General features: G+C 41.4%; 1 protein-coding gene across 1 annotated transcript; it reads right to left on the bottom strand.

Moving 5' to 3' along the window:
* Nucleotides 1-28,897: 28,897 nt before the first annotated feature.
* Nucleotides 28,898-51,926, bottom strand: Dsg4 (desmoglein 4). The gene is made up of 16 exons (XM_042055157.1): nucleotides 51,888-51,926; nucleotides 50,496-50,531; nucleotides 48,975-49,106; nucleotides 47,189-47,344; nucleotides 46,738-46,882; nucleotides 44,766-44,932; nucleotides 44,376-44,510; nucleotides 42,934-43,119; nucleotides 40,759-41,030; nucleotides 39,392-39,531; nucleotides 36,846-37,064; nucleotides 35,835-36,140; nucleotides 33,833-33,972; nucleotides 33,631-33,694; nucleotides 32,227-32,435; nucleotides 28,898-29,668 (listed from the first exon to the last, which is right to left on the bottom strand). The coding sequence occupies exons 1-16, from the start codon at nucleotides 51,924-51,926 to the stop codon at nucleotides 28,898-28,900; spliced, it is 3,117 nt and encodes a 1,038-aa protein (XP_041911091.1).
* Between the last annotated feature and the right edge of the window lie 20,163 nt (nucleotides 51,927-72,089).

Genomic DNA, 72,089 nt, shown 5'->3' with positions numbered 1-72,089 from the left:
TATTAGTTCTCTTATTTCTCTGTTAAGTTTCTGTCTGGTTGAACTGTCCATTGCCAAGAGTGCAGGGTTGAAGTCTCTTACTATTAGTTTGTGGGGTTTGATGTGTGATTTAAGTTTTAGTAATGTTTCTTTTACATATGTGGGTGCTCTTGTATTAGGGGCATAGATGTTCAGGATTGATACTGCATCTTGATGAATTGTTTCTGTTATGTGTATAAAGTGTCCTCCATTTCTTATGATTGATTTTAGTTTGAAATCAATTTTGTTAGATATTAGTATAGTCACACCTGCTTGTTTCTTTGGTCCATTTGATTGGAAAACCTTTTCCCATCCCTTTACTCTGAGGTCTTTGAGGTTGTGGTACATTTCTTGTATACAGCAGAAGGCTGGATCCTGTTTTCATTTCCATTCTCTTAGCCTGTGTCTTTTTATAGGTAAATTGAATCCATTGATATTAAGCAATATTAATGACAAGTGTTGTTAATTTGGATATTTTTTAGTAGTAGCATTTGTTTGTTTTCCTTCTTTGGGTTATGCTGGTGGGGGGTTATCAGATGCTTGTATTTTGTGTGGGTACAGTTAGCTCCCTTGGGTTGGGGTTTTCCTTCTAGTACTTTTTGTAAGGCTGGGTTTGTGGATATGTATTGTTTAAATCTGTTTTTGTCATGGAATATCTTGTTTTCTCTACCAATGATGAATGAAAGCTTTGCTGGGTATAGTAGTCTGGGCTTGCATCCATAGTTTCTTAGTGTCTGTGGCACATCTTTCCAGGATCTTCTGGCTTTCATGGTTTCCATTGAGAAGTCAGGTGTAATTCTGATAGGTTTACCTTTATATGTTACTTGACCTTTTTCCCTTGCAGCTCTTAATATCTTTTCTTTATTCTGTATGTTTTGTGTTTTGATTAATGGCGAAATAATTTTTTTCTTTTTTTTTATCGAGTCTGTTTAATGTTCTGTAAGCTTCTTGTACCTTCATAGAGATAACCTTTTTTAGGCTGGGAAGGTTTTCTTCTATAATTTTGTTGAATATATTTTCTGTGCCTTTGAGCTGGAGTTCTCCCTTTTCTACCCCTATTATTCTAAGGTTTGGTGTTTTCTTGGTGTCCCAGATTTCCTGGATGTTAAGAATTTGTTGGATTTAATGTTTTCCTTGACCAATGAGTCTATTTTATCTATAATATTTTCAGAGCCTGAGATTCTTTCTTCTATCACTTGCATTCTGTTGGTTATACTTGTATCTGTAGTTATTGTTCATTTCCCCAGGTTTTCCATATCCAGAATTCCTTCTGTTTGTGTTTTCTTTATTATCTCTATTTCAGTCTTCAAGTCTTGAACTGTTTCCTTCACCTATTTGATTGTTTTTTCTTGGTTTTCTTGGGTTTTTTTTTTTGAGGGATTTATTAATTTCTTCCAATTTTTGTTTGTCTTCTCCTCTATTCCTTTAAGGAGTTTTTCATTTCCTTTTTAAAGGTATTCATCATTTTTATAAAGCTATGTTTAAAGTCATTTTCTTCTGCTTCTTCTGGGTTAGGATGATCAAGTCTTTCTGTTGTGTGACTGCTGGGTTCTGTTGTTACCATGTTGCTTTTTAGGTTGTTGGAGGAATTCTTACATTGACGCCTACCCATCTATTCCTTTGAATGAGGCCTGCAGTGTCTTTGTGTCTTGGTCCAATATTTGCCATGGCTGTCTGAGTGTTTGGTAGTTTTTCTTAGTCTGCTATGTACTGTCAATGTCTGTCTCAGAAAGCCTCTGAGGTCTCTATAAGCCTGCTTTCTTGATCTTCTGCCCTGATTTGCTCTGTTGGTGCTCTCTCTTAATCCCCTCAGTGTTGTAGCACGCTCTGAGCTCTTAGGCAGGGTGTCACTAGAAGCTTGAGGGGTCCAATGGATGGGTTTGGGTTTTGGGGGAACCTAGCCACAGAAAACCCTCTTCTGGTTAGCTAGCAAAGCCAAGGAAGTTGGGAGAGGGGCCCAGCGTTTAGTTCCACTGGGGAGAACTTCATTTCCTTTTTCTGTTTCTTTCTTACTCCTCACCTCTTTGACACAAAGTCTTGCTGTATTGCCCAGGCAAGGTAACATTCACTCTAGGGGCTCTAATTATCTCTGTGTTTGAAATGTATGATGTCATTTATCATACTGGGTATTTTCACTGCTCTAAAAATGTCTATACTCTTCTATTTTACCCCTCTCTCCTCTCAGCCTGTAATAGCCACTGATTTTTATGATTTCCACACTTATCTCTTTCATAGTGTCAGATGGTTAAAATCATACATTATGTAGCTGCATACAGGTATCTGTGGGGGCCAGGAGAGGGGTGACGATCATTTGGAACCGGAGTTACAGGCATTTTTGAGATGCTTTATGGGTACTGGGAATGTAGCCTGTGTCTGTCCTTTGCAAAAACAGCATATGCTCTTAACTGAAGAGCTATTGCTACCGTCCCTTATTAGGTTTCTGTTATTAGTAACTGTCATTATCTCTCTGTTTTTCTTATCTCACCTAGAGGCTTGTCAATTTTACTAATATTTGTAAAGAGCCAACTTGTGATTTTATTGGTTACCTTTATTACTTTCTTGTTTTTTATTTTGTTGATTTTTGCTCTAATGTTCATTATTTCTTTTCTTTGGATTCAGCTTGTACTTCATTTTGCAATTTCCTTTTCTCTGTTCTTGTCTTCTTCATTTTTTCTTTCTTCCACTCCTCCCTTCTCCCTCTTTCCCTTTCTTCTTTCTTTTTTTGTTGTGACAAGACCTTGCTACACAGCTCAAGTTAACCTTGAATTCACAATCCTCCTGCCTTTGCATTCAGAGTGCTAGGATCATATGTGTATTCTACCATGCCCAGTTCATTTTTCTATTTATGTTAGAATCTACGATTATTGATTTTATATTTTTCTCCTCACTGAACAGAAGTATTCAGTGCTATGACTTTCTCTATAGATACTTCTTTCTCTGTACCCTACAGTGTTTTAAAAGTCAAGCTTTCATTTAGCTTAAAATATTTAAACTTGAGATTTCTTCTTAGAGTCATGCATTATTGACTTTTATTTTAATAAATAAAAACACAAATGTTTGTAGAAAATACAAATAAAAAAGTTATCAAATTCTGAGGTTACCTCTCTTCACCTTTCAAAGTTCATGCCTTGTCTATAAAATCATAACATCTTCTTGGCTGGGTGTTTGGCAGAGAGACTAAGATAACTAAATAAGTATCTGAAATAAAAATCTTTACACTTTGTCGGGGTCTAGCCCCTACATACATTATTCATCATACCACAGTGGAAGTGTGGGAATAATTGAGACACAATTCACATGGCAATATCAGGAGGAAGTCTCAGGGTTCATTCAAATCCTGAAGATCACCTGAGTTTATTATCCACACAGCTTTTATATCAAAAGAGGAGCTGAGGGGGAAGTTCATTATCATTCTGTTTCCTGGATAGTGGGGGAGAATGACTTAGGTCATGTTCACAACTATGGCTGCTCTGTCATATAGACTGAAAAGCACCTCTTACCTAGGCGACCTTCTAAATTACAATAGAAGGAGCATAATGACATGAGCTTTGCTTTGGAAGGTGTCAGGTTGTCTCACTATCACTATCAAAGGCTAAGAGACCACCTTCTGTGTGAAAGGTGCAAATTGTGCCTTGCTAGGCTGCTCAAAATTCTGATTGCCATACAATTAGAAATATTGGCCTGTACAATCTGGCCCCACAACATTTAATAATTTTTAGGAGTATTGGTCAAATAACATAAAGTATATCAAGATTGATCTAATTTTTAGGTTGCTCTATATTTTTCTAACATATATAAAAATATATTTATATATATTTACATATATATATACACACACAACTGTGTGTTTGTGAATATATAGCCGTTTTTGAAGGAAAAAGGAAAAGAAAATTCTCATACATAAGCATGCAAAGAGCAGGGAGTACACAGTGTATTCTACTTCCCTTTCCTCACACAATCTCTTCCTGTTGCTTTTGTATCACATTTTTTTAAAAAAAACAATGTTATAGAATATTTAACTGTAAAGGTGTGTTATATTTGTTTAATTATGAAGAGATGTACTATTTTTTAACCTTGCCTGCCTACGGCACCTGATTGGTCTAATAAAAAACTGAATGGCAGTAACTAGGCAGGAGAGGGATAGGTGGTGCTGGTGGGCAGAGAGAATAAATAGGAAGAGATAAAAGAAAAAGAGGAAGAGAAGAAGGAGAACAGAATGAGGAGAAAGAGGACAAACCCTGAGTAAGAAGCCAGGCAGCTACCTACCAGCCAGTCAGACGCAAGAAGCACTGAAAGTAAGATATCAAGAAGGAGAGAATGTAAAAAGTCATGAGTCAAATGTAGATAGAGACCAAAAGGTTACTTTAAGTTAAAGAAAATGAGTTAGCCAGAAATGAGCCTAAGCTAGGCCGAGCATTCAAAACTAATAAGTCCTCCATAGCTTCTGCTTCAGTTCCTGCCTCCAGGTTCCTCCTACTCTCGCTTCCCATCTTCAGTGATGGATTCTCATAAGCTAGATAAACCCTTTTCTCCCCAGGTTGCTTTAGATCAGTGTTTTATTAGAGTCACGAAAAGCAAACCAAGACCCTGCAGTAGTGCCCTTCTGTTAAGATCTTTAGAGACCTCAGCTCTTGCATGTCTGAGCCAGTTAGTTCCACAGATGCTGCATTTTTGTATTGACCTTGCAGTCAGGTTTATTTGCTGCTCCGTCCTTGTACTATTTCCAGGCCTTCGCCTTTTTCTTTTATCTCTAGGGCTTCACTATATTCAAATCAAATGCTTTGGTGAATAGTACGTTCTCTCTGCTTCATTTTGCATCTCATCAGAAGGTGGAGTCAGAATTGACTGAACCACTTGCATCTATTTTTTTGAACCCACACTCAAATTAGTTCAGCATAGAACGGAGACTTTAAGGAAGTTTCTAGCGATCTGTAATGGTTCTCTGTTTAGCCCTTGGTTTGCATTCCCAAACACTTCACTGTTGCAACATAAGATTTCTGAAATACATCAGATATTAAGCTATCTTATTGCTTCTTCTAGGTCTAAAGACAGCTGCCTCCAAAGGCACCTGGCATGTCACAGATGATCACAGGGCCAAGTGGCCTAAGAGGTGCAGAGCTGGAAGTCGCAGCAACATAGTTCCTTGTCCACATCCAATTTTATTGTTCACAAGAACAACACTACTAGAAGGACCCGTGGCAGACTCTAAGCTCTGCAGAGATGACAGGCCTTCCCTGCTTTGGGCCAGTGAAGATTCCCAACCTTCCTTGCTGGCATTCCCAACTCTTTGTTGTCAGACTGCAGACAGCAGCAGCTGGCATTTCCCACCACTTTGTCAGCTGCTACTCAGGCTCAGCTCAAGTTGTGTCTTCTTCAGTTATCCACCAGGCTCATCCCTGTAGGTGGAGCACTGTGTTTGCATGTCCAGAGATGCTGGGAGAACTTTCTTTAATGCTACACTGAAATGTTTGCTTAAGCATTGATCCCTTGGGAGTCAGCAACAGGGCAAGCTCTAGGACTTTGAGGTCAACCCAGTTCCAGGCAGCCAGGGTCACAGAGTGAGACTGTTTCATAAGAAACAAGTTGACTTCTCTAATTAGTCTGTGCTATTTCTCAGTGGTAGGGATCAAGCTTTGTCCTCTTTGTACCCCGAGTGCCTGTCAATCAATACTAGTTGAACAGCAGTGAAGCACCAGTTTAAGGCTCATGGCTCTGTGGAAGACACAAGCTTGTATGGCTGGAGTCTCCAGAGCAAATCTAAGATGGGGTGAGAGACACCAGGTCAGACTGTAGAAGGCGGGCAGTCTCAGAGCCTGAAAACTGTTCAGTTAGCAGTGTTTGACTAATGTATTTCTAAGTTAAGATTAGGTAGGGAAAAATAAATTCACAAAACAGAAATAGAAAATTTGGAGTAAAAATTAGGAACAAGTCATCAGGAATCAGGACAGGATTACCTCCTTCCAAATCCTAATCAGGAAGCCACTTCATTTCTCAGAACCGGGACTTCACCTATGCCAAGAACTGAATGTGACTGGCTTCCTGGTGAGGTTAGAGAAGGCTGGGCAGACTTGGGTGTGGCTAGATCCCTGGCAGGCAGGTGAGCACAGCCCACCGCACCCTCACTCAGGGCACGCCCTTCCTTCTCTGAGGCAGGTGAGTCTCCTTGACCATTCTCCCTCTTCTCTTCCTTCTTGCTGCTCAGTCTCCCCATCTCTGCCTATCCTCTTATCACCTTCTATGTTTTTTTATTTCCCCAGTTTATTTTCCTTTGAGTTTTCTCCCACTGGGAATATGGCAGAACTGAAATCTGTATGCATCTATTGATCAGAGGGAATTTACTTTTCATACTTTTTCTTGAAAAGATGATTACCCTCAAATAAAAGTTAACCTGATAAAAAAGCAAGCTGCTGAGGGTAGGGGTGCGGATAGGTTTGGGTGCGCTGAGCCTGACCTCAATAAAAGCTGAAGTGCTAGAGCCCAGGCACCCTCCACTGCCATCCAGTGTGGCAGACAGGGAAGGCCATAGGGCACCCACCCACAAGGAATTCTTTTCTTTGGGCTCCTCGTTTTCCCAGAGTGGCATTCCCTGCTTTCTCTGAGCATCCTGTGGCATGTGCTACATACAAGGAGCATCCCTCAGAATTGATTTCTTTTTGAAAAAAAAAATGACTGGAATGCCTCAAGTCACTGTTGTATCAAAAAATATCTAGTATCTGCCCAGACATAACAGAATGGGGGCTGGGAAGTTAGCTCAGTTGATAAAATCCTTGCCATGTTAACATGAAGACCTGAGTTCGATCCCCAGAAGCCACTACGGGGTGGGGGGGGGGTGGAACACATGACGATATGTGCTGGTCATCCCAGTTTTGGGGAGGCAGAGGCAGGTGGGGCTTGATGGCCTGGTAGCCTAGTCAGCTTGGTGAGCTCCAGACTAGCAGGAGACCATGTCTCCAAAGATAACAAGTGGATGGTATCTAGATGTTGTCAAGGTTGTTCTATAGTTTGTACATGGCCCTGCACCAGTGTGCACCTATCCACAAACGTGCATGCGCAGATGCACACACACACACACGCACACGCACACGCACACGCACACACACACACACACACACACACACACAAAACTGAGCACTGAATAATTTTATACCTAGAGACCCAGTTGGGGAAACTCAATTTTTTCAGGAGACGAAACCCAGATAATGGGTTTCTCTACCACTGAATTGCTCATCACGAGTAGTACGGGGGCCAGAACCCATACCTAGATTTGAGGTTAGGACCACAGAGTACCACTGGATAACGGGGTCAGGAAATGTGCAAATGCAGGTGTCTCACACCCAGGAATCTGAAGTTGAAATAAAAAGAATCAGAGCGGATTGGTGTTCATTTACGCCTGTAATCCCAGCACTGTGGAGGCTAAGGAAGGAAGATCTCTAGTTCTAGGCTAACTAGAGCTGTGTAGTGAAATCCTGTCTAAAATAGTGTGTGTGCATGTGCGTGTGTGTGCGTGTGTGTGTGTGCATGTATGTGTGTGTGTGCATGTATGTGTGTGTGTGCATGTGTGTGTGTGCGTGTGCGTGTATCTATGTGTGTTTGTGTGGTTTAATACAAATGAGTGAAGAAATATGTACCTCCAGCTCATGGCCTCATGGCATCCCTTCCACGTGCGTGAACGGTCTCCTGGGGAACAATTACCATAGGCCCCTGGGGGATGCAGATCCCAGAGGACTCATTTTTATGAATCCTTCCATTGTATCTCAGGGTTTAATGCTTTGCTTCCCCAGCTCTTCCTGGAAATAAGCATATTTGTAATGATCTTACCTGTCTGTTAAGAGTGGTTTAGTGCAATTCTTTAATTTCATAAACAGGCAGGGGAACACTGGTGACGTACTGAACACTTGCTCCCAAATATGAATAGAATTCTCCATCCCATTTCTCAGAGCTTCAGTGTATAAATAGAACTTGAATCTTGGAATCTGTTTCCTTTCCCCAATAGGGTGACGATATATTTTCATAGATAAGATTTTGTAATGAAACTAAAAATTGATTGCAGAAATGCAATTAAACCGTCAAACATTTACACCACAAACAGTTTCCAAATATCTTGCAAGTGTTGGCACAGGCTGTACCTCAAGATGCAAAGACAGAGACAGCGTTATAATCCTGCATCTGGGTGTGTTGGGTGACAAGGACAGAGGGGAACTAATTATGCACTCCACCTCAAAATCACCAGCTCTGGCAAGTTTCAGGCTTACTACAAAGCATTTCCTTATTTTCACTAGGTATTTTCTAGTTGACAGAGTGTTTTCTCTTTCAGCTTTGTCTGCGGGTCAGTGATCTGTGTGTCTGTAGTGAAGCTCAGTAGTGTCACCTCTCGGTCTCCACCTCCAGGTCTCCTTCGCCAGCCTCTTCCCTGTTCAGTCACATGTTCTTTTGTTGTAGATGAGAGTTCTTTGCAAGCACTTTGCTAAGACCTGCAGTGAGTTGGACACGCCCTGGCCTTCAGGAAAAGGACATCTCTTCTTGCCCATAGAAACCACAGTTCCTAAACCAGCAGGATTTTCTGGTCATTTTTTTCCTCTTCCTACTCTCTCCTTTTGCCCTTCCACAGGAAAGCAGAAGAAAGCTGGTTCCTTCTTCACTTTCAGGCCTTATTTCTGGAGATCTCCTGCTGGAGCCATTATCTTGGAGAGACAAGGAGAGGAAGGGTCAATAGAGCATAGGGTTTTGCTTCCCTCTTCATCCGTTGACCAGGGCTCCTTGTCTACAGAACCAACTTGCTGCAGAACACAGTCTCCTGACTCAATTCAGAAACTATGGAGGTCTAGAGAAGCAGTCCTCAACACATGGGTTGAGACCCCTCTGGTGGCCAAGTGGTCCTTCCACAGGGGTCACCTAAGACCATCCGAAGACATGGAGATTTGTGTTATGATTCACAACAGTGGCAAAATTTTAGTTATGAAGTAGCAACAAAAGTAATTTTATGATTGGAGGTCACCACAACATAATGAACTTAAAAACAAAACAAAGCAAATAAATTACCTCGCTCCTCCATCTTTACAATACTTCCTCATTCATCCTAGTGGCATCGGGAGCTTTGGTGGGTCATGCAGAATACCCTTATGTCCAATCATCTCTACCCGCGAAATGTTCATTGCATGAGTCATTGGTCTGGTTCAAGGCCCCTGGCATACCACCGTCACTGGACATTCACCAGACTCCTCTTAGATATCCTGCTGGTGCCCCTGGTCATGAATATGCTATGGTTATCATTCTACAGGACCAGTCCCTTCACACACTCCAGCAGGCCATAGACGGGGTAGATGTTAGGGTGGGCCAACCAAAGGCTCAGGATGTGGGTCTGGGTGGTAGCTGAGCTGGTCAGTCTGGGTCACTGGGACCAGCCACCTCAGATGAGGGGCAGAGCCAACTCTCCTATGTCCATGCCATTGGGGCCAGCTCTCCCACACCTGTGATGGGGTGTAGGGCCAGTTCTCCCAAGTGTAGGGGGGGGCAGTTCTCCTGCTGCAATGTTCATTGAGGGGTGGGGCCAGGTATCCCAGGGCCAGTGAGGGGTGGGGCGAGATTAACATGGTCCTTGGATCTCAACACCCATGTGTTCCTGTGATCCTCTGTGGTAACTAACACGGGCCATGGACATCATCACAGACCCCAGCTGTAACCAGAAAATGGACCCAGACACCACCGTCTGCAGCAACTCAGGCTGGAATGTCACCATGGCCCTAGTGATGGCACAGCACACCCATTTCAATATAGCCCCAGCAGCAGCAAGGCCCTCAGACACCAACATGGCCTGGGTGTCTGCACAGCCCCTGGTGGCAACAGGAGCCACAGTCACCAACCCAGACCCTGGCTCCTGCTGGGCCACCAACCCAGACATGGCCCTCAGCAGCAGCTTGGGTCCAAAAGACACCATGACCCTGTGTGGCAGTGCAGGCTACCCAGATCAGCATGGCCCCAGTGGCGGCACAGCTCTCAGACACCAAGATGGCCTCAGATTGCAACCCAGACCCTGGGCATTCATTTAGCCTTTGAACACGGCTGTGGTAGGACCATGAACCCATACATGGTCCTCAGTAGCAGTCTGGGATGTGGTAGGACCATGGTCCCAGGTGACAGTGCAGGTCACTCAGATTGGTGTGGCCCTAGTGACAGCATGACCATTGGGCACTAACATGGTCGCAGGCTGCAGTCTATACCCCAGGCATCTGTCTGGATTTAGTGGCACCATGGGTCACAGATATCAGTGCAAACCCTGGCTGTGGTAGGACCATGAGCCCATACATAGTCCTCATCAACAGTCCAGGCTTGAATGTCATCTTGGCTCCAGCATAGACTTCTCAGCATAGACTTGTCAGCTCAGCATGGGTCCAGTGGCAGCATGACCAACTGCAGCATGGCCGACAGAAGCAACGCTGACTACAGCATGTCACCAGGTGGTGGCCTACACCCCTGGCATTGGCATGGTCTTCAATGGTATTAGGAGCCACAGACATCAGCACAGAGCTGGGCTACAGTAAAGCCACTGACCCGGACATGGTTCTCAGCTGCAGTCTTGTCCCAGATGTCGCCATGGCACCATGTGGCTGTGCAGGCCACTCAGACACGTATGGCAGCATGACTTTCAGATCTCTACCTGGTTTCAGGTGATGGTCCTGCATCAAGGCTAAAGCTGGCCCAGGATGTTTTGGTGGCTGCAAAACTTACTGTTTTTTGAAGTTGATGCAGACTCTGCTATCTACAGATGTGTCTACCCCTTCCTGTGTATTGTATAAACCTAAGACTAGTATTGTAAGATATAATTTTCTAAGAAAATGCTAAGCTACCTTTGATAATTTAGATTCTGAAAAAAAATCCTCTAAAAATATCATGAGAAAAATTAAAACTACATTGTCACCCCAACATCTCCCAGAAGCTAGCCATGAGCTGATTGATGAAATGAAACTCTAGCTGGGCATTAATGATCCAGATTTATAATCCTAACACCTGGAGCAGAAACAGTAAAAACAATGAGGTACAGGCTAACCTGGGGAGTCAACAAAGTCTGGCACATCACTTTGAGGCAGAACCAAGGCCCTCCCTGCTATATTTAAGCTGAGTGAGGTATCCCTCCAAAGAGAATGGGCTCCAAAAAGCCAGCTCATGTGCTAGGGATAAATCTTAGTACAACTGCCAGTGGCTCCACAGACCGCTCAGTCACACAACTGTCAGCCATATTCAGAGGGCCTAGTTTGGGCTTATGCAGACTCCCCCTGCTGTTAGTCCAGAGTCAGTGATTCCAGACGGAATCAAATGCAGAGATCCACAACTAGCACTGAGCAGGGGTCAAGGCCATGATGGGAATACCCACAGAAACAGGTGACTTTTTATAGAGCCTCCTGTGTCTTAGTCACAGATGAAACTCAGTGGTTTCATCCCTTGGGCCCTGGATTCCATCACATGTAGTAGGAATAGAGAGAGCTGTGTGACTTGGCTAGATCCTCTGAGCCAGTGGTGTCCCCAGTCATTGATGAAGAAGGCTTGGTAATTAGACTGCAGCATACACAGATAAGAACTACCAGAAAACATTAGTGAATCCTTCTAGCTTGCCATATTTGTTTGGGGAAGTGGGCTGTGATTGTTACGAAAGTGATGGGTGTTCTTTCACCTGTGTAAGCCATTCCCTCTCCCCTCATTCTCATCCTCCTTCTTCTTTGGTTTTTTTTTTTAAAACAGGGTTTCTCTGTGTAATAGCCCAGGAAGTCCTAAAACTTGCCTTGTAGACCAGGTTGGCCTTGAAGTTCCAGAGAGTCACCTGCCTCTGTCTCCTGAGTCGTGGGATTAAAAATGTGAGCCACTACCACCTGTCCATCTTCTTTATTGAGGGGTAAAATTCAGTGTGCTAGCATGGGTTTTCAGTCCCTGTCACAGCTGCTTTTTTCTTGCTGACAACTCAGGGCAGATGAGACAGAGAATTGAGGTTTCCTAAGGTGGGGAATGGAAATGACAGAGATAAGTTAGAGCAGGATACCTACAAGCTGTGAAAGTCCGGGTTCAGTGCAGTGTACTACAGACCATGTAGAAATCTCCAGGTGGTTTAGATTTAGGATGAGGTCAAGCAGGAAGGGTTAATATAGGATGGGAGTCACATGATCATGTTGGATCATGTCCATCATTGCCAAGGATGTATTTCACCCCATGAAGCTACATCTGAGTCTAAGACATTTTACCCAAGTAGAGGGTATGAAGCTAGTTAGACCAGGTTAGTCTGTACTTCATTGTTTTTTACTGTTTCTGCTCCAGGTGTTAGGATTATACATCTGCACCATTAATGCCCAGCTAGAGTTTCATTTCATCAATCAGCTCATGGCTAGCTTCTGGGAGATGTTGGGGTGACAATGTAGTTTTAATTTTTCTCATGACATTTTTGGACAATTTTTTTTCAGAATCTAAATTGTCAAAAGTAGATTAGCGTTTTCTTAGAAAACTATATTCTACAATATTAGTCCTAGGGTTATACAGTACACAGGAAGAGGGTAGGCAAATGTGTAGACATCAGAGTGTGTACCAACTTCATTAAAAAAAACAGTAAGTTTTGCAGCCACCAAAACAGCCTGCGCCAGCTTTAGCCTTGATGCAGGGCTGTCTGTTCAATTAGTTCACCATAGTGAGAAAGTCTATAAGAAGGTTCAAGAATAATATTATGTGTATACTGAACTCACAGACTTGGTCCTGAACTTTTAAGAAAACTGGGATTTCAGAGTTAGAAAACAATTATGTCATTCCTGTCATTATGTCTGTGGGTGTAAGCTGCTATCAGCAACATCTGGGACTGCCTTGCTATGCTCTGTGTGGTAAATGTTTTATAGATATTGCACACACTTCTGTGCATTGTCTTTGGAAATTTAGCTCTCACAGAAATAATATAATGTAGAAGGAACGGCGGGCTGTGTCCCGCCACCTGGCTAGTTTTACCCAAAATAATTATACGGAAACTGTATTCTTTTAAATACTGCCTGGCCCCTGGCCTGTTATCTGTATCTTATATTGGTTGATTCTCATATCTTGATTTTACCCATATTTAGTAATTTATATAGCACCACAAGGTGGATCGCTTACCAGGAGAGATCCTAACCTGTGTTCATCTCGGAGAGGAGAGGCATGGTGGCTCACTATGGCGACTGCCTGAAGCGTCTCCCCAACTCTGCTTCCTTTCTCCCACAATTCTGTTCTGTCTACTCCACCTACCTAATTTTCTGTCTCTTAAAGGGCCAAGGCAGTTTCTTTATTAATAATGAAAGTAACACATAGACACTTCTCCATCATTTCCCCTTTTTCTGTTTAAACAAAAAGAAAGGCTTTAACTTTAACATAGTAAAATTACATATAACAAAACAGTTATCAAACAAGAATTACAGTAACAATATTTAAATCTATTTTATCTTTTATCATAACTAAGGAAAACTATAACTATTGAACCATTTTTTAACTCCATCAAAGACTCCAGAAGGATATAATACTACCTAAGTAAACAAGAAATATGCAACTTTTAAACTCTAGAAATGACAGAGACAACTCGCTGCCTGGACAGTCACCCAAAGTTCCTCTGTACCATTGGGGCATCCATCTTTGGCCTTCAGGCCTATAGTGTCCAGCAGACATTTTCATGAAGCAGGAAATTCCAAAGATAGTTCAGTCAGTTTCTGCTGTGTCCTGCAGAATGTCTCGCAGACTCTTTTACGAATCAGGAACCCCGAAAGACCATCTCACCTTTAGGCAAGTTCAGCAGTCCTCTCTCTGCAAGTTCTTTGTGTCCAGTTTATGCAACAGTCCAGACAAGAGCAATTTCTTGCCCAAATGGCTATCAAACTCCATAAGGAGCCTCTTCGATGCCCATCTTCCTCTTGAAGTAGACTGATGTTGCCAGGAGCAGATATGTCTCATTGTCATGAAAACCCTAAGTTATTAAAACACTTAAAATGCCATATTCTGTAGCCTTTGAAAAATATGAAGAATGCCTATTTAACTAAAATATATCTCTATATATCCAGAAAATCTAACATGATTACAAGCTTGACTATTATCAATGATTATCCATTAACAACCTATATTTCCTAATTATACATTATATTCTTAAATGAACTACATAATCACAATAGCTTAATCAAGATCAGAAATACATATACACATAACAAATTGACCTTAAAATCCATACCATTGCAAATTATTCATCTCTATATCATATCTCCCTTTAAATGTAAAAGAACATTTATAAACAATATTTGGGAAAATGGGCACAGTTATTTTTTTCCAAATTGTTTTCTGCTGAATGGGGGCACTGTTATTTAGGTCTTTTATGGTATAACCTTTCTGCCAGGTTTATCTCAGTCGGCAGTTGAGCAAAGTAATTTTTTGAGGGTGTTTACAGCAACCTTTTAGGAGGGCGTGGTCTATCATACCATATTGGGATAGAAGCAATCCACAGGGTGTCATCCTCTGTGAAAACAAAGAAGACCCTCTTTTCCAAAGCATCATGTTCTTAGATCTAAATTTTGAAGTCATACCATTAAGATGTCCATTCTGGTCTAGCCTGGCAGTCCATATAATGAAATGTCTCTCTGTATTTAGGTCCTTTAAGTCAAAAATTTCAAAGAAAACACAATAAAATACATAATCCAGACTCTGTGAATTTTCCATTTTTACGTGGCTTATTTTTACTCTATCACTTTACTTTATTCTGTCTCTTTAAAGGCTTTACCCTTTTTAAAAAATGTATTAACTTTATTCTCTATATTCTTTTTTTTTTCTCTCAAGCCTACGTATATTCATCCAACATTGTGACCCATATGGGGGTCTTCTATGTCTGAATCTGTCCTATTGTGAATCTGTAATTTTTTTACTATCCAGGAGCACTTCTTAAAAGGTTAAGCACTTCTTAAAAACTTAAGTTGCTCCACGTAGAGGTAATACGGTACCGCCTGTTTCCAGCCAAGTCTAAACCTTAACTGCGCTGTTACCATGGTAATTACAATAGATCCTGTCTGAGATCAGCACAGTTCAGCATGGTGGAGCAGAGCCAGAGCCGCTCTTGCCACAATCGTTTGGTGCCCCTGAGCTGTACACAGTTCCAGGCACACAGCAGTCCACATTGGAGCCGCACTCAGCAGTTTAATTCTGAGACTGAGCATGTAGCACAGAAACTCTTTTCATCCAAGTTCCAGCCAAATCTGATGCGCAGAGCACTGCGCAGTCTGAAAACATCTCTCTGTATGGCGGCAGAAATCCGCCATGCTCTCCTGCTCACCTAAGCCTGATTCCCCCATCTGCCCAGGTGCAGGGAGGGAGCAGTGAGCCATTGGCATGGTCTCAGAGTACTTTCTTTCCGATTCCGAGCGGGCACACAAACATCCAGTCCCATAAAAGCCATTGAAATGCTTTATAACCAGAGTTTGCACTGGCGGCACAACCCCAGGAAGCCGCGTTTTAAAATAACTCAGCTTTTTCTCTGTCGCCATTGCCAAAACAGGAAATCTCTCTACGGCATGTCCTAGCAAACAACAAAAGGCTGTGTTAAACTCTCTCTCTCCTTTATTTAAAGCCCTCTCAGGTTTTTACGGGGATTTAGTCCATCACGTTGGAGCGCCAATCTGTAGAAATGAGAGGCGGGCTGTGTCCCACCACCCGGCTAGTTTTACCCAAAATAATTACACGGAAACTGTATTCTTTTAAATACTGCCTGGCCCATTAATTTTAGCCTCTTACTCACATCTTGATTAACCCATATTTAGTAATCCGTGTAGCATCACGAGGTGGATCGCTTACCAGGAGATATCTTAACCTGCATCTATCTCAGAGAGGAGAGTCATGGTGACTGCATATGGCGACTGCCTGAATTGTCTGTCCCACTGCCTTCTACCCAGCATTTTGTTCTGTTTACTCCGCCTACCTAATTTTCTGTCTCTTAAAGGGCCAAGGCAGTTTTTTTTATTAATTAACCAATGAAAGTAACATAGACAGATAACTCTCCTCCATCAATGTAAAGTACTTAGGAACTGTGTGTATGAAAACATAAATCATCATTATTATAATATGAAAGAGCTTGGGAGACCTCATTGCCCACTCCCAGGAGGAAAGAGTCCTTAAGATGGCTGTTATAAAGAAGGCTTAATGTCAGAGGTAAGTGCGATCTTGTATACACAATAATCCCAGTTTAAAAGACACACTGGAGGTGGATATTAAATGCAGTGACAAAGTTTCATATTATAGGGACAACTTGCCTTTTGAAGGGTAGAGTTGTGCCAGCATTGGTTGAGAAAGCTACCTTAAGCACTTAGACATTTCTAGGTGCTGGGATATGATGTTTACTCTGTCCTTACATGTCTTAGCTTTCTATAATAAACATATATTGTACAAGCAGGATGATCAATAACTACTAGAGAGGAAAATAGCTTGAAGTCTCAGCTGTGTTTTCTTTTAACTTCTGTGATGGTGAGAAGGAGAATGGACTCCTAGGTTCATATGCTTGAATTCTTGGTTCTCAGTTGGTGGAACTGTTTGGGAAGGATTGAGACTGTCAGGTCTAAAAGAAATTCAGGACAAATAAATAGTTAACAGTGGTATTTATTAGCATATTAAAACATATGTTGGTCTCCAGGCTCTCTCAGAAATTGAGTCAAGTGAATTTGTTTAGGGGAGTGTGGTAGTTTAAATGTAATTAGCTCCCATAAGCCCATAGGGGATGGCACTATTAGAAGGTGTGGCTTTGTGGAGTAGTTATGGTCTTGTTGGAGAAAGTGTGTCCTGTTGGGGTAGGCTTTTTACGTCTCCCATGTTCACTCTGTCTAGTACAGACCACTTCCTGTGGCCTGCAAATCAAGATGGAGTACTCTCAGCTACTTCTGCATCACCATGTCTACCTGCAGGCTACCATGTTGCACCATGATGATAATGGACTAAACCTCTGAAAATGTAAGCCCTCCCCTAAAGAAGCTATGTAGTCTTTTGCTGCTGATGCTGAGTCACAAAGACCTCTCTTAAAGAAGCTGTGGTGCCCCTGATTGCTCCCAGCAAACAGAGTCCATCTGAAAAAAGCTGCTGGCTACCAAGAAGCTATGCTTAACTCTGTTCTTTTGTGTCTAAAATTCCTTTCCAAGCTTTCTCAGATTTTATGTGGATGTAGTCAGCCCCATGTTGGCATGCCATGTTAGTTCTCTTATTTCTCTGTTAAGTTTTTGTCTGGAAGACCTGTCCATTGGTGAGAGTAAGGTGTTGATGTCTGCTACTACTAGTGTGTAGGCTTTGATGTGCGATTAACCTTGTTTCTTTTACATATATGGGTGCTCTTGTATTTGGGGCATAGATGCTCAGGATTGAGACTTCCTTTTGATGGATTTTTCCTGTGATGAGTATGAAGTGGCCTTCTCCATCTCTTCTGATTGATTTTAGTTTGAAGTCTATTTTGTTAGATATTAGGATAACCACACCCACTTGTTTCTTAGGTTCATTTGATTGGAATATCTTTTTCCAATCTTCTGCTTTGAGCTAGTGTCTATCGTTAAGGTTGAGGTGTTTTTCATGTATGCAGAAGGATGGATCCTGTTTTCATATCCATTCTGTTAGCCTGTGTCTTTTAATAGATGAATTCAGTCCATTGATATTAAGATATATTAATGACCAGTGATTATTAATTCCTGTTTTTTTTTTTTGGTGGTAGTGTTTGTGTTTCTCCTTCTTTGATGCTTGTGGGTATGAGAATATCTGTTGCCTATGTTTTTGTGGGTGCAGTTGGATTCCTTGGGTTGGAATTGTCCTTCTAGTATTTTCTTTAGGACTGGATTTGTGGATAAGTATTGTTTAAATCTGGTTTTATCATGGAATATCTTATTTTCTTCATCAATGTTGATTAAAAGCTTTGCTGGTATAGCAGTCTGGGCTTGCATCTGTAGTCTCTTAGTGTCTGCAACAATCTGTCCAGGATCTTTTGGCTTTAAGGGTTTCCATTGAGAAGTTAGATGTAATTCTGATAGATGTGCTTTTATACGTTACTTGACCTTTTTCCTTTGCAGCTCTTACTATTCTTTCTTTATTCTGTAAGTTTAGTATTTTTTTTATGTTGAAAAACTGTATATTTAGAATTAGCCGGCTGGGCTCAGTTTAGATGATTCCAATTTTGTTGGCAACATCCAGAGCATCATAATCAGGAGCCAACCAAACATATGCCTTCTTCTCTCCATCAGGCCTTATGAAGGTGTTGACTTTGGCCACATCGATGTCGTAGAGTTTCTTCACAGCCTGTTTGATCTGGTGCTTGTTGGCCTTGACATCCACAACGAACACAAGTGTGTTGTTGTCTTCTATCTTCTTCATGGCTAACTCGGTGGTCGGGGGAATTTGATGATGGCATAGTGGTCAAGCTTGTTCCTCCTGGGCACGCTCTTCCGGGGCTATTTAGGCTGCCTTTGTAGCCGCAGGGTCTTGGGCCACCAAAAGGTGGGCAATGTGCTGATCTTCTTTTTGTGGCTGTGGATGCCTTTCAGCACTGCCTTCTTGGCTTTCAAGGCCTTCACTTTAGCTTCGGCGTTGGGAGGGGTGGGAGCTTCCTTCTTCGCTTTCGGTGCCATCTTGATGAAAAAGCTAAGTTTAGTGTTTTAATTATTATATGGTGAGGGGACTTTTTCTTTGGTCCAGTGTATTTGCTGTTCTGTAAACTTCTTGTACCTTTATAGGCATATTTTTCTTTATAGATTGGGACTGTTTTCTTCTATGATTTTGTTGAATACATTTTCTGTGCCTTTGATCTGGAGTTCTCCTCTTCTGTCCCCATTTTTCTTAGGTTTGATCTTTTTATGGTGTCTCAGATTTCCTGGATGTTTTGTGTTAAGGATTCATTGGATTTGATGTTTTCTTTGACAAAAAAATCTATTTCCTCTACCATATCTTCAATTCCCGAGATTCTCTTTTTCATCTCTTGTAATGTTGATTATGTTGGCATCTGTAGTTCTTGTTTGTTTACCCAGATTTTCTATTTTCAGAATTCCCTCAGTTTGTGTTTTCTTTATTGCTTCTATTTCAAGTCTTAAACTATTTGAACTGTTTGCTTCACCTGTTAGGTTGGTTTTTCTTCTTGGTTTTATTGCCTTTCTTTAAGAGATTTACTGATTTCTTCCATTTTTTGTTTGTCTTTTTCTCTATTTCTTTAAGAGAAATTTTCATTTCCTCTTTAATGGTCTATTATCTTCAGAAAGTTATATTTAAGGTCTTTTTCTGCTTCTTCTGGGTTAGGATGGTCCTTTTGTAAGACCACTAGGTGCAAATATTTCCATATTGCTCTTTACATTGTTGAATATATTCTTACATTAGTGCCTGCCCATCTCTTCCTCCAAGGGGTGCAGTTAGGGTTTGTGCTTCAGGGGAGTCTCTCTTCCTCCAATTGGTGCAGGTGGGGCCTATGGCTTAGGTCATCACTTTTCCTCCTGGTGAAGGTGATGCTGTACCTCTGGAGGTCGCTGATGTGGCTCTGGGGGATCCTCTCCAGATGTAGTCAGGGTCAAAGCTCCAGTGGTTATAGGTGCAGTGGGGAGATGGTATGGCAAGGCTTCTCTGTAAGTGCGGTGGGGGATGGTTGCAGGTGTGGCAAAGCTTCTCTGGGGTTTCTAGGGGTTTTCGTGGGAGGTCCTTTTGTTTAAGTGTTGATTTTATTGGTTCATGAGTAAAGAAACTGCCTGTTGATAGGGCAGAACTTAGGTAGGTGGAGAAAACTGGACTGAATGCTTGGAGAAGGAAGGTGGAGAGAGAGATGCTATGGAGCTGTGGCCAGAATCAGACATGCCAAAGCTTTGCCCATAAGCCACTGCCACGTGGTGATACACAGATTAATGGAGATGGGTTAAATTAATTTGTTAGCCAATAAGAAGCTAGACCTAATGGACCAAGCAGTGATTTGATTAATACAGTTTCTGTGTGGTTATTTTGGTTCTGGGTGGCAAGGATGAACAAGTGGTCTCCGTGCAACAAATTAGTGTCCTTGCAACAGGGTTTGGTGGTTGAGGGTGGGGCATGGGATGTTCCTCTTTGGGCTAGAGCCTGGAGAACAGGGCTATCCAACCTGGAACCCAGACAGTCACCTCTCCAGGGGCAATCAGGGGCAAGGCTCCAGTGGTCAGAGATGCAGTGGGGGATGACTGCAGGTATAGGGAGACTGGTCCCAGGTTTCTGGGTCTTCACTTTGTGGATGTGGGGCATGAGAAGTATCTCTGTGGGCTAGAGTCAAATCACTGGGCCCTTCAGACATTCACCTCTCTAGGGGCAGCCTGAGCCAAGGCTCCAGTTGTCAGAGATGACCCTGTTTTATGTTTTAAGACAATGTTTCATATAGTCCAGGGTAGTCTCAAATTTACTATATAGCCACACTAGGCTATTTCATATCCTCTTGCTTCTATCTTCTGAATAATGGGGTTACAGATGTGTACTAAAGCAGTTGGTTTTATGTAGTGATGAATATTGAACCTAGGGCTTTATTTGAGCATGCCTGGCAAACATTCTACCAACTGTCTGTTTCCTGACTGCATTATCTGGGCAGCTCTGCTCAACAACGTGGTCTTCATGGCAATCCTCTGCTCTGCCACTGACCCAGAAGCATGGAGCCCTGTGACTGCCACCAAAGTCAATCTCTCCTTCTTTTAAGTAGCTATGACAGGCGTTATGTTGCTATGATGATACAGCGACTAACACAGTTAAACCGGAGTCAAAGGTCATTCTTCAAGTTGTTTTTCTCAGGTACACATGGCTGAAAATGACTGAAATTCTGCTTCTTTATTTCTCCCTGCATCTGACTGTGAAGGCCTTGATGTCTAATTCAATTTAATTTTCTGTCTCTGGCAATTGGTCCACAGATAAATAATGGCAATACTAAGCAAATAAAAAACCCAACCAACAGTAATGTGAAACCACATGATTATTGGGACTTCTCATGGGCACAGTGCTTCTCATAACAATTTTATCTTTCTTAACCCCCTTCAACCATAAAAGAAAAATTATAAGAGATTTAAAGAGGAAAGTTTGAGAAGCAATTAGCATACCATGAGACACATAACAACAAATTCTTAGTTTTGCTACTCTGCTTCTTATAATTTAACTTTACCATGTCTCATGTTCCTCACACCTGGTGGCACACGTCATTGATACCAAAGTCCCCACCCAGTCAGTGCCTCCCTCTTAAACTCATAATGAAGTTGTCCTAGTCAATATGTATTTGATGATCACATGCTTGCACTGTGACCTTTGCCCTAACACTCACTGTGACTCACCAGAGATACAGACCGCCTCTCAAACACACTCAGCATCTCTCTCACTGAGAAACCAGTCATCTGGTGCTCACAGGGTAGGCCAGCCCATGAATTTCTAACCAAAGTATGATCTTACTTAAAACCTTTTTATTTTAAAAATATTTAAAAAATATTTCTATTGTTTTAAAATTTATGTGTATGCATGGTTGTCTCTGTGTGGGCCTTTATAGGCACATGGGTTCAGTGTCTATGAAGACTAGAAGAGAACATCAGATCCCCTGAAGCTGGAGGTATAGGTGGTTGTGAGCTACCTGAGGTGGGTCCTGGAAACTGAAATTGCCCTCTGTATAGAAGCAGCACATCGTGCTCTTACCCACTGAACCATCTCTCCAGTCCACAACCTTTTTTTAATACTTTGGGTTGATGTTTTATGGCAATAGTAACACATACAGTTAGACTTCAATTTTAATGTTCTGTTTCCATGAAACTAGCTTTATTCTCATAATTTGTTGGTCTTTCTTTGCTACCTCTTACAATTTGTGTATAGCATATCCCCCGTGGCCTCATGTGTTTGGATACCTAGTCCCCAGCTAATAGTACTGTTTGGGGGAGGTTGTGAAACCTCTAGGAGGTAGGGTCTAGCTGTAAGTGGATTTCTGGGATGTGGGACTGAGGGGACTGAGATACAGAGCTTGGCATACTTTTTAGAACTATATTAATTGTTGAATTCTTATCCAAATACAATCAATAGAGATGATATCGACTTCCCCCTTATTACTCTGATTCCGTCCAGTTTCCTCCTGGCATTCTCCTCCCAACTTCACATCTCTTTTTCCTTCTCCTTCTTTCACAATCCATGGAGTACCATTACTGGTACCCATATGCACATGGCATAGGGTCAGCCCCTGGACGATAGGCAACCTACCAGGCACCACAGCATGAGAGAAAACTGGTTTTTCCTTCTCCAACAGCTATTACTGGCCAGATGCTTACCAGTCAGGGCAGGGTCTACCCTATTCAAGCTGGAGTATTGACTGGCTTTATCTTGTGCAGATCATTTAATTTTTTTTAGTTATAAGCTGATTGGCCTAGTAGCTCAAACTTCTTATTAACTCTTATAATTTATATTAGCCCATTATTCTTGTCTATGTTAGCCACATGGCTCGGTACCTTATTCAGCAAGGCAGTCACATTTTGCTTCTTCTGTGGCTGGGTCATGACTGCAGACCAAGTTTTCCTCTTCCCAGAATTCTCTTGTTCTTGTCACCCTGCTCTACTTCCTGCCTGGTTGTCCTGCCTATACTTCCTGCCTGGCTACTAAAATACAATCGACAGGGTACAAACCATTTTGTACTTCCCCCCATTTTCTTTAAAAAAAAAAAAACCAAAAACTCTGAATCTAATATTCTTTGTTTAGCTTTTCTCCCAACCATTATCCATAACAACTATTTATATAATATAATATATTCTATATCAATATTCTAAACAAAGGAAAATAACCATAGTCCATATTTTGGGGGAATGTGGGTGTAGTTTTCCAGGCTACTTCCCGCTGGTTAGGGTTGCTGATAATCTTATGGGGGGGCCTAAAGAAAATTTAGAATTATGATCAAGTCCTGATAGGAGTATCCTGTGAGGCTTGCTCATCTTAGGCAGCACTTTTGAATCTGTTCTGGATGTAGAACTCAGACATCTGGGACATCTGTTCTACCAGAGATTTCTCAGGTGGTCTTCCTTGATCAAATCTGATTTTTCTTAACTCAGAATGAATCCACAGCCTCTCATTTCCTGTAGAAACAAAAGCAAATTCTCTTCTCCAAAGTAACATACCTTTTGACTTCAGTTTTGAAGTCAAGGTATTTTCAAAATACTATGAATTCCAAGAGTTTTATGTCTCTGAGTTGCTTTCTCTTTCATATTTATTTTATTCATCTATACCTTAAGTTGCTTTAAAAAGCATTAGAAGTTATTTGTCATAGCTTTATCTTTTTTTTTTTTTTTGGCTGAGGGTCAGCTTCTCCTGAGCTATTATTGATGTTGCAAGCTGTGGATACACATCTTCTTGGTAAGAGTGACCTTGATGCATTTCCTTCAGGAAGATCATTCCAAAGGGTGCCATCTAGAGGCAGCACTGGTGAACTGCAGACACTGCTTTTAGAGAGAACTGGACTGTGTTATAAAGTTAATGATTGCAGGTGGTGTACTAGACATACAATACTGGAGATACAGAAAACAGAAGAGCATTGTCTTTTTTATCATCACACAGGTTAACAGATATAGGCAAGGCAATGTGGTTAGTGTTAAAGGGAACACAGAAGGAGAACTGGGTAAGCAAGGAGATGGGGCAGTGCTTTCCTTTCCTTTTTTATTGTAGTTATCCTTCTTTTCCTCCCTCTCTCTCTCTCTCTCTCTCTCTCTCTCTCTCTCTCTCTCTCTCTCTCTCTCTGCCTTTAAAGTCCATTTATAGCTGAGGATGACTTTGAACTCCTGATCTTTCTGCCTCCACCTCCCAAGTGCTAGGATCATGGGTATGTACCACTATGCCTAGCTGATATCACCACTAAGGTGAGCATATCCATGTGACAGTCCAACATGGATATGCTCACCTTAGCTATGATCTAAAGGGTCTCCTAAGATTAGAATGTTGCCTTATAGGTCCCAGTCACCTCAGAAATAATCACCAGCCTGTCTGCTTGAGTAATCCAATCACGCAATTGTCTCTGTGTCAAGGTATCAAGGGCACACCAACTATCACAACGAATTTAGAAGACTGTCCAGGTCATCTCATCAAACAAGGCTAGGTCACTGCATAGCATGTCATTGTCTGTCTGAGTTAAACCCAGCCCCACATTGAGATACCAGGACCTCTTTGATCTGCCTTTAAATATCTTTCCAGAATTAGTGTCACAATGAGAATAAAGTATCAGGAGAAAAGTTGACCTAGGTTTGCTGTAACTTAAACTCATTCATGAAAAGAGCAATTTCTCCTAGTTTTAAGGTATTCATCCATGACACTGATATAAATCATGCCTCACAGTGTTGTTTTGGTATTCAAATAAGATAATGTATTTTGAGTAATTAGTATACTAATTGTAATTAAAAATGGATGCCAATGTGATAATTTATAATCCCTGCATTGATTCACACTTCACTTTGTATTTGTTTTTGGGAATATTCTGTGGTTAGGGCTCTTGTACTTTCTTGATTCTTGTTAGGCAAAATTCCACTTGTCCTCCTCATATTTGATTATCTTTATGAATTCTTCCTCCATAGCCAAGGAAATTATTTATTCTTTACTAGTCTGCTGCAGAAGGAATAGTGGTAATTTTGCTTTATTTTTAAAGGGGATGTGAAGAAATGGTATAGAGTCACAGCAGTTTATCTTTACTCTGTTGACGCATTACTTTGTACTGGCCATTCATAAACAAAATGACAATATTGATGTTAATTATTCAGAATTTAAGTTTGCCATGTCCTGAGCACAACACTTGATGGTAAAGAGAAGCATTTCCTATTTACTGTCATTACTCAATAGTAAAGAGTTTCAGGATTTGCGTTTCTGCACGTGTGTGCAATCCTACCCACACCAACTATCGAATAAAACACTTTCATTCTCTCAGTTCATATGTTTTTTTATTGAAGAAAAACACAAAACCCAGCATATTTAGTACTATGCTGCATTCAGAAATATCTATTCCCAAAGAGAATTTTTTGAAATACGTTTTTGAATAAATTTATAAATATTGTCATATTCTAAATGCTTTCCTTTTCCCCAAGACTTTTCCAGAAGAGCCCATTTACTCATCAATAATTCTATCTCCTCAAGGTCTGTCAAATAGATGTTATTATGCCTATTTATCAAAATGTATTGCCTAGGCTTTCATGTTTCTTTGTCAAGCCTTAATGTGAATATGACAGCAAGTTTACTTCCTAAGCAAATGCTCCAACTCTTATCTTGCTTTATCCTTTTCATTTGCCTGAGATCTTCAAAAAGAGCCCTATTTGAGAAATTTGAGTAGTGTGTAATAGGTTTGGACCACCTCCGTGTGGTGAAAGGCTTTCTGCTGGCTGATAGTGCAGGGAGAGCAAGTGAGAAGCTGTGGATCTTGAATCCGCAGAGAGTGTGGCATGGAAGAAGGACCAGCACGGGCTGCATCTCCTCTTTTGGAAGTGCGCTGATAAAGCGAAAGAAGGAAACAGGCACAGAGACATTTTCCTTTTCTCTTCATAATGGGGTCTATTTTGTTTTTATTCCTTAAATTTCATAGTTGAATGGGAAAAAAGGAAATAAAAAAGAGGATACAACTGCTCCTAGTGTGGTGGAGGAGAAAGATTATTGTAGGTAAAAGGGAGAGCACAGCCAGAGGCAGGGACATCTGGGAGAGCCCAGAGCGGACATGACCAGAAACAGCTGGGCTGTGTGTGTGTGTGTGTGTGTGTGTGTGTGTGTATGTGTGTGGTGGGGGTTGGGGGATAAGTGCAACCAGGACACCAAGAGACCAAGAGATCAAAAGGGCATAAAGAGGAAAAAGAACTGGCATAGCCAAAATGTCTACACTATATAGGGAAAAACAGCTGGGCGAAGGACATCCCGGCCCCTGGGCTAGAGAGTTCGGGGTAGAGGGTAGGGTATTCCAGTTATACCCTGTAACAGTTAGGGGAGGAGGAACACTGGGAGAATCTGGCAACCAGGTACTCTTAGATATTTTCTATAGGTACCTCAATTAGCCATTTGTCCCCGTTTGTAAATAGTGTTTTGAATTTTAGCTTTATATTTAGTGATTCACTAGCTGTTTTTTAATTTCTAGAATCTTTAACTCAGTAGGATGCAAACATCAAGAGAAAAATACCCATGTTGGGATATGTCTCAAAACTGAGCGCATGGGAGCCACTGTGTGGTCAGCTAATACCTAGGCATTACCCATAAGAGGGCTATGAAATCAAAGCTTCTGGATTGCTCCACAGAGCTCACGAAAATATAGAATAGAGAAATGTAGGCAAATCTTTGATGGAAATAACTCAAGGTGGCTATCACAGTATGTGATGTTTGAAAACTATTATAAAATAGTCGAAGGACATAACTACCTAGTAATGGGGGAAGTCTTCCGCTACCATGATGTCTTAGCTACTCTGCACTTCAGCTGCATGAATCCTGGAGCCTGTCCTGGAACTATCTCTTGTAGACCAGGCTGGCCTCGAACTCACAGAGATACGCTTGCCTCTGCCTCTCGAAGCATGCACCACCACTGCCCAGATTGAATCCTGCCTTTTAAAGAGAGGTTTTTTTTTCTGCTCTCATTAATAAACAGCAAAGTCCACAGAGCAGACAAAATTGGATTTTCTCCATTCTTCTAATTTTATTAAACATTTGCTTTGTGCATATGAAGTTCAGAGGATAACTTTCGGGAGTTGGTTCTCTCCTTCTACCGTGTGGGCTCTGGAGCTTGGAATCAGCTCATCAGTTTTGGTGGCAAGCGCTTTCATCCATGGCGCTGCCTCACCAGCTCCAGACGGTCTTCCACTCTGATGCAGTCATATTGTCAGAGCACTGGCCGGGGGATCTGAGCAACGGGATCAACGTTTTACACCCAAACTAACAGGCTTTGGCTACTTTACCTCTCCATTTCTGTTCTATACAAAATTAAGTAAAAGCTCATGGCAGATACTTCAAATACAGTTTTTAAATAAACGAAATGCAGAAAAGCAAGAACGTCTCCCACTACTTCCTTCTAAAAGGAATAAGCCCTGAAAAGAAGTTTATTTCATTTACATTGTCTTTCCAGTCATGTTATAGTTTCTACTGTATAGTTTACATATTTTACAGAATTAAATAAAACTACCATGATAATTTCTTCTCAAGTCAGATGTATGCATACTGACTACAAGAAATCCGCGTTAGTGTTTCCATTTCATTCGTTCAGCATCGTGAGCAATATTAGCATGAGAAACACAGTTTAGTGGATGGGCTGTTCTCTAATTATTCTTGGAGGCATTCAGAATAATACCTTTAAGTTTTCCTGTTAAGTCCAGAAACAAATGCAAAGCTTGAGGCGGGCATGTCTGTCCTCTTTCCTCCCACATCCACAGAACCAAGAGAGCCAAGACAAATGCTCCAAACCTAGCAGTTCCCAAATAAATATTGTTAAAAACATAATAGTTATATATGTGTGTCTGGAGAACTTCTGATGGCCAAATGGCTCCATAACTCAGGCCTAAGAAACTGCTTAAAATAATATGTCATATTTTTGTTGACATTATTAGCAAAAGTAAGGAAAAATTCCTTGTAAGAGGGAAAATACTAATACATCCTCAAAAATCAGTTTCTATTAAGAGTTGTTATTTTTTGTGATTCTAAATTAATTTACAATTAATATAAATCAATAAACTACAATAAAATTTATATATAAATATATTGTAGATATTTATATATATCCTTTTGAGGAGTGATTCCATTGACACACTCCTTTCTCTCCCTCCCTCCCTCCCTCCCTCCCTTCCTTCCTTCCTTCCTTCCTTCCTTCCTTACCTCCTTCCTTCTTCCTTTTCCTTCCTTCCTTCCTTCCTTCCTTCCTTCCTTCCTTCCTTCCTTCCTTCCTTCCTTCCTTCCCTCCCTCCCTCCCTCCTTTCTTCCTCCCTCCCTTTCTTCTTTTTTTCCTATCTTCCTTCTTCTTTCCTCCTTCCTTCTCTCTCTCTCTCCCCCCTCTTTCCCTCTCTCTTTTTCTCCCTCTCTCTCATAGTTTTATTTTATGTCTGAGTGTTTTACCTGAATTTATGTATGTGTCCCATATGCATTCTTGGTGCCCAATGAGATCAGAAGAGATCTTACTGAACTGGAGTTACAGATGGTTGTGAGTCACCATGTGAATACTGGGAAACAAGCCTAGATTCTCTGCAAAAGCAGCAAATGTTCTTAATCTCAAACTCTGATCTCATATAAGGAATACTTAATGTTATGGTAATGCTTAATGTTGTTTCTTGCAAAACTCAAAAACACAAATGAGTTCCTATCTGTTCACACATGTTCCACATTCCTTTTCATTTTCTTTTCAGAAGTTTACATGTCTTTTGTGTCAGTTAAATTTTATTTCTGGTGCTGGGGATTGAACCTACGGCTTTATGCATGCTAGGCTCAGCAAGTACTCTACCCCTGAACTACTCCTGCTGTCCTGAAGTAACTTTTTGAGAAAGGATCTCACTATATAGCCCTGATCTGAATTTTAAAAATAATCAAAATGTTTCTTTAAAGGAAATTATGGGAAGAAGATGCAGATAAAATTTCACAGCATCTTTCCAAAGTTTTTGACTCTGTCATGGAAGTTACAGGATTGGCCCCATGAACTATGTGCTACTTGTTAGACAACACCTACAGGATATAGCACCTTTAATTCTAGGGGTATTTTTGGCTCATACTGAGAACCCGAAAGAACTAAAGAGGCTTATCTAAAGTGTGTAGTCATATTTATCCTCCAAAAGCTGTCATCAAAGAGCCCTGTTGAACCTAAAATGTTTGCTGAATGTTAAAATATTGAATACGGCACATTAAATATCTTTGATGTGCATGTTGCTGGTTATTAAAGTACAAAATCTGCATGAAGGACTCACTGTTGGGAGTAATGTATGTTGCTGTACCTTGTTACTCGATGTTGAGATGTTACCGGGGAGCTGGAACCTATGGTTTGGCTTATGTGAATGTCTGGGCTCACCATTTGCGTCACTTGTATTTCTGGCCCTACCAAAATCCCTCCGCTCATCATTGGTCCCATACAGGCTTCAGTCATGTTACTGTTACCCATGTCAGGCATACCGGGGCTAGCCACCACTCTCTCAGCATAGTATACATTGTGTGCGTTGGCTATCTCAGCAGGCACACAAAGATTCCCTTGAACATCATAGACAGGTGCCATTACGGTTTCGGTCACGACTACATTGGGTGGAAGCTGAGAATCAAAAACAATCGTCGTTGGCTGCACACAGGGGTCAGCAGTGGTATAGGTCTCAGTCACTATGATGTCTCCATGAATCATGGGTTCAGAGGCTGCTTCCATTTCTGCTTGGAATTCAGCCTCCGAGAGAGTCATTCCTGAAGATTCATTGACAAAGTAATTAGGCCCGAGCAAGGGGAGGTCAGTACTGATGGGTATACAGGCCTGGTGTGAAGGGAACGGCTCGATTTCTGTGTCCAGGCAGATTTCGGCTAGAGTCCTGAATTTTGGATCTAAAGTCTCCATGTAGCTTTCATCTAGGTCATCCACAATCCAGCTGCAGCAGCCAATGGAGCCCACAGGAGACCCCACACCCTCGTGATCGTATATGAGCAGACAGTCGTTGGCTGGCCGGCCTTCGTCTTCATCTGCGTAAGCATATGCTTTCTGAGAGGGGAGGGAAGACAGGAAATCAGAGATTTACAACAACCAATGAAGAACAACGCAATGCTCCAGAGACTTCTGAACTAAAGGTTCTGTGGACTAAATTGAGGAATAAAACAATATTTGGATGTATTACTAAATTATTGCGTTTTTGGATGGAGATCATTGTTTGTGTTAATGGGGTATAGAATTTGAGGAATATTTCTCTAATTGGAAAACTAATAAATGATGTGTTTTGAATCAGATGATATACAAATCTTTTGGATTTATAGCTCTTTGCTTCTGAGGTGACATAGAAATAAAATGTGTTTACTCATGTTCAAAGTATTTATTTTTAAATGTTTTTACACTTACACATTTGTTTATTTGTTTGCATGCATGTGTGTGGCCATAGAACTCATATGGAAGTCAGAGGACGACTTTCCTACTTATATGCAGATCCTGGGAATGAACTTAGGTTGTCAGGCTTGTCACCAAACACCCTTACATGTTGGCTCAGTTTGCTGGTCTCCAAATATTTATGTAAAGAGAAACCTTAGATGAATTTGGAGCAAACACACATGCAAAGATAGAAATCTCTCTAAATGCCGGACTTTCTCAGAATGTTCTTGAAGTTCTGTGTGACTTAGCTACTCGAAGATAATGTCAGGTTTGAGTGGTGACCTCTGTGGCATTTTTCAAATTACTATTATTGAGACAGTCTCACTGTGGAGCTCCATTCTCCCATTAAATGAGTGAGTGTACGTCATCACTCCTCAGGTGATCCAGACTTGCCTGGATGACTAGGTAGCAACTTCAGTGGATGGTTTTTAATATATAGTTATGAATATAGTTATAGAAGGTCTTTAATATATAGTTATGACTTTCTGAATGACCTAAAAATATTTCTGGATACATATAAGTTGAGCCTACTTATTGACTAAGTTGATTAGCAGTATTGATTAATTATTAATAATCAGTATATTTATATATAATTTATATGAATCTTACAATAGTATTTAACTAGATTTTTGCTTATTTTTGATAATTTTATACATGTGTACCAAGTATTGTTATTGTTTGCCCTCATTACTCTCTTATCCCCGCCGACTGCTCTGAACCTCCTTGTCTTCCTAACTAGTCTCCTTGCTGCTTTCATGACTTTTTTTTTTCATTTACTGAGTTGGGGTTGCTTGCATCAAGCACAGGTAATGACGGTGTTATTTACCGGAGCGCGGACTACTCACTGGTGAGAACATAACTGAGGAAAATGTCCATTTTCCCCCTCTGCAGGCAGCCATTAACTGCCAACAGCTCTTTAAATGTGGGTAGGGCCTTGGGGGTACCTCCCTGTCCGTGATGGAATGTTGAAGGGCCTGGACTTGTGCACAGATGCATAGGTGCTGTGTGTAGTTTAAACCACAGCATCCTTGGACTTTTTCTTTCGAAGAGCAATGGAGAAATTAATGTATTAGCATTTGAGGAATACTTTAGTCTAGTGGCAATAATAAAAAATGTATTGCTAATCAAACAAAATAAAGTTTCTCAATATGAAAAGTTATTTACTCTTTTAAATTTTTTCTTAGTTTTTTATGTCTATGAGTGTTTTGTCTACATGTGTATCTGTATCTAGGTACCGTGTATATGCCTGGTGTTAGAATAGGGTGCTAGAAACCCCGGAACTGGAATTAGGGATGCTTGTGAGCCTCTATGTGGGTTCTGGGAACTGAACTCAGGTCCTCTGGAAGAGCAGTCGATTCTCTTAACTGCTGATCTAGCTCTCTAGCCCAAACTTGCCCTATTAGATCAACATAGTATCTTGGAGCATTTCTTTGGCATTCTGGTACAAATATATGGGCCGTAGACTGAGAAGAGGAATCCTGGGTTCCTATCTGTTAGCTTTTATCTATCACCAAGTTGAGATAATGTATAATCAAGCTTTAAATCCCTTTGTTCCCAGTCCTGTCATAATAATAATACTAATAATGGCAATAACAACAACTGCTATTATTTTTTATATTCTTATTATTATCATTATTCTGAGACAGGTTCTATCCCAGGCTGACTTAGAAGTATGTAGCTGAGGGTGACCTCAAACTTCTGATCCTCCTGCCTCCACCTCCTAAATGTTAGGATTACAGGGGTGTACCCCAGACTCAGGTTTGTGATGGGAATTGAACCCAGGGCCTTGTGTGTGTTAGGCAGATACTCTACCAACTAAGCTGTATCTCTGCCCTGTCCTGTCTGTTCTCTATTTCCATTGGATCCACTTGGAGAACAAGAAGGGTATCCTAGAGGACATTAATGCAATTTTGATTTTCTTTCTCAGCATCCTTTTGCTCTGTTGTTGCTATGACAATAAAATGGAGAAATCAGAAGAAAACAGAAGGGAAGATGCTAAGGAAAGGGAAGCAAGGAATGATGGGGGATGTTAGTCTTTTCACAATAGTTAAATGTGAAACACTGTTGCAAATTATGTCTTTTAAAAATTTTAAAATTCAAGATTGGGATAGGGTTAAAAAGCAGCCAAATGTATTTTTAGTCCTAAAGTGATGCCTTCCAAGTCTGTGTGTAAGGCTTACCTCAGAGAAGTAGCTGTCCAGGAAGGCCATGTTCATGCCGGTGTCTTGGTATTCCCGCAGCGTCCCTATGGTTGAGCTTCTCTTCCTCAGGGTCCCTGCTGCTGCTCCAGCCACCAGGCCTGCTGCTGCCCCAATGCCTGTGTTGAGCTCCACTCCGGACACACCCCCTTCCACTGTTCCTCCGCCAGCATAAGTATTGGTGTAGATTTCTGAAAAGACAGGGTGTTTCCATGACAATGCCCAGATTACCTGGATGGCTTTTCTTACAACCCCTTCCCCACCACCAACACAGCACAGACGTGGTTCTAGAAGGACAGGCAATGAGTGGCCACTTGCGGAATTCCCAGACTTGACAAGAGTAACCGGTACTGGAGGAGACAGCTTTAGCACACGGCTCATTCTCCTGCACACAACCTTGGGTATTTAAAGACACAATGTAGAGCCAGCTGCTGGGTTTTGTCTGTGCAGGCACAGCAATCCTTATGCCCTAGCCCACTTAAGAGGGCACAACCCATGTCCTGAAGGAAGAACTAGGCTGCTCCTAGCAGCCAAATCTCCAGTCTTCATTTGCACACATGCTGGAGAGCTGGCTCACTTGGGGACAGCACATATTCTTTGCATGGAAGTACCAGGCTTTGGGTACAAAGTAATCATCTCTGAAAAATCTCATGTCTGCTCTAAATCTGGACAACCCCTGCCTGGTTCAGTCATTCCCAATTGTGAAGTACTTCCAAGTACCCTGAGCTGCGTGGGACTGCCCACGTAGGGATCGTGTAAGACACTGGTGTGAGGAAAGCTCATATGAACTAAAGGAGTGTTCCTCAGCTTGTTGTTCAAAGAACACATTTGCTGCCATAATCATTGCAGTAACCTGCACCCCTTTCCAGGCACTATTAAAATCAAATACATAGTAGCACACAGGAAAACACTTACATACGCACACACATCATACCTATCACCTGCATGTATATATATTCTATATAACATGTATGTGGTTTTAAAGAGATCTTTAAATTAATGCTGCATAAACAATTTTTAAAGAAATCTTATTATATAGAATTACAATTATAGTATCAGTTGTTATGTAGCCTTCGTCTTAAGGAGAAGGTCCAGAGAGGCTGGATCTATTAGGGACTTCTTACTAGCAAGTGGCAGAACTAGGAAGAAAATCGCAATTATGCTTTCAGACTCTTTCTGTTAATTTGCAGCATTTTGAGCTGCTTATCCGTAACTTCAGAGAGCAAAGTTGAGTGGTCGCCCCAGACATGTCATTTGCCCTCTGAATGTATTCTCATGCAATGAGATTCACACGCATGCTAATGTGTAAGGTATTTTCACCTAGATTGGTTTGCTAGAATAGTTTTGTAAATCATAGAAAGGAAAACAGAATTGATGTCAACTGACCAGAGGAATCAATGCGGTCTTGGGTATTAGAGGCTGTCATGGGCACGCATATATTGGACACATCCTGAAAGAAAAAAAGATTTTAAGATAAATGTTTCATGTTCTTCGTTTAAGAGCTGAGACTTTGTTTTTGCCTTGTGTGGAACTGTCAGGGCGGAGTGAGCTCCCGCTGAAACCCAGCACTTAGGTGGAAAGCACTCACCCTGTCTTCGGGATGGGCTCCTTCTATCCGCCATGGCTGCATCACCCCTTCACCTCCCTCTGGCACAGGGGCAAACCTGGTCCCCAGGCCTTCTGGCTGTCGTCGCTTGCAGCAACACATAAGCAGTAAAAGAGGAGACACTGGCCAAGAAAAGGATGAGAGTTAACCTCTGCTGCCCGGTTAGGGAGTCACGATTTTTATGGTACTATAATTGGAATGGGGGTAAATATAAAGGCAACAGTGTATCAGATGCCCCCTCATCAGAGAAACAGTGTCAAACGCAACTGTCCATGTTTATAGATATAAACACCAAACCACAGGGAACCTGAGAGCTGAAAGGGGGGCCCTGCGATCCAGATTTGCTAAATGATTTGAAGGGAGAACCAATTCTCCCTGGAGTCCAGGCTTTCTGAACAAACTGATGACTCGGTTCTCTGACTCCTGGTTTCCCTGACTGAGTATACACATGGATGGCTCTCAACTTATGACAACTTATGACAATTTCACATGTGACATCTCAACGCTAGGAGCTTTCAGGAATATTATAGAGCCAATAAAAATGCATTTCGAAATTTGAGTTTGAACCTTTCCCCAGGGTATGTAGCCTGATGCAAACGTTGTTGGCAGTGGATTTTAACACCTAGATAGTGAGGGCCTAAGGTGACAACGCTTAGGTCCCATCTTGGGTTATGACTCACACACGAAACCCTGCAAAGACCTCTCAGTAATTCTTATGTGTGTGTGTGTTTGAGAACTACTGATTTGAAGTAGTTTATTACAACTGCTAAGATTCCGTATGTCAGGTAAGATGCTTTAGGTCAGGTAATATACCATAGGTCAGGTAAGATGCCACAGGTCAGGTAAGATACTATAGGTCAATTAAGACGCCAAAGGTCAAGTTCTGGGACATTCCCAAAGGCATTTTGAGAATCATTCATGATTTTTGTGTAACCTTGCAAATTCATAGATCGTTTTAAGAAAGTCTGTCCAAACACCAGAGTTATTTCCTTATATTTCCAAATGAAAATGTTTTAGTTTATTCTCATTCACAGATACATGTCAACAGCCCAATTTAATGAACTTAATCATGTTCATTTAAGAATCCAGTGTTGGATTCCCAATGAAGTATAAATACTTTAGGGGCAAAACAAAATACATAATTGAATTCTCTTTTGAGGACCTTTTAAAGAAATGAAGCACAGGGAAAGACGAGCCTCCTTTGGAGAGTTTGGCTCAGCGGCTTTGCCATCCCTAGGATCAGGGTCTTTGTGTAGATTCTGTGGTTTCTTGAACTGCTTCTCCCTGGATCCTACTCTACCAGGGGAGCAGCTCATCCAAGGGCTCAGTAAGCATCGATTCCCTCATTGCCTGTGACCAGAGGCTGGAACACTTAATGCTCCAGGCATGTTAGACAAGTGCCTCCACACTGGCCCTCAGTCTACTGCTTAGCTTCTCTACTTCTCCATCCTCTGTGTGCTAAGCCTTCAGTGTTGCCCCCCCCCCCAACCTATTGTTTGATGTTTTCTTGGTGCGGAAGACTGAACCCAAGGTCCTATTTATTTGTGATTTGCCATATCCCTCTGGGCTCTACCTCCATCCCTTCTGTGTTAACTTGGGCTTCTTCTTTGTCTTCAATTGCCTTTTAGATTTACTCCCACGCAACACCATTCTGAGAAAATCCTCAACTTTCAGGGCCCGGCTCAAATCCACTTCTGTAAAATTTTCCTCAACTCTCCTCTTTTGAGTTTCTCGTTCTTGCTTTTCTGCTTTGAAGCATTTTGGTGGGGTTTCTGTTATAGGACTTATTTTATATGATTGTGGATTATACTTGATGATTTGCATATATTTCCAGTCTGTAGGAAGGCCACTAACCCTTGGTCTTTGTGTTTATCATTATTAAACAGGTGCAAGCCTTTGTCAGCCCCAAGATGGCTGCAGATACCAGTAAGCAATGGTCAAATGAACTTAGTTCCTGTGTGTCCACAGAGACTATAGTACTCACAGAGAAGCAGCAAGAGGCCCATAACAATCATGCCAATCCCCGCGGGTCCAAGTCTGACATTCGACTGTCCAACCCCATCATCAGTGACAGTCCCATAGGTGTCATCTGTCACCCAGATGCCGTCCCCATTGTAGATGCCCGTGGTGCTGGAGTACACACACACACGGTGCTCGTCGCAAAAGCAGGCATCTAGCAGCACAGTCTGTGGCAGCTCACAAGCTCTGTTGTGACTGTCCGTCACAAGGATGGGGATTTGGTGCGTTCCTGGAGACAGAGTCTGTTCAGTCATGAGGATTGCAGAGGTTTCTGAAGAACAAGGAAGACACAGCAAACACGTTAAAACTCTTTGGGAGCAACCCTCTCTGACACCTACAGCAGATTCAGCTCGTCTCTCCAAGTTATGTATCTAATCCAGAGCTGAAGGTCAGGGCCAAATCCCGTAGCTTGGTTTGGTTATCCTTGTCCCCAACTGTAGCATGCACTGTCACAAGAGCATCTCACCTTAATAACATGTCTCATGGTCTGCTCAACCGTTTCTGCAATATTTGGCAGTTTGGATTTCAACTTTTATCCTTATAAATAACAACGAACTCACAGCTTATTATAGAAACAATGTCACTGGTGAAGAGAAAGCGGGTGATTTTCTACAGGACACGAGGATTTCAGAGACATTTGTGTATTTGCCTGGATTTAGTAAATGGAGGGAATTGTGACCGTTGCTGAATTAGTCAAATAATTTGTTTATCTCAAATGATCAAACATTATTTATTGCCTACTTGATGATGATTAATTAGCTGGTGTTTACACGTTATGGATTATCACTGCACTACTGAAATATTTTGACTTTTTTTTCCAGGCTAATTTCCCCCAAACGTCTAGTATAAATTCACTTTTCTTTTAATGTGACTAAGCTGGAGAAAGAGCCAGAAATCTGTGTTTGACTGCCTGACTAGCTATTTGGTCACTGGTTTGCTCTGGGACTTCAAGGGGAGCAACTTTCACTCCACTTACCATTGATTGATCTGATATTCCATATGTTAGCTGTGTCTGATGGCTCATCGACCACACAAAAGGTGAAGGGAGACCCAAAAGAATGATCACTGACGTAGATCCTGACAGATGAAGCGTCGACGCAGACACTTCTTCTTTCAGTGTAAATGACTGGACAGTAATCATTGGCGTCGGGAACCTCAATGCATATGGTTCCCGTAGCTGTTCTCCCGGAGCCATCTGAAAAGAAGAGCATCATGGGAGTTAGGGTAAGCGATGTCGGGGGGGAATTCCATTTCCCATCCCACAACGATGCCACAGGAAGTATGAACAGTGCGAGTGACATGCAGGGCAGGACGGTTTGTGCCTGCGTGGGTCTCTCCGGTCACTGTGGCTTCTCCACCATCCTTTCAGCCTTTCTCGTATACTCTGCTCACTCTCCTGAAGATGGAGATGGGAACTGGCCTGTCCTTCAAAGAACGTTCATCCTTTGCTCCTCTCATCCCGCCCTAAGGAGGCGGACTCCACAGCTGCGGTCAGTCTCCCTCCTCAGGGTCCGGCTGATTCTGCGCGTGTGTATTCAGAACTATGGTGGGGGAGGGGTTGAATAATTGCTTGTATATTTTTTATTCTGTTTTCTTTGTTGGTGAGAATTTTAGTTTGTTTCTCTCTGTAATGACATTTCTAAGGAAAAATATCAGTTTCCTCTCTGATCTACTTGAAGCAAAGCATTGGTCAGTATAATATATTAGAAAAAGTAGAGGACCAAAATTGGGGCCTGAGTGCAGGCCACGTCCTACTTTAAGCTGTGTTCTAGTGAATATAGCATTGTTGTTTTTACACTGCAAGGAGCTGCCATTTTCTCATTTGAAAATTTAGATATTACCCTCTCTGGGTTAACCAGATAAATCATTTTATGTTTGTACTTATTTTAAAGGTAATATTCTGCTGTATTTATTTATTTGCCTGTGATAGAAACCAGGTCATCAGACTTGGTGGCAAGCGCCTCTACTCACTGACCCATCTTGCCTGCCCCAAAGATGTTTCTGTGATGGTAGGTCAAGAGCCTGTCTTTATCCCATATAAATATGATCATCACAGGACTTTCTAAAGTGTCTTTTATTAGAGGCACATTATATTCTCCCATAGTTGGCTCTATTTGCCACTCTATGGAGCTGACTTGTGGCCTTGTGATTTGTCGCCAGAGCTGAAGCTGTTGTTTTGAAAGCCTGCCCTCCAGTGTGTCTGTCTCCTCCCTTGCTGTCTACATGTCCTGATTCAAAGCCAACCACAGGAAGAGGAGGAGGCTCTGTGCCTACATGGATCCATGCTTAGGTGAGAAACGCCAATCTTCTGGCACATTTTGCTATCATGTTTTCTCTTCATTCTTATGGTATAATTATCTTTTTACTATACTTATTGAAGATTTTCATACATGACCAAGGTATGATCAACATGGTTAGATTCTGTTTCAAGACAACAACAACAACAACAACAACAACAACAACAACAACAACAACAAAACCCTTCCAGAATATTGACTTAAATAAGAAGACAATGTTAGGTATGTAACAGACCTGAACGTTAAGAAACATTCTTAGGATGAGATTAAAATGTATGGCTCATTTCTTGTACTTTATAATGCTTTTGGGTTTTGAGCTTGCCTTTTCTCAATCACCTTTCTCTCTGGACACTGTGAAGGCCAGATGTAGCCGCTCACTAACCTACCACCCCTGACTTCACCTAGGTCTTCATCAGGATGTTTACCTGGCTTCTTTCCTACTGACTTCATTCTGTTTTCTCTGTGGCATCTGACTTCCTAGGCACTGTTCTCGAAAATCATTGATTGTCGACAAATAACAAATCCCTGTTGTGAGTCACCAAAGGGAACATGTCATAGATTTTCCCATGAGAGAAGTGGCCAAATCACAAATTAATTCCATGCAGCCTTTGCATAAAGATGGTATAATATAATATATAATTGATTTTTTTTTTTTTGGCCAGGAGCGTCTTACAGTGGACAGTGTAATTTTTTTTCTTTTTAAATAATAGGCTGGTTTCTCATCAAGGCTCAATTCTGGTGACTCTGAAGTAAGTATACTCTCAGGCACACTGCCTCCCACCAAGGTGACCCTGTAGTGAACTTTGGCACAGCTTGTAATCCTGACTGGGAAGGAAACATTCCTAGCATACTCCACTTAGTGACATTAGCCATACTCAAGCTATGTGGTCATAAGCAGAAGCAAACTTTTATTTTATACATATCCAACTTTTATGCTTTATACTATAGACCACATGTGATTCTGTTTTGGGACTAAGTGAGATAGATAAATTATGGCGTAAATATAAATTATGGGTATAAGTGTAAATGAATTCTGTCTATTTTTTAGATTTGCTAAGTTTAGCTCTTAATCTAACATGTCTAAAATTTTCTGTAAGCTTTAGTATACCAGAAAGTAATAGTTTTTGATTCACAGAACAGATTTTGGCTCAGCATTAGAATAGCTGTATTCATAATAGTTCATATAATAGTATGAATCATATTAAAATATTGAAAAAATTCTTACCATCTATAGCCAGGATTTCTGCTGCATATATCCCATCAGTAATGTATTTTGACTTCGCGTCAAATTCCCTAGAAAACTGTATCTCACCAGTCCTTGAATCAACTTTTAACCAGCTGCCTGCGTCGTGCCCTATGATATACCTGTTTTTAAACAAACAAATTCATCGTTACACTTCCGTGAAGTTAGCATTTCTAAATCACATGAGAACTGCAATGCAGCGGACCCACATTGTGTATGTTTGATTCATTATTGTCTTAGCTTACAAAATGTGAGCTTGTGTGTGTGTGTATCTATTCCACTGAGAATCCAGTATTAAATATATTGTATTAGGTTGACAACAAAATTTCATTCTTCTTCTAGATTTTTGGTTGTACAGTAAAATGTATGGGTATGTCTCAAGCTCATTTATTAATTAATGATACTGAGTTATAGCAAATATACTTTTTCTAGTTTGAAAAACAGATATTATTTCTTTTCAGGCATGGCAGACTCTACTTGCTAGCTGTGGGCTTGGGGTAGGCTGGTTTCAGATTGTCTGTCTGCTCAGGGGCTTGTGGTAGCCCTTATCCACCTCTCTGTCTGGAGACAGATCCGAAGGACTTGAGCTGAGCTGAAGAACACTAGGGTCTCTAGCAGCTGAGATCACACACCTTCATTTCCTTCATCTGATCCCCGCTGCTTCCCTGTGCGAGCAAACTTCAGAAGTTTGCCGCAGAGTCAATTAGATTACTAAATTGGTATCTGTTCACTCTGAAAGTGCTGAGGAGGAAGAGGAGCCACTAGAGATGAGAGGGGGAGGAGAAGACCGTTTCTAGTGATTCTAGGATCTCTTGCACTTGTGTGTAGTCTGTGCCCAGTGCCCCTAATGTGTTCTCTTTTCCTGCTTTGCCTCGTGATGCTCACCACATTTCTGAAACACATGTGTTCCGGTTTCTTCCACTGTTTTTTTTTTTTTTTTTTTTTTGATCAAGCTGAAAGTTGAAACTCATCTCAAAGATAGCCCCAGGTTCTCTGGGAGCAGGCGGTGACTCACTCTTTATGGTGTGTTACTGCCTACAATATGACCTAAACCTGCTTAGTTCAGGGTAGTACAGCCGACCTCAAAGGATCAAAGAGACTCTCCTGGCAACCCTGGAAGCTCTTTAATGTTGCAGCCACTCCCCAGACGCACTTATGCTATAACCAGCTAGAGTTCCCATTGCCACTAACATGTTCTTTAGTTCTAAGAAAATGCCAAATGCTGTCATAGTCCCCTAAAACAAGCAACAAGAGGAAAACCTCCACCCCCGCATGCTACACAAGTTCTCTGCCACACTCCACATGAATGAACAATGGCCACACAAGCGGAAGGAAAGTACTTGTCATACCTGACGTTTGTTGCAGTGTTCCCTGTGTCCGTATCTATGGCTGTGTATGTGCCAAGTACATAGTTCATTAAGGAGTCTCCCCGCGTTCCTTCTCGTAGACTAAACGTCATGGAACTTGGGCGAAAGGTGGGTCCTTCGCGCACATTGAGAACCTGGATTCTCACAGGGGTGGAGTGCATTTGGAATTGAGACACCACTGAGTGGTGAAATTCAGCTTTGTTTCTAACTCCAATGCTGAGGTAAATATTAGGTACTTCTTCATAATCCAGCATCTGAAATGATAGACAGACATAGTTTTGAACTAGCAAAGGGCTCTCTCTATTGGAGGAGGATGTATGTATAGTGTACATAGATGCGTTTAAGTGTTATTTTCGTGGGTGGCGTAGTTACACATGAATGATGCATGTGGGGGCCTGAGGTGATAGTGGATGTCTTCCTCCGTGGCTATCCACCTTATATACTGAGGCAGGGTTTCTCTCTGAGCTTGAAACTTTGGCTAGTCTGGCTATCCAGCTTGCCTTGAGAACCCCCAGTCTCTGTGTCCTGTGGTTTTGGATGCAGATGGTCATCCATGCCCAAATGACTCTTTTGTGAGTTCTGAGGATTTGAATTCTGGTTCTCATGTTTTAATGGCAAGTGCCTTACCAGCTGTGCCATCTCCCTAGCCCAGTGCTCCCTTAAGCTAGAATAAGAAACATGATGAAGAGGCTATAGACTAGAATAAAGTCCTGTAACCATGCAATTCTGACCCTTAGGTTGAAATAATCTTAGTTACATAGTGTGTTTTATGCATGTGATCACTTAAGACTTTTGAACAAGTGTAGGTCAGTTAAGTATATAGGTTCATTTGTTATTTGTTTCTCTTTGTTTTCTATGATGCTGCAAATAGAACCCAGGGCCTTGAACATGCTAGATGGGTGTGCTACCACTGAGCTGAATCTCTGCCCTTAAGTCTGATTTAAAATTGAGATTATAGTTTGAAGTTTTCAACTTTTTACATAAAAAAATCTTAAAATGAAAAATGACACCTCTTTTTATAAAAATTAAAAAGTAAATCTGGAATGGATCAAAATTCACCCTCAACTATTGATTGAGTTATTAGGTCCCAGACTGCCTTTGTAGAATTTACATCTGAGACTCTCTTTAAAGTATCAATGACAGAATAGAGGTGACAGTATTTATGATCTAAGCAAACATATGGTTATGAGTTTAGATGATACAAACAATTCTAAAAACATCATGCTATTACAATCAGCTTGATGCTATAAATTAGTTGTACTGGGTCTGGTAAACCAGATGGCTCCTTTATTAGGCACACTGAAATCAGTAAATGCCACACCCTGAGAAAAGCCACCTTTGAGCGGGTTTTCTGCATGAAAGGTGAGCGCTGTCTTTTGATCCAGACTGACTGATGTGGGAACATGAAAGTTTACAAGAGAAGAAGCTGTTGTAGAAGCAGGGTGTTCTGGGCAGTATTTGTGAAGACTGTCCTAGAAGCTAAAGTAAGCAGTTGGGCTCTTTCTTGAATCCTGGTTTACTGTCTCCAGGCTGGGATCCTATAGATCTGTTTGGATTCTGCCTTTATCATTTGCCACCCAAGAAAAACGAGACTATTTGATCTTTGATTTTCTTTCAATTTTTATAAAAAGAAATTAAAAATTTTCTGCCCAGAGTGGTGTGGGTTAGACTATATCATTATATCTGTAGTAGAATATTGTGATGCTTAATAAGACTAGCGTTTGCTATTTCCATTATAGCATAGAAATCTCACTGAGAGAACCCCAGTGCCCTTGCTCGCTGCATGAAACCTTTTTAGACTAAACTGGTTGGGAAGAAGCTCACCTTTTCATCTCTTACCAGCATCTCATGCTTACTCCACCCCGACTGGGCCTTACATCCCTACCCAAGTGGCACTTTCGTTCTTACGAATGGATATGCTGTATACTTAGACGGGACTTTCCTGTTTTCGCAGTGCCTCTGAGTACTATGAGAACAAGGTAGCGTTGTTTTCCTTACGAACAAGTATTGTGTTGCTAGCCTGGAAGCCTCCTCCGTCACAGTCAGGAAACTCATGGATACGGACAGCATTCAGATTCTGAGCTTTTTGAAAGCATAATCGGTCTAAGAATCACTTCCAGCTTCTTTGGAAGGAAACCATAGAAATCCCAGGCTTACCTTGACCACTTTCAAAATGCCTTCGTTGGTTCGTGGATCTGTTTGGATTTCAAACCAGTTCCCGTCATTGCCAGAGAGGATTGAGTATTCTGCCAGCCAGTTATCAGTGCCTTCTTCATCAAGATCAATTGCTTGTAATCGCATCAGTTCTGTGCTCAAACAGTTTTCTTCAATACTTGCTGAGTACTGGAATAAAGGGGTCAAGTCTATGACATGAATTTTTAAAGGGATAAAGAGATTTACAGTCATAGGATTATCCTTTAAAATACTATGCCAGTGATTTTTTTGTAACATTGTGAGTGGCATCTGTTCAATAACAAATAGAAGAGTGACGTGGTTATAAGATAATAAAATTCATTTACAAATGCTACATGTGAAGTTAATATCCCACTGGCATTCATTTTTTTACCTATTTATTTTTTACTTACTTCCCTCTTTTCAATAAGTAATTATATATTTTTAAAAATCTGTTAACGGCCAAATAGCAAACATATTGGACTTTGTGGGTCAGAAACTCTACAGTGGCATTGCTTATTCCTTTGCTGTTCAGCACAAAGTAGTGACAGCAACATGGGGAGAAATGAACAAGAAAATCTAGTTGTACTAAAGCAGGTGGCAAGCCATTCCTGGCCCTGTTATTTGGAATTTGCAATGTTTCTTCAGTCAAAGACTCACATAGCCCAGGCTAGTCCTAAGTTTTCTATGGAGCTGAGAATGACCTTCAACTTGTGGGCCTCTAGCTTTTGCCTATCGAGGGCTGGGATTACAGGTACGCCCACCACACACACTGTGTGGAGTTTAGGAATCAACCCCAGTGCTTTATGCATGCTAGGCAACCATTCGGTCAACTGGACTACCTTTCTAGTTCTGATTTTGTGATACTTTATGATAAAGCTGAGAATGGGAATAGAGAGTATTTGGGACTCTAATATGATTAATTCATCAAGTATAAGGCCTATACAAAAATATTGTTATTGTTTCATTGGATCAACAAATTTCCCACATTTCTGTGACTATAGCATGTGGAGTATACTGTTTTTACAGAGGAGACTGGCTTGGAAGACTGAGTCAGAGATAACTAAACAGAGGCAGGAAAGGTAGCTCAGTGGGTGGAACCACTTGCTGCCAAGACTGAGTTTGAACCTTGGCATCTAAATGGTAGAAGAGAGAACCAACTCCTGAAAACGGTCCTCTGACCTTCACATGTACTGTGGCACCTGTGTGCTGACACATAACACACACGCACACACACACACACACACACACACACACAAAATAAGTAAATAAAATGAAAAAGATAATATGTAGGAATGCTACCATAAAGAAATGCTAAGGTTTGTGTAATAAAGCTGGGTCTCTCTACATTGTAGCAGCCAGGCTTCTGAATAAACATGAAGACAAACTACTGTCAAGGGAAAAAGATCATTAAAATAATGACTTACTGAAGTTTTCTCTAAGATGGGGAAATTATCATTGACATCCAAAATCTTGATTCTGCAGTCACACTCGGAGGACAGCCCATCTGTGGCTCCGTCCCGATCTGAGCCCCTCACAAGCAGATTGTACATACTGTGTTGCTTAATCAGAATGAAAGAGATCCATAAGGCTTAGGTACTGTGGCTGTGACTCCAACACAATCCAATGCCATTATTTGTTTTTTAATACATTCATAAAATGAAGTATGTATCAGAGATCATTTAATTTTTATTAAAATTGGCTCAAGTATTTTTCCTTCCCTCCTGTGCAGTGGACTATGGTCATATACAAATCATTTTATCTCTGTTTATTCAAAACCAAACCCCCTGTTATCAGTCCTTCAAAGAAGGCTTTACCTCTCTGTCAAGGAAATTGGACATTGTGCGGACTTCTCCGGTGTACCTGTTCACCATGAACATGGGTGCGCCAGCAGGCTCCTGGGAGATGATCTTGTAGGCAATTTTAGAATTCAAGTGATTGTCTTCGTCTGCATCTGTGGCACTTAACTTTACCACCAGTGCATCTGCGAATAAAGGTGAGGTGGAGAATGGTTGGGATTCTAATCCATCAAGTAATTAGGTATAAAAAGAGGGGTAGGTCTTTCCTTGGCTTTCCCTAAGTTTTCCTCGAGAGTACGCTACTGTAGCTTACATCAGAGAGTCCCATCACCCACACCGGTGGTTACAGAAATAGCAGTAGTTCACATACGAAACACTTGACTGTTTATTCTTTTTCTCTGTTAATGGTAAGTGAGTAGCAAACTAGTGTTTTTTAATATATGAAAAAGTTTGGCAGACTATCATAAAGCCAAAGGAAATGATATTTGTCTTTACCATGGCCTTCTGAAATTATTTTATATTGTTCAATTAAGAAGTTGATAACTTAGTTAAATTCAATATTGCAACCATTTATTACTTACATGGGTGCATTTTTTAAAGACATGGTCTCTCTACAGAACCCCGGTTGTCCTGGCACGCACTATATAGACTAGCCTGACCTCAAACTCACAGATCTGCCCACCTTTGCCTCTTGAGTGCTGGGAGCAAAGGTGTGTACCACAACACCTAGCAAATATGTATAGTGTTAATTGTCACTTGTAACTGAATTATGACTGTTTGCACTAGAAGATAATTTATCAAAATAAAACTTATACAGTTGTGAAAATGAATAATTGATCAGAGAAATATATGAAGTTCTTAATTATTCATGCAGAAAAATAATGGGCCTTATGGCCAATTCCCACTGTCCTCATCCATCCACAGGACTGATTTTTCCAGGATTGGCAGATAGTTCGCCTCCCAGACCTCAAAGTGAAGACCCCACTGCAGAAAATCTTGGTGCCCTTGAACAGGTAAGGCAGGGGCACCAAGACTTCAGAGTTTATGAAGGTGTGTCTGATCTTGTAGGTTATTGTCTAGAAGCTGTGCTACAGGAGGAGGAGGTGGTAGTAACACTGGACTGGTTGTGGTTTTTCCCCTCTTCCTTCACCAAGGCTGCTCTGAGGAAGTTAATAAGGAAGCTAAAGCCAGAGTCCCTCCTGCCCCCTCTTGTGCCCCTTAGTGAAATCTTTCTGCCTTTTCATGCCTTCTTATTCTGTATGTTCAAAACTCTTGTGTTTATCTGCCTTTCTTCCCAGCTTTGCTAATATATCCTCTGGAAAGCGTTTTGGGGTATAATATCAGGTGGAGAATTGAAAGGTTAAGGAATATTAGAGGGTTGGGAAGAGGTGGAAGTAGGTAGTGTGGGAGGAGAGGAAGTAGCAGAGGAACTAGACTTCGAATTACACAGGACAAAAAGACATGGGAGAAAAGGCAGAAAGGGAGGAAGAGGAAGAGAGAGACAGGGAGGAAGGAAGAGATAGAGAGGGAGAGAGAGAGAGAGAGAGAGAGAGAGAGAGAGAGAGAGAGAGAGAGAGAGAGAGAGAAATGTCACTTGCTGCCTGAAGACATAAATACTCTCCATCGTGGCTCTGATGGAGACAGCACCTGCATCCTAGCTATGTGGTTCAGCTATACCCACTCCAGGTGTAGATCAGAATGGAGTCTGTTGTTGTTTCTATGTTTCTTCAGCTTTTCTCATTCAGATTAAGTCACTTCACCCATTTCTGAGAATGACACTGAGCACTGGCTCAATTGCATGTGTAAGAGTCATCTATGAATAAGAGGATATCTAACATTTTAACCATATATGTTTGCATTTGAGTTGTGTTAGAGTGTCTGGGGTTGACTCTTCCTGATTTGTGAGTAAGCTGGCGTTTCCATCTTTCAAAGCCCTTGCGTAGAGGAAGTGAGCAGATGCAGTGCGGTGAAGAGGTGGTGCTCCACTCACTGGCGTCGCTGTTTTCTTCAATGGTGGCTGTGTACACATTCTGAGTGAAGACCGGCGGGTTATCGTTCACATCCATGACTTTGACTCTGAGCTCCAGAGGCCTCTCTAAGTCTTCCCCTCGTGAGTTCAGAGCGCGACAATGGATCTGTACAAAGTCAGAGAGAAACTGTCCTTCTCCACCAAGGCAAATTAAGCAACATGCTTGCAAAACCATGAAGAAATGTGCCAAGAAATAACATTTCCCCCCCAAATTCAGAGTATACTGGAGCCCAGCAATTGAAATATCACTTGTTCATAAGCAGGTGTAATACATGGGACACCAATTTGGCTCTCGGATTTCTTATTTATTCAAGTCCTTCACTTGTTTCATTCTATTTTCTGTTTATCCACTGACTTGATTTACTTTCTTTTTTAAAAATAGCACAAACAAATAAAAGCTTCTGGGACTCACCAGGAACAGTGGGGTTATCTCTCTGTCCACCACTGAGGTAATGTTAATTTCCCCAGTCCGAGGGTTGATGGTGAACACTCCATAAGGCGGTCGATCAATCCCTGCTCCAGAGATTCGGTATGTTATCCTCTGGTTCACTTCACAGTCTGATCTAATCTAGAAGAGAAATGGCGATGATTGGGATCTAATTTGGGTACAGTGTAGTTTGAGATGGACCATCAAGGCTAGTGCCAGGGCTCTCTGTAAATGTGCTTGCTACCAAGCCTGATGAGCTGAGTTTGCTCGCAAAGTCACCTGGTGGAAGGAGAGACTCCCACAAGTTGTCCTTTGGCATTCTCTCTCTCTGTCTCTCTCTCTCCCTCACACACGTTCCCAAATACACACCTACTCTCTCTCCCACATATTCATCTACACTTTCTCTCATGAATACTCTTTTCTAACACACACACTCTCATACACACATACTCAATTTCTCTCTCTCTCTTTCATATACATATGCAAATGTAATTAAAATTTCTCTGTAAAAAGACTCTTAGTGTTAGAACTTAGAGATTTGATTTGCATCAAATTTGCCTTCCTTATTTCTAAAACTAACCAGTATGAAAAATCCTTGACATTTGGAGTAGGTCTCCCACTGTGATAAATAGAGGGAACAATGATCAGAACTCGGTAGATGGAATCTGTCCATTCATGGTGGAGATCCACGTCTGTCTTTCAGACTGGCTTACCACAGACGTTCTTGGGATAGTTAATAGTGTTCTGGGCTGGAAATATGTCCCAGTCAGTAAAGTGCTTGCCTATTAGGCATGAGGGCTAGCGTTTGATCCCCAGAACCCACATTGAAGAAGTTTGGGCATAGTGGCGTGTACTTGTAATTCGATGCACAGCAACTGGACACAGGTAGATTTCTGAAGTTTGCTGGCCACCCAGCCTAGCCTAATTGGTGAGCTCCAGGTCATCGAGAACAAGCTGAAGATCACTGAGGAATAGCTGAGGTCATCTAATGGCCTTCATAAACACATTCACACATATGCATGTGTACCCATACACATGATTGTATCTGCACACATTCCACATACATTAAAAAATAACATCTGAGCAACATAAGTCAATGGCAGCATACCATTCCTTTAAATCTCTTTGGGTGGCAGAAGCTGCAAATCCTTGAAATATTCCAGAACTTTCCAACTAACTACAAATGCTTCCGTGTTAGGAGTCCTCTCTGGCTGGTCAGTGATTGCAGTTGATGGCCTGGCAGGTTTTTTCAAAGCTTGGGGACATGTAGACTCCCCCTTCCTGATCCTGGGTGAAACTTCCTGCTCTCTACCTGCCCTTATCTGGAAAATGTCCCCGGGCAGGGAGGAATGACCTTATCTGAAAACTGTTTGGAAGCCTGGATGCCTGAATTATCTCTAGGGCGACCCTTGGCACAGTTTCCTGCTAGAAGTCCCCCCCCCCCACACACACTGTATTTGTGTAACTAAGGCCTGTGCTAGGAGCTTTGTTATAGGACTCTGCTGCCACATACAAAGTCTTACATCAGAAGCTTGCCACTTGATGCAAATTAGGGTTTATCCCAAGGACTCCCAAACCTATACTCCTTATACTCAGGAATAAAGTTGAGCAGATTCCCTGAAGCTGTCTCCTACCCAAAGCTGTCTGAGCCCTGTTTCCAGCTTCTGCTCCCTTCACCCTTGTGGACCAGTGCAGTCAAGGATCTCAAGGAAGAAGCAGAGTCACACTTCCCCTAGGAGATCTGGCTACCCCTGCTTGCTCCATCACTCACTCTGGCAATTGGGTTCCTCTTGGAATTGTCCTCTCCCTCCCGACAGGCGGCGGCAAACTTGATCCACTCCCGCTTTTGTCTTCTGACGGTCTGCCAGGTTGTGGTGCCATTTTCAACGTCTAATTCCTTTACCTAAAGCAAAAATGATGGATGTTTTTCATAGTGTTTGGTTACCTTGTGCTTAGACAACTTATTGACATTGTAAGATGTGTCCAGGAGAAATGCTAAATTGAGGAACAAAGGAGTCGATTCTCTAATGGATAATTTTGGACATAAACTTTCCCACCCCGCCGGTGTTAGGTACAGAACGTTCTCATGTTTCTAGAAGATCCTATGGGAACAGCCTTCCTTAGCTGTGCTTGGTGCTCTGCACCTGTGCTGTGCCATGTGCTCATCTCTTCTTCAGTGCATCTCCTTCCTTAGGTAAAGACCTTGCCCGCTCCGCCCTTCCTTGATCTCTGACTGGGTTTTCCCATCCCTGTCACTGCTCCACGTGAACACGTTCCATAAAAAAACAAAGAAAGGGATTCTTCTCGTCTGCTGACAAGCAGTTTGCTGTAGTTGAGGTCCGTGTGTGGTATTGTACATTAGAAAGCTTCTAAGCAGCATTCACAGCTCTGGTGACCATCCTATGTGCAGCTCTGTCATTTCCCGAAGAATATTTTGGTTGTATCTTGCTGGATGTTTGTTCTTTCATGAAATTATGTTGCTGTTGTCCACAGATTTGCCAAGAATTTGACAGTACCAAAGAGTCCAACAATTCTACATCAATCATGAATACACACATATGCATGTGTAAAGGCATGGAATGTGTATTTATTTCTATAAGTCTTAATGTCCTTATTGGATCATAGATTGCTGTGTTTATTTAAGACTTTGAATGCTGCTCTTGGAGAAAGCAGATGCCCACAAGAATGGAGTGGAGTTTATCATTTCAAGAACAAACGAGTTTGTACCTACCCCATTTTAAACCCATTGTCTGGAATGTCCCAAGTATCTATTTTTTGTCAATGGACCTTAGTAGACATGACTTTACTTTCTTCAGTGACTTGAAGCAATCCAGGTGAAGATTTCCTAATGGTGATGGGTTCAGGAGGTACAGACCCTTAGGCTGACTTCCGCTCCACTCTGAATGGAAGCAGATTCTCTGCCAGTCTCCTGAGCTGTGATTTAGGGATTTTTAATTTTCTTTCATTTGAAGGGCATCAGTGGTACCTTCTCACTGACATTCCTCTTTCTTCTTCAAGGGCTTCTCTGCTTTACTTGCTTTGATGTAGGTTGAGAAATCTACAAATAAGCTGCTAATATAGTTGGATGAGTGGAGGTGCAGCGACCTCGAGTTCTGGAAACCATGTCTTATACACATAGACGTCAGGATCTAGGGCCTTCCTACCGTTATTTCAGGCCAACTCACGTTCTATCTTCTACCTTTTGTCAAGATAACTCTAGTTGCTAATATCTTAATACATAGTGCATCTTAACATCCAATTTTCTTTTCATTTAGGTACATGCACACATTACCTCAACGATAAATTCACTGTTCACTCCCAGGACCACCTGTAACAGAGGGCAAGACGTTAGCATACATTTGTATAATGTATAGGAAACAGAATTATAAGATTATGATATTTTTCATCATTTAAAAATGTATATGCAATCAATAATGTTAACTACAATTGACAGTAGAAGATAAGCAATACAGAGCTGCTTTCTCATCTTTAAAAGTCTTCTGAGCTTTACAAGAGCACAAAAAGAAAGCTCCTGAGCTGAGGAGATGACTCAGTAGGTAAAATGCTCTCTGTGCAAGGATGAGGCCCTAAGTCCAGAGTCTCCACACTTCCTGTAAAAGCTAGATACAGTGACAGAGACCTGTAACACCAGCCCTAGGGAGGTGGGAGTAGATTCCCAGGCTTGTAGGCCATCCAGTCTAGCCAAAAGGGAGAATTACAGCTACCATGAGACTCTATCTTGAAAAATACATATGTTGACACCTGATTTCCATATATGCTTGCATGGGTGAATGTATACACAAACACACACACACACACACACACACACACACACACACACGCGCGCTCAGTCAAACACACACTCACACACACTTGTGTCTCCAACAGGATGAGTTAGGAAACTAGCTTCACCAGAAACCCTAACGAAGACAAAATAGGAAACTGCGATTTGTACAAAAAGTATTATTATTCAGAGTTGAAGGAAATAGGAAATGTAAAATGGCATGCTTTAAGAAAACAGACGAGCACAGTTGTAACTGTGAACTATTGTCCCAGACTGTGGGAGGCTAGTGGGGCTGTGTGACGTCCCATGTCAGAAAAGGAGCAGATAAAGGGAGGAAGGCAGAGATCAGAACCTGTGCTGAATGCATCTCTTTTTATTTTGGTGCAAGGAATACAAAGGCAGTGATGAGAGCAGAGGGAGAGGGAGACGCTGATGCAGGAACAGAAAGGAAGCAGAGTGAGGAGAAGCTAGGCAAAGCAGAGATGTTTAATGACCTTGGGTCGGATGGAAGTCAAGGAGAATGGGAACTGGGAAGATCTTGGGCTGTTGAGGCAGGAGGTCCTTGTTAACTTCTGTACAGTTTGCAAGAGTCAGCAAAATGTTACTGAGGAGGGGAAGTTGCAATGATGGATTAGAATTTCAACAAGTTGTCAGGTAAGCGAGACTTGGGCAGTTCACAGGTTAATTAGATGGGAGATTTTGTTGTTGTAAAACCAAGACCAACTATACAGTCAGTAAGGACAGGAGAAGGGTATTGTGGAGAAAGAATGGTAGGCAGGTGAGGAGGGGTGGTGAGAAATAAACAGAAGAGTAGTTAGAGATACGAGGAAAGAAAGGGGAGATAGACGAATTGGAAGGGCAGGCAGGTCTGGGAAGGCAGCTCAGTGGAACAGTGCCTACTCTGTGTGCTTTTGATGCCCTGGTTTCTGTCTGTGACATCGTAAAGAAAACCAAAACCAGTGTGAAATGTGCAGATAAAACAGATACTTGATTATGAGAGCCAACATCTATCTGGAATGGAAAGATCAACATACATGGTGTATATATGGCACACTATGTTATAATGATGCATACATACATTTCATATAAAAGATGCTATTGTTTTGGGGATATAACTCAGTCATTTGAGTGCTAGCCTAGTACCATAGGAAACAGAGTGTGCTGGTCACACTTGTAATCCGAGTGCTCAGGAGATGGACACAGGAGAATTGGAAGTTCAAGTTCACCCAGCCTACATCGTGAGTTGGAGACCAACTTCTTATGATACAAGTAAATGAGGACTGTATCAACAAATATATTTATAAAACAATGAAAGAATACAGTAAAAAATAGGAAAACATTGTGAAGAATAATTGGCTTAGTTTCATACATCACTATGCCCCAGCTTTTGTTGCGAGCAGGGTATGGAAGTTCTAAGCAGACTGCAGCAGTCTCTAGAGCTCTATGCTGTAGAAGGAGACATGAAACTAAGAGAAAGAGGTAGGCCTTTTGGCACTCTTGAATTGGAAAACATTTGAGTTCAAAAACTTAGAAGAAAGAATGGGGCTGTATCCCAGTGTTAGAGTATTTGTCTAACATCTTCAGGACCACAGGTTCGGGTTTCTAGTAAACACACACACACACACACACACACACACACACACAGAGGAAAGAGTAAGACAAGCACTATCCATAGCTAATGAAGAGTCCATGGACATGCGGGCACAAGGAAGAACAGAATGAACAGAATGAGGAATTCTTTGGTGTTTTGTCCAGAACTCAGCAATCTATGAGGGGCTATGGAGACTTTGGGGTGTGGTAAGTTGCTGTCATCAACTCCAGCTAGAAGAGGAACTCAGATCTGGAAAAGGGGGACAGCTGACATGGACACAGAGCAGATTCTGACAGGCGGGAGAGAGTGCAGGCGGAGCACAGCACAGTGTGGCTTGGGACAGAGGTTAGAAATCCGCCAATGGGGGCACTGAGTGTCCTCTTCACTCCCATTCTCTTGCTCACAGGGCTCATTAGACACTAGGGAGGGTCCAGGCCCATGGCGGAAGACAGTACTGGAAGATGCCATGGTTAAGCTGCAGAGAATGATCTATTTTGTCACATGATCTTGACTCAAGGTTAGAGCTTTTTGTTAGCAGAGCAGATCATTCTGGAAGGTATAAGGAAAAATCAAACAGAATCTTCCTATTCAGAGAGCAACAACTTCCCTTTGGTTTTTTTCAAACACATAATTATACAATCATAGTTGTTTCGATTAGAAGAAAGCATACACCCAATTTGCTTTTTCTACTCAGTGATTGCTGTGGTAAGGGCCCGTGTCATTGAATACTGTCTGGTGGCTGCTTAGAGCTCACAGCAGCTATTTGTTCATTCTGGTGCTGAGGAATTAGGGTATCTAAGAACCACCCCCACTGTGAGGACTGCACACTAAATCTCACATCCAATTCCCACCTTGTTCATATTAGATCAGTGACCTCAGTATGTGAGATTATTACCTAGAAAATTTGGGGAGATGGATTTGCGTCTAAGTCTCTTGCCTCCCAAGTATGAGAATCTGTGTTCAATTCCATGTCAAAATCAGTGTTACAAGTTAGGTGTGGTGATGTAGGCTTGTGATCCTGTGGGTGGTGACATGGGTACTAGAGACAGATGGAGCCCTAGAAGCTGATTGGTCAGCTGGTCTAGCTATGTGTGGATTCCAGGCCAGGGAAAGACTTTGTCTCTTAAAAGGGGCAGGCGTCAAAGAAACAGCACCTGGAGTTGTCCTCTAACTTCCATGTTTACACACACACACACACACACGCACACACACACACAGAGTAACCTCTCATACAAACACATACATGTGAGCACACATGTGTACACACGTAACCTCACAAACCCACATGTGTGCTATCCCTGCAAACACATACACATGTAGTCCTCACACACATACATGAACACACACACATCACCACACATATAATCAACCCCCATACTTGAAAGTTTCTTTTCCCATCTTGAGCCGGACACTCGTCTCTTGTCTTCTTCCTTTCTCCCTTTGCTCTTCCCTTGGACGTTACCCTCTTCCCTTCCTGACATCGTCTCAGGCCTGACAGCCGCAGTAGCATCATTGCCTTGCATCCCCACCCACCTTTGGTGAAGACAAGCGGAGCTGGGCGCTTCAGAGCTATAATCAACCAGTCGTCTAATTGAACTTAAAAGCAGTGAGAGTGAGTCTTAGCTGGGTCCTGCTTATAAATCAAGTAGAGATTTGCCAGGTAATTTTCACTCCGCAGTGAAGACAACCTCATCCTGGTTTCTGCCTGCCTCCAAGCCTGCGAGGCTAACATTGCATTATCTATGCAGTGTTAGGACAGCAAGTGAACGCGGTCCTGTTCTGCCGCTGTTGGCTTTTCTTCAACACCTAAAGATGATTTTGAATTATCTAGTATCATTTTAGGAAGTTACTTTAATTCTCCTGAGTTTGGTAACATCTATTTGTATCCCCGCCGTCTCTCAGTGCATGTGCTGACTGCTTGCGTTCTTTTGCAGCTGTCCACCGCAGTTTTTAGTCATGGAATCCTAACAGTATTCGAAATGAAAGATGTGCTTCCTCTGTTCTTTCTAAAGTGACTAACAGCTAAAATCTTCCCTTGTACGATCACATGGTTGCAAAGGGCAAACTCTCACATGTTATAAATGCTGAAAGCTTCAAATAAAAGTGCATCATTTTAAGGGTGGGCAACTGGAATCTAAATGTCTCTGTCACTTGATGCTCACTGTCCTTCATTAGAAAAACAACAGAGGACTAAATGCTTTAAGAGTTGGAATTTGTTCACATTCTGTCTTTCCCTGAACTATAGTATCTTGTTTCTACTGATGAACTAACTGATTGAATTAGCTTTATAATCATAAAGAGCAGCACAATTAACAGACAATAACCAAATATGGAGATGTGAATGTGAAAGAAGCAAATGTAGAAAGCAAAAGTTGATCAGAAATGTGTTGCTGAAGATGGCTGGAGTTTTCCAAAACTCATTTTGGATAAGCCTATTAGAATCAACAAGGTTTGCGCTGTGTTTTATTTGGCTTCATCCCTTACCTGCATGTGTTATAGAGAACTAGTTTGCACTAGGGTGAGGACAGCATCCCTGGAACTTTCTCTTGGAAGGGTCATTAGATCCTCTTCTCATCCCTGAAGACTGATCCCTGGGCCTTGTGCCCACTAGACAAGTGTTCAGCCCAGAGTGGTACTCCAGATCTGTTGTACTTTTTCTTTTGAGACAGCATCCCACTAAGTTGCTTAGGTGGTCTTTCTATTTATGCTCCTCAAGCCTTAGTTTCCTGAGTGGCCAGGAGTTTAGGCTTGTACCACCATGCCTAGATAACTCTTTAAACATATTCTTGTTTTATATGAATTAATCTTCAAAGTAATTTATCATTGAAATCATTTCACAGTGAATTATTAGCTGATGAGTCTTATACACTGCCAAGTTTAGTTAACCTGTACAAAACCACTTTATTTCCAAAGGGTTCTGCAAGAGCTATTGGGTCAATGCCACCACTACATCTGGGATTATCTCCTAGTCTGTTTTCTCAGGCAGTTTTACAATGTATTATAATGCATCTTAGTTCTTCCTGCTAAGGGTGAACGGTTGATGTGAACTGTGTGATTGAATGGTAGAAATTGCTTATAAGGGGGAATTTTGGGTAGAAGAACTATCTTGGTAGCTCAAGTTCAAAGGCATGCTCAGGCATGTTGACTTGGGGAAAGGATGTGTGTGCATATATGTTCTCCTAATGCATGTGTATATCTACACATGCAGGAAAGCTGAGGATCTGAAAAACAATTTCTTTAAAAATAATTCTGCCCTTAGAACATCTAACAGGATTCTGCACTTCATCAAAACACCTCTTGAACTGACAACTGTTATTATGACTGCAACCAAGTGACTATCCAGTCTCTTAGATCAGTATAGATTTAAAGAATTTAAACACAGTGGGTGATGCACCTTAAATTGTAGTTCGGCCTGATACAAAGCACTATAGCTAGAGACAAATTCCTGAAACTTGGAGACAGGACAACAGAATCTGAGTCTTAATTCTGTTCTGTTACAAGGTGTCTTTAGACAGTCTCCAGCTCTTCTTCCTTCAGCCTCTCATCTAAATAGAGTCAAGATGTGGAAAGCACAGATACAGCAGATGTTAGGCACATCTGTGAAGAGGAAGGGAGAGCGAAAGAGGCCTTCTGCTTGGAGAGTGTGGCTGTGGTGTTCCTGATACGCAGAAGTGTCGGTTAATCATTTCCAAAGAGCTGAAATTTCCCGCATTAGTCAGACATAGAATTTATTCCAAAGAGATTTCAAAGTGCTTATTGTCCTCTTCACAGATCTCAGCTCAACTAAGAAATGTCCCAGAAATCTTTGCCCATAACCTTCACATCCCTGCTCTCCCACTGACCTTTGCTTTTTAGAGTCAGGACATCTGCAATGCCAGGCCTCTGGGTAGATGTGTTATCTAGCAATACTCACGCAATGCCTGATGGATGCCTCTGTGGTGCCCTCTGGCTCTCTGTCCAGGTAGCATTATTGATGATAGCCACAGTAGCCAAACCCTCCGTCTGGATCCCATCACTGAGGTTCAGGTCTCCCTGAAAGATCTCAGCATGTGTGACTGTGAGCTAAAGCCTAGTCACCTCGCTGTCCCGGGAAACGCCTGTGAATAGGTGCTTTGGAAGAAGTGCTAATGACGCAGCCTGTCAAGTTCTATCAAATAGCATGGCTGCATGGTCAAAGCTGGCAAGAACAGCTCTGGCTCCCAGAGAGCTGGAGAAATCCCTTGCCTGGGAAAGTCACCTTTTCAGAGCATATGTGGGCCAGGCATTCTCTTCTGATGTGGCTTGGCTGGCAGGCTTGCCTCCAAGACTCCCACTTAACAAGGGAACTTGCTGAACCAGTTGTCAGGATGGCAGAAGAACACTAGAAAATGGGATTAGAGGCACCTGCTGTTGAGGGAGCAAAATAAGCCAGAGAAATGTGGATTTTCTAACTGAGTTAGTTTCTGTGGGCCCCAGCCGGGAGTCAGCTTTTCATTTGCTCCTCTTTCCTGGGTGTCCTTATTTTATACTAGATTGTATTTATGGAAGGAACGATTTCACACAGTGTGATGGTGGCTCCAGTGAAAACTCGGGCCAAGGGGGCAATGGGGAAAGAGCAGCTCCTGGAGGGCATCAGATCCCATAAAATACACATGTTCACGGTCGGAAATGTACCACAGTGTGGAAGGAGCGGGCCTTAGTGTAACTGAAAGAGTTTTAGTCTTGTCGTATCGGATTCAACCTCAGACAGTCTGAATTATAAGTTCTGGCTTATTTTTTCCTAAGTCTTACTTTATTCCCAATATAGGGAAACATGCATTTACTTTTCAGATTCTGTTAAAACAACTTTATCAACTGCACAATGCTGTGTCGCTGTGATGTGACAGAATGGCAACACCATGGCAGACATTACCCCAGAAACCAGCTCCTCTGTGTCTCAATTTAAGGCATCCAAACCCCCTTACAAAACCCATTGTCTGTACAAAAGCCACCTCTCAGCGAGTGGGTGGGAAATGCGCTAATGTCATGTGCTAGGATGCATGTTAGAAACTGAATCTAGTCGTTCACTGAATCCAGTCATTTTGTTGACAAAAATAAATGACAGGCAATATCTTTTGTATGCATCATAAGTTCTAATGTAAACTCCAAAAGAATAGTACAATATAAAATATGTCCTTCTTACCTAGTTTTAGAAAATACCAGAAACTTTTCTTGGCCTCATGTTTTCTTTTAATGCTTGTTCCCAGACTATCTGGTGATTTGCAATATTAAAATATGCTATTCCCTTATATTCTGTATTTTATATTTTATTGAAAGTAATAGTTACAGAGTAAGGATTTTGCCTCTTCTATATGACTTGTCTTTTTGAAGTCAGTTTTGGAGTCATTGGTACATCCAGAACCATCCTATTAATGAGCAGTTCTTCCTCAAATAATGCTCATAAAAATTATTGAGTAAAGCAGTTACCCTCTTCCTAGGCGTATGTTCCAGATGCCAAGTTTAAGCCTAATTATACTACTTTTGTTTGTAATTGAAGGTATATCAAGCACTGGCCTTTTCGTTTGTAAGCCATGTAATTTTCTATGTAGAAAGGAAGGGCAAACATTTCTCATGCAAATAATGTTTCAAGGCTTTATGCTGGTCACTCCCGTCTCAAAGCCTATCATCAGAACTGCTCTGTGTCAGTGGGGGAATTCCAGATGCAATAGCACCTGGGAACAGGAAGAAAACATGACCACACCCCAGTCAACGGTTATGAAGTACTTTTCCCTGGATACTAGGCTTTAGGAAGGATCCATAAAACTAGGTATTTAGTATGCAGGATGTTCTTAAAGAAAGAGGAGTATCTTTTAAAAACAAAAAGCATCTTAGTCTAAAAAATCATGAAATATTTTTGGAGTTGGATTATGTGGTGTATGTGTGTGTGTGTGTGTGTGTGTGTGTATGTATGTGTGTGTGATTATGTGGTGTGTGTGTGTGTGATTATGTGGTATGTGTGTGTATCTCTGTGTGTATCATGTGTTTATGTGTGTGAGAGCGTGCATCTCTCTTTCTGTGTACCGTGTGTTTATGTGTGTGTGCGCACAGTATATTCATGAGGGTGTGAGTGCATGTGCAGAGGTCAGAGGTCAACCTTGGGTTTTGTTTCTTGCTTATGCCATCCCTTGCTTTCTGAGTCTTTCAGGTGGCCTGAGCCTCACTCCTTCAATTGACTGGCCGGCCAGTGTGCCAAAGGGACTAGGGGAAGATTTTTACCCTGCAACTCCATCTCTAAATAGATATTATTGAAAAAGCTGTGCTCAAGTTAGAGATTACAGTATGGTAGTAACACTGGGTACCTTTTAGGATATAAAAATTATTCTTATGTAAAATTCCTGGCATGAACAATGCAGCAATTTGAAGGTGAAAACATGAAATTGTCCAGATGCTTTATAAAATATATGTACTATATACAAGTCTTTAGTCATTTACACCATCATCGCTGCCCTCGTCACCCAAGTAAGAGATCAGATTTCACTCCAGATGGCTTGGTGAGGGGATTAATAGCCTCTTGACTAGCCAGGAGGAAGCCAATCATTTAATGCTTTCTAGGGTTGGCTATCTAGTACAAAGGAAAATTCAGACAATGAGTTTTCCCACCTATTATTGTACTTCTGAAAGTTTGCTCACCAATTTTTAAAAGACCAATTGGGTTCTGTGTATCAAACTAAAGTCGTTCCCTGTGAGGACTAAATTAACGAGGCTGTGTTAGTTCTAACGATGCCTTTGCATCTTAATGCCTGTTTTCAACTTAAGGTAAGATAGAATCATCTGTGTCATCACCTGTGTATTTTACTTTCCAAGAACCAGGGTGTGTGTTTGCAATGTTTACATCTCATTTGCAGAATGATTGCTCATCATGTGGGGGTAAAAATTCTTATCTGATCAATGGCTATGTTTTTATTTTCTTATTAGCTCTATAAAGTATAGACCTCATTAGGCTAATAACTGTACAGCTTCTGGTGATTCCTTCCTAGTAAAATGTATACAGCCTATAACACTGACCACCTCTTTCGATTCTCCAGGAGATCTGGGAAAACCAAATTCCATAGCAAGGCATGAACTTCTACTCTCTAAGTCACCAGGAGCAGCAATTAGTGAGTTTCAGAGTTTCTATTGTGGAAGCAACTTAGTGACATCATGTCTAAGTGCACAGTCTCCATGGGGCACAATGAGGCCCTGGAAGAACAGAACCCTTGGCCAAAGCTACCCGGTCTCCTTGAAGGGATCCATGACTCAAACCTCAAGCAGCCAGGTCTCCATCAGTGTCAATTGTTCCTCACCTCCCCGTCCGGTTTATGGCAGAAGGACTTGATGAATATCCTTACGAAGAAAACAGCAACGCACCCTGGTTCCGAAGTGAAACATCCCTCTGGAAGCTCCTGAGTACCTTTAATTGGCTGTCCATCAAAACCTTGTCATAAGGACTTCTTGTGGTTGAGAAGTAGCTGGCACAAAGTGCCAGTAACTCTGAGAGGTTGTCACGCCCTCCTAAGTGTAAGCTACAGTGATGCTCTGGACAGTCTTTGATTTACTTAATGAGAAAAGGGACAGAGCTTAAGGGAAGAAACTAAAGACAAGGAGGAAGAACGCCTACTTTCTTTCATATAGTACTATGCAGATTCTCGTCAGTTGTTTGCGCTTGTCGGTCTTGACACATCTAGAGAGATCTACTCCCCAGCTGCAGACACTAGCAACTGGTATCTTAAGGAGCTGTAGCAAATGCTTAAGAGCTTATGTCGTCCACAGTTACCATAAAAGCCAAACAAAAGCTTCAGTCTTAGTGACAACTGAAGAAGAATGGAGCATCAGTGACCACGAAGATTACCAGGGAGAAATAAGTTAGCACTGCCCAGGTGAGATCCTGAGAACCTGAGTTATGATGTTCATTTCAGATCAAAGAAATGAATGAACTCTTCAATTAAACAATTTTATCATTAAACATGCCTGTGCAGAAAGCAATAAGCTGGATTGAATGCTTATTCGTTACTTTTAAAATCTTGACAGGTGCAGTTTCTCATGCCAAAAAGAGTATACTGCAGTGAAAGCAGGCAATCAGCCCATAGAACTGCAGCAAGAGGGACATAAAGCAGGAAATCAGCCCACAGAACTGCAGCAAGAGGGACATAAAGAAGGAAATCAGCCCACAGAACTGCAGCAAGAGGGACGTAAAGAAGGAAATCACCCCACAGAACTGCAACAAGAGGGATGTTCTGACACTTTGACTCAAGCTGGGAAGCACGTAGTAGCCTCTGGAATCTTCTTTCAGTCCCCTTTTATTTTTTTTTTATTAATCTTTTCTTACCGGCCATTCCAGCAAGACATTGCACTAATACCTGGCAATTTTTAGAACAATTTTTAAAATAAATGTTTTAATAACTCATCTCCTAAATGGAGGAGGGGATGTTCTTCCACTGTTACCATCCTCATTCAAGCTTGGGCTGTGCCCTTGGGTAGTGTTGGCACCTGTGCTGCCTTGGCAGACTACTGCAAGGCAAACTCCAGAATGACGTACAGTGCTGCCTGGTCAGTGATGTGTTCGATTCACTCCCAGCCCTGCCCGGATGCCCTGACTGCGTGCTGAAAACACGCTCCCTTGAACCTGGATAGTGTCGCTTGCCTGAGGAAAGCATGGGTACCACTCTGTGAGCTTCTGTAGCGCACACATGTGAACGTTTCTGAGAGAGTGATAGACAGCCAGGCATTTGATGGCCTTTGAAGAAAGAGCTTTCTGCCCTATCGTTGTCTTATCTTAAGATATACTTTGGCTGGCTTGCTCTGTCACTTGACCACCAGTTGACCTAAATCTGAAACCAGATCCAGTCTAAATTGTCTTAACTGATTCTTCAAACAAAATTTTCTAATGGGCAATAGTTTGATATCTCGTCCATCCCAATCTTGGCTTTCTTGCAGGAATGGGATTGGAAGCAGCTGTCATCCTCTGTCAAGTTTCAGATGCTGGCTCTGTTTACATGGTGGGAAGTGTTCCACACGTGAGCCCCTGCAGAGTGGGATGGAAGTAAGGCTATACTCAGAGCACAGTCGACTTTAAATAAACAAATCTATTAAATGTTTTCTTGCTAGCCTGTGGGAATGCTTTTATGGTTTAACTTAAAATATTTCATAAGAAGTTGCAACATAATTTTGACATAATTGGTAATCCTCTACTTTGCAAGAAACTCACAGGAAAGGGGCTGGAGAGATGGCTCAGCGGTTAAGAGCACCAAGCACTCTTCCAGAGGACCGGGGTTTAATTCCCAGCACCCACATGGCACCCTCACAAAGACTTACATGCAGGCAGAGCATCAATTCACATCAATAAGAATAAATTATATATAAATAATTAATTGTATAAATAAATATAAATATAAATAAATATGTATAAGTAGAAAAATACTATATATATGTATATATCTTGTTTCAGAACAAAAAGGAACTCACAGGGAAATAATTGGGCTTGATCAACTTTAGTTCCTTTCAAATTTCAAGCCCTTGGAATTTTTATAGCACTCTATCTAATTTAAGTATAAATAAAAGAGAGTGGAAATTTTTTATGTCCACTTATGAACTTTAGAAATGGTGTTAACTCTGATTTGATATTATGCTGAGGTTAGTCTAATTCAACTCAGCCTTCACCCTGTTTCTCATCCCATCCAGTCTCCCCTGTCACAGAGAGGTCTTGCGGACCTACAGAGACTGAGCTCCTTGCTCTGTCTTTGCAGAAAGCAGATTAAAAATAAGAAAGTCCATGTAGAAAGCTGGAGGCGAACAGAGAAGACAAAAGCTGGACTTTTCTTCCAGACCTCAATTTTCACTTACCATGAGTAGCATCAGAAGACAAATGTTTCTGAAGAGAAGCCAGTCCATTTCCTTGAGTCTCTCTTGCCCTTGAACCCCAGTGAGAGTCAGTTTACTCCTGGTCTTGCAGCGGGGCGTGCTTGTAGGTGCTCTGTCAGGAGGGCATGGGTGATAATGTGATGCTCTCTGGGCAGAGGGATGAAGATATTCTATAATGACTCTGTTTCTCCACCCCAAACTCCTGGGCTGGTCTGGGAGGCTGGCATTGTTTGGGTTCTGGGTAAGAACTTAGACACACCTTGATTCTTATTGCAATGAAACCCTTTGTTGGACACCAAAGAAAAATCTTACAGAGCGAGGGCAAGATTTATGGGGAAGATACCCAATGAATAATAAATTACTCACAACATGAAAAATAATTAAAATGCTAGGGCCTATCATCATGGTGAATAAAATTAGAAGGTTCCTTCTGACTGCCAACATTGTAAAAGCAAAATTACATAGACCAACAACACACACACAGGTACACACAGACACACACGCACATGTGCGCGCACACACACGTCATGTACACTACACCATCAGCTTCAAGCAACAGAACCTTAGCAGAGGGCACTGTGAGAAACCTTTAGCTGGAGACTCTGACAGGGAGAAAGAGTAATAAAATTCTTGGCATTCTGAGGGGTTCTGTTTTCTACTTAAGAAGTTCTGTGGTTGAAAGACAGTCTCAATTTTAAGGATTTCGGGGCACAGGCAGTTAAGATGAAGAAACTCTGACCTAACCGGCACCAGCATGCTCCTTTCCAAACATGAGCCTCTGGGATACAACGTTCGTGAAATTTAGCTTTCTTACTGCTCGTGAAGTTTGCGTGAGAAACTGGTGCCAATGTCAAGCCAACTAATTAAGTAAAAGTAAATAACACAGACGAGAAACGTGTTTAAAATCATCACACATATTTGTTAAGAAGCTGAACTTAGAAATTAGATTACGTAGGAGGAAACAAATCCCAAAGTAGTATCCTAATGATCTTGATGTCATTTCCCTCTTTCAACTCCTCTCTTCCTCTTTGTGAGGATACGTCTTGAATGGAGTGAGAGTCAAATGAATAAGAAAAAGATGCTGTTTGCCAACCACACCAACAAACATAAAAAGGAAATGCAGTTCAATGTTCTCTGACTGCTAATCCACACTGACCGGAGAGTTTCACAGGCAAATTGCCCTCAGATCCCCCGTCACTGTAACTCATAGATTATTAGGCAGGCCATATTAATGGAGTATTTCTAAAAGTGCTTGATCTCTTGAGAAACTTAGTTTAATGTTTTTGGAGGCATAGGACAGGGCATAGGCAATAAGAAGGCTGGTGTGTTGTGCCCAAAAGAAGAGAAATGAATTATAAGTTTAAAATGCTTATGAGAAAGACAGAAGGGAGTTTTAGTTTTGTTCACATAGTGGGAAAAAGTAAGTCAATATTCTAACATACCTAACAAAGTGAGGCTTTAAATTTTAGAATATCTACCTAGTTCAAAGTTATGTAAGGTGTACAAGTAAATCAGGTATCAGTTTTAAAATACCTGATAGCCCCAAAGTTATTTGATGGTAGGTGTTATGGAGAGTAAGACCTTTAAAAATGAATTTCTAATTAGAGCACAAACTGCTTTGTCTCAACAAATAGTTGAAAGGACAAAAGAATTTGGTTTGAAATCAGCATTAATTTATAACTTATTTCAGTGTGTTTTAATAGCAGAGCATGCATTTGGATTGGCATGGTGTTTGGGGTATAGTGTTTAGAATAGCAACGCAACAAGCATTTGCTAAAAATTTATTAACTCATGATTATGTATTTTGTATAGGTTCTTAAACCAAAACATGGAGGAATAAGCTGTACTCAAGTAACCATTCAAAGATATTCTTTTATAATAGTTTTATTTGGGAATGGGCTTTCATTGTTATATCTAGAGTAGAGCAGTGCCCACTTTCCACTAACAGTATGTGTGGCCTGTTACTGATGGCAATGAACTATGGACGCTTGGGACACAGAGGAAGGAAGTGTCCCTTGAGTCCCAGTATGTAAGAAGTCCACATGATGCTGCTAGGAGACCATTTGCAAGCATCAGAAGAAACAATTCTTTCCACTTTGTCAATCTTTACATTGGCTGTAGCTTCATTGTGGCTTTTTGAAAAGTATTAGTTCACAAAACATCTTGTTTAGTTGAAATAAGAAAGACAGTGAGGACTTATGTTAGTGCATGTGGGATAACCCTTGGCTAACAATCTGATATGTTTCTAGTCTTAGAGACACATTGTCAGCACATAAGCAGATGATTTGTGTCTCAGAAATCTTACATGCAAAGCTGATTAAAAATTTTGTTTCATGGAAGCACAGAAGAATATAAAAGTGTCTCAAGTTAATGGACATCTAGATAAAATATGGCCACCTTTCTCTTATTTTCTAGCTAGTCCGCTTTGGCTCCTGAGTATAAAGCCTTTTTTGATCTCCATCAGAAAGGGGATATAAGAGGTTGTTGGGGTGTATTTAGAATTTCAGTATTCAAGTGCTGTTCTCTGGGGATAGCAACCAGAAATAAATGAGAGACTTAAGATTTTAAGTTAATTAATAAATGTGTGTGTGTGTGTGTGTGTGTACATATGTGTGTGCCACGGCACCCATATGGATATCAGAGGACAACCCGAGGGACTCAGGACTGCCTTGTAGGTCCCAGGATAGAAACTTAGGTCATATGTGTGGCTGTAAGCGCTTTTACCTGCCGAACCTTCTTGCCAGGCTGTGAAAGACTTGATTGCCATAGAAACTGCAGGGGTTCTGCGCAAGGCCCATGCCACTACAGAATGCAGGGCACCGAAAAGAATTCTGTGGTGAACTCATGGCTACAGCCCATGAGCCAGCCAGAACAGAAGGGAACTAAGGGAGCGGGGAAAAGGCAGCATCCAGGGCTTCAGTGAGGTTTTCTCTTCGTTACGGTTTCAAGAAGACCCTGAGGTAGTCTGAGCCGCTCTGTCTCACTAACCTGCATCATCCAAATTTCCATTGCTCAGCCAGCTAATGTGGTAGTTATGTTTTTTTCACCAATGCAGTATTGAATTAGGATAATTCTGTTTTTCTGAAAGAATAATGTAACCAGTTTATATCTTTGGGCCATATTGGTTTTTTAATGATTGTTTTGTTATTGTTGTCTACATGTCTAATGGACAGACACAATTTACATGTCTTCTTTTTCTGAAAGATACATAAAACTATCTTCACACATGCAATTAATAGAACAAGTATTTTTTTTTAGATCAAGCAACACAAGTGCCAGATTGTTTGATTGTGTTCCTGTATTTGTAACTCTTGAGTTTAGTGTCTCCTAAAACCCAAGCCTAGAGGATTTTACTTATGCCCGTATCACTCTTTTGTTGCTGTTGTTGCTATGACAAAATGCCAACGGCTAAATACTGTAAAAAGTAAAGAATTTATTTATTTATTTATTTATATTACATTTTTTTGGAAGTTGACAAGCACAAGATTGGATGAACCCATTGGTGTGGTTTCTGATGAGGATCTCTGGTGATATCACAACATGGCCAATGGCATCATTGGGCAGGGGGCACGTGCCATATAGAAAGCAAATAAGAGTCGGAGTTCAGTCTTGCTCATTTTATAACAACACACACTCTTGGGAACTGACCAGATCCCACAAGAACTGCAGTAACAGTTTCTGAGCTCAGATCCCCAGTGACAATCTTGAAAGATGAAGTGTGGCCATGGGTCTCAGCACAGACAGACAAAGAGCCCCTAGTCTCTTTCTCCTGGGGACTTCCGGGCACAGTAACAGCAGAGCAAGAAATATTAGTTCCTGAGGTCCAATGGAGACCTTAGAATCCCGTCTCACTTCTCTTCTTCCTCTAAGAACTTCGTTTCATTGGCAGCTCAGACAGGCCAAAGATAGGCAACGATTCCATTTCCTGCTTCAGAGCCAGCGCAGATTTCTAAACCCCAGCAACTTTTCAGTGTTAGTTGCATATGTGAAGGTAGCAATAGCTGATAGCTGAGTGCTACAGCCAAAAAATGACTTTCCCATACTTTAGTGTTTACTAAACTCTTGAGTTTGGTAGTTGTTCTTAAGAGCAGAATGATATTTTAGTTAGTCCTTTACTATATGCATACCTGACATCACACTAGTAGTATTTTGCCAGAAATGTGGTCCTTGAATTTTGAGGATGCTCTAGCTAGTTCATCATTGTTCATGCTTTATCTTCTTGTTTCCAAAACAGCTGAGCACTCTCTGTCACACACCCACGGGAAACACAGTGAGAACTTCTAACACTTCTGATTTTTAAAGTAATGATACAGAAATTTTTTAATGTGATTTTCCCCGGGACAACTTCTCTTTGGGATATAAAAAGTACCAATAACATACACAGCCAAGAGACTATGGCAAGAATGTAGAGTGACTATTTTTCCTCACATTATGACAGTATAGGGCTCCCATACTATTACTATTAAATATACTATTAAAGTGCTATTTAGCCATCTACAGACTACTTTTCTCCTGAAAGCTGATGTTAGAGAAAAAGCCATTCCGAAATGTTTATGGTCGTGAAATAGTTTGCCAAACATAAAACAATAGTTTTTAGAACTGATGCAGGTAGGGAGGTTTTTATTAGCCTGGGCTGGGGAGATGGACAATCATAAGCAGCTTTGTTTCTGTGTTGACCCAGAGTGGTTGCTGTGACGATGTGTCTGATGGGTCACCTACAGCACCGAAGATAAACATTCCGTGCCCTCATTACAGCTAATATTGGTATGGTGACGAAGGACCAGCCACCAGGTTATTTAGTAAGTGTTAGAGATCATGGAGGTTAAATGTTAGTTTCCTAAGGAGTCATGTTAATACCATAAGGGTGATGCTAGTTTGCACCCTTAAATCATACATGCACCCTAACTGAGGTGCACTGCTGATTTTCTCTGTGTGAGGGTGTATTCCAAACACATAGACACAGACTAGCTTGGCTTCTTCTGTATTAATTAAAGTGTGCCGCTTACATATTCACTACACACTAGACTGACAATGGCTTCTTCATTGGCTTCTGAATTCCGGTTTTGACATGGGCACCCGTGCCTGTGTTATTATCACTTAGACGTCACTCTGACTTGCTCCAGGCCACTGACTGTGCCCTTCCTGTGGCAAAGCTATACTGGGCATATTGTTCACCTTTGATATGTTAGCTCTGTATCTGGCCAACTTAAATATAGGATCTGGGCAACTCAGTTTGAGAAAGAAATTCAGGAAGAGGATCTAAAAGTAGGTGTGGCTTTTAAAGTGTGTTTCTTAGATATTGTGGGAAAAAGAATGAAGATTTCTTGGCCTCTGGTCTACTAGATTAGAATATGGGGCGAGTCAAAGAATTACTTAGTTGTTACATACTCCCAAGGTAATTTGGGGTTTGTTGGCTGGAGTTTAGAACTGTTGACTCATGGGTCAGTGTGATAGCTTAGTGGGTAAATGTGCCTGCCCCCAAGCTTGACAACTCAAGTTTCCTGCTGTGGTGGGTTGAATGAGAATGTCCCCCATAAGACCAGGTGTTTGAAAACTTGGTCCTCAGCTGTTGGAACTCTTTGGGGAAATGGTGTAGCTTGCTGGAGGAAGAATGTCACTGGGTGGGCTTTGAGAGTTTATAGCTTTATCCCATTTCCACTTTGCTCGGTCTGCGTCACAATTGGTGTTAAGAATGTAATCTCTCAGATTCTTGCTCTGACTGCTTCCTGCCATGCTTCTCTAGCTACTGTCGACTACCTTGGTAAGTGTAAGCCCAGGTAAACTCTTTCTTTCATAAGATGCTCTTGATCACGGTATAGCAACTGGAATACATCTTCAGAATCCATGTGATAGAAGGAGAGAACTCATTCTCGAAGTTGTCTTTGACCCCCTAAAATACACTGTGTATATGCGTGCCCATTCCTGCATGCCTACACACACCATATGTGTGCCCATTCCTGCATGCCTACACACAAAGTAAACAGCCTGAGATTAGAGTATTTTAAAAGAACTCTTGATTCAGACTCATTCTCTTATTCTACGGATGGCTCAGATGAAGGACAGCGTATAAATAAGAACCTTATTGTCTTCTGCTTAAAACTATTATTTGTTTATTTAGTGTTTGTGTGTGTGTGTGTGAGTGTGTGTGTGCATGCCTATGTGTGGTAGCATCTTTATGTGCCATAGTGTACATGTAGAACACAGGATAACTTGTTGATTCTGGCTTTCTTTCTACTGTGTGGACCCTACTGAATTGAATTTAAGTCATTAGGCCTGGTAGATTAGTGTCTTTACCCACTGAGCCATCTTGCTAGTCTGAGGACAGTTTTCTAATGTAATTTAGTATATTTTAATATCCTTTCGTGGAAGTAGGGAGTATTAGCCATTATTTATTTTTATATAGCAGGGTTGCTTCCTTTCCCCTTTATAATATATTCTTAATGATGTAATTACTGCTAATTTATAAATATGTCAACTTATTTAGAAAAAAAAGTACAAGTGACATCTTTAGGAAGTCTGACCTTCCATGTTCCCTACCCTGTCAATCAATGATGTGGACCCAGGTTTTCATTATCAGGTAATTTTATAGTTGCTGGATGTCCCTATGTTATGATGGATTACGTCACCTTTGGAGAACACTATACTCCTATCTTAGTTCATTAATATTGCTAAAACAAAAAGTCAGAGACTGGTGAGCTTATGCACATTTGTTTCTTATAGCTCCAAAGGCTTAGAAGGCCAAGACCAAAGCATTGGCAGGTCCTGTGTATGTCAAGGGCTTGCTTCTGCCTTGTCAGTGACACCTTGCTGTTCGCTTTCATGGTAGAAGAGATGTTGAGCTCCTTTGTGTCTGTTTTTATCAGAGTGATAATCCCATCCATGAAGGCCTATGCCTTAATCATTTCTTGAAGGTCCCACTCCTAATATTATCACCTCAGGTCTAGGATTATCTGAATCACTTTTCTTGTTGCTGTTACAAAACACCTGGCAAGAAGCAGCTTAAGGGGTGAAAGGTTTAGTTCAGTTTGCAGTGGGGGATACCATCCATTACGGTGAAGACGTCATGGCAGAGGTGCTTGATGTGACTCATTATATCTCATCCACAATCAAGAAGCAGAGAGAGACAAACGCTGGTACTCAGTTCTCTTTCTCCTTTTTCTTTGGTCCTGGATTGCAGCCCATGGAATGGTGGAGCCCATAGTGGGGTGGCTTTTCCCACCTCAGCTAACTTGCCCTAGGTAATCTGTCCTCACAGGTCAGGAGGCTTGTCTCCTTGTGGTTTTAGAACCTGCCAGGTTGTCAGTCAATGTGAACCATCACAGAGGTTTCAGTGCACCGGTTTGGAGGCGGACAGGCAATTAGACAGCACCAATTCTGAAATACAGCTGGAAATGGAATAACTCTACTAGGTATGCTCAAAGTTGCACATGGCTGAGGGTCACTACAAATGTGGCCCAACTTACAACTTAAACTTACTTGAAAGATTACGAGGTTTGGGTGCAAGTATCATTTTTTTTTTTATCAGATTGCAGGGTCCTAGAGCTAGAACTTTGTTTTGCTTTTTGAGATAGGGTCTTACTCTGTAGCTTTGTCTAGCTTGGAACTGTTAAGTAAACCAGGCTGGCCTTGAACTTGTGGGAATACTCCTGCTTTTTCCTCCCAAGTGCTGAGATTGCAAGTGTGAGCCACCACACCCGCCTTCCAGGATTTGTAGAAGACAGCATCAAGGGCTGGAATGGGGCTGGAAAATTGACTTTGCACCTAATGCTTGCTTGGAAACCAGGGGGACTGGAATTTGGATCTGTGCATCCATATAACTAGCTGGAGAGCCACAAATTCTAGTAACTCCAGCTACTCAGGGTCTGATGCCCTCTTCTGGCCTCCACGAACAATGGTGTATGCACCCACTGTGCATATACACCCACACAGACTAACGTATATAAAAAATAAAAATTTAAGCTCTCTTCCTATCCCTTCTTGGTCTTTGTACACCTCTCTTTCTCTCTCTCCCTCTCCCCCTCTCTCTCCTCTAAGTAATAAATTTCCAGTTTTATGTCAAAAAATTAAAAAAATAAAAATTTAAAAACCAAGAATTTGACTTAAAACAATCAAACAAAAAAGGGTGGTCATACCTGGGAGACCTTCCTAGTTTAGATGTATATTTTTCTAGATTTATCAGACGTTCTTTGTGTTATATGTGCATTTGATTTGAGGATTAGTTACCACTTTCAAATTCCTCTAGGAGAGAAATTATTTTCCATTCTTATTTTTATCTGGCTTCCTGAAGCCTGGTAGAATAAAATGCATGGACTCTGCCATTTTTTTTCTGAAAAGACCCAATTCCTTCATTTATCATTAATATCTGGCCTCATTGCACAGAAGTTAGTGTGCTTACATATTTAAAGTCTATCCCGAACTGTGGATTCCAGTTTTCTGATGGCTATCAAATTAGATCTGTATCTGAAGTTAAGTTAAATATGTCATGCCCGTGTGAAAGCAGGAAACACGGGGCGTTTAGATCTGTTTCCACCAGGGCCACCCACTTGCTGTTTTCCCCATCTCCCCTGTGCCTTAATTAATTTCTCTTAATTATAAATTTCTTCTTCTATTTCCTTTGGGAGTTAAATTAGGCATAATTATGTAACAAACTAGTTTATATTAGATTCTCTTTAAGCAGTAATTCTTTTCAACTTTCTAATATATCTAATCTTTAACATTTGATATCTGTTAAGATTTATGGTACTAGGCATAGATATAAGTTGTTTTCTACATATTAATGTTTTTAATGTTAATAACTAAATATAGATTTTATTTCTTATTTGTTATTCTCATTCATTAGCATTTCCTTCCTGATAATTTTCTCCTGTTATTCGAAATTTTATTCTGTTTTAATGTGTTCTTGTCTGAACTGACTTTACAAGCACATCATATATCTATCATATATCTTGAATATATCTATCATATATTCTGGTCCCTTTCCCTTGCTTCAGAGAGGGAGGCTTGCGCTCCCGGTGACAGGTTCCTGCAGGCTCACATTTGAAGCAGCTCGTTTTGTTGGCAATGAAGTCTCAGCTCCCGCTGACAGAAGATTCTGCACAAAGAAGGGGTTACTCTGCTAATTAGTGTGGAATAAGGCTGCCTGAGGATGAGAACCATGCCGCTCCTGTCTTCTCTGCAAAGAATGACCTCTGTCTGCCCTAGTGACCAAGGGAACAGTCTGAACGTTGCCTGGTGGTCATGAGCAGAGCACCGATGGAGGGATATTTTGACATATGTCATTGCAAAGGGGCTGAGCAATTGTATCATTTTTTCCCTTACAGAAAAAATACTTCTCTTTTTTCTTGCGATGATCAGCACGTGGAAAACTTTAGAAGTTTTTATGGATTTCCCCTCACCAATTAGGCAGTTTTTAATAGATCGTTTGTTATGTTGTATCTAAATGTTCTCCAAAAGTTTGTGTGTTAAAAGATTAGCTCCCAGATAGTAGTATGATTGGCAGGTGATACAACCTGTAAGAGTTAGGTCTAGCTACTGTAAGGAGGGGCTTGGAAGGGTGTGCTGGGTACCTGTGTCTTTCTGCCTCTCTCTGTTTTCAGACCACAGTGCAGTAAGATGAGCAGGTTCTGCTTCTCTGTCTGCCATGATGTTTGGTCATG

This window comes from Arvicola amphibius, chromosome 5 (assembly GCF_903992535.2).
Source record: "Arvicola amphibius chromosome 5, mArvAmp1.2, whole genome shotgun sequence".
Lineage (NCBI taxonomy): Eukaryota > Metazoa > Chordata > Mammalia > Rodentia > Cricetidae > Arvicola > Arvicola amphibius.
The sequence above is the reverse complement of the archived record's forward strand: the minus strand, read 5'-3'. Positions and strand labels throughout refer to the sequence as shown.

Coding starts and splice junctions, on each gene's coding strand:
- Dsg4 (XM_042055157.1), bottom strand. CDS start 51,926: ATGTCACAGACAGAAACCAGGGCATCAAAAGCACACAGA. Junction 50,532..51,887: donor GGGCATCAAAAGCACACAGA/GTAGGCACTGTT, acceptor CCTCTGTTACAG/GTGGTCCTGGGAGTGAACAG. Junction 46,883..47,188: donor AGATAACCCCACTGTTCCTG/GTGAGTCCCAGA, acceptor GACTTTGTACAG/ATCCATTGTCGCGCTCTGAA.